Raw genomic sequence first — 70,394 nt, 5'->3', positions numbered from 1 at the left:
CACTTGAATAAATTGCATGTATTTTCAACAATTGGCATAACTTTATTATATTCGAAAGCAATTTTGGATTTTAAATTTTGGTTTTTTTAAAGAACTTTTAGTTATATTTTTAAAATTATCTTCTCAGCAATCCTGAAAATAGAGCTAGACATCAAAAGTGACAAAAATATCACTTAAAACAATCTAAAAATTTAAAATTTGGTTTGGAGTAAAATTTAAAGTAGTGCCAAACAAAGGCGTAATAATTGAGCTTACGTAAGAACTTGCACTGATATTTTGGAGGTACCGGTGTCCTTTTTGCAACCTTTTTTCCAATAAAGACTTTGTAGATACAAGAGCTAGTGTGAGGTTTACACGTGGGGAAGTCTTAGCAAGAGCCAAGTAGTAGTTTGATCGTGTCTACTGAAACTATTCAGTTTAATCGTACAAGTTAAGGTATGTTTACTGTTCAATGATTGAAATCCAATCTTGACAGGAAAAATACGCAGTGAATTAAAACTCAAAACTACAATAGAAAATAAAATAAACACTTGAGATTTATCCAAATCATGATGAGTAAAACTTTTTTATATCAATGTCATTACCCATAAGATATGAATATTTCTTATACAAAACTAACGTAGGATATAAAACTTTTACTCATAGTTAAATCTAGGGGTAAAAGTTTTGCTCATAGTGACGTTGACAAATATCAAATGTCTATTTTTTTATTTTATGATAGTTTCTATATTTCCATCATATGTATATTTTTGATTATATATTTTCTCCAGTTTACCGGCTAACAATCACATGGAAATAAATATCTCTAACGAGAGGATAAAGCTATATGCTACTACATAAATGCACTTTGGTATCGGTTGGGAAAACCCATAGGTACCGGATTTCCTAGCCGACACCAATCGGGTGGCAGCGATGGGGGGAATCAAAGGTGTCGGTCTTAAACGGTACCTCTGAGGTTCCAGGAATAAAAACAAAGATGGCTCAATGATTGGCTTGAATGAAGCATTTCCCGATCACCCTGAGATCCCCATCCAATTAAGAAGCATCCCCTGAGATCCCCATCATCCCCATCCAAGAACATAATCACGTAATAAACATTGATGAATAAAATCACATACACAAAATCAGCAGAGGAGAACACACCGAGAGGTGGTGGTGATGGGTGGCAGGGTGGCACCAAGAGCCTCCTCCATGGCCTCCGCTCAGGCAACAGATGCGGAGGCTGTAGTGAGGTCGTCAAACACGACTGTGGGGCTCGCGACAAGTGGAGGGCCAAGTTGAGTGGAGCCCTTGAAACTGGTACTGGTAACGCTACTGTAGTCGCTGGTGACGGAGCAAGGGCTCCCACCGGCGGACTTTGGTGCCTTGTCGATGCCACTGCTTCAGGGTGCCGATTGGAAAGGAGACAAAAGGAGGGATTTGTGGATCTAGCCTTCTTTTCCATCGCCGTCGCCGCTAGATCTAGTCGTCCTAGCAGTCACGCGGTCACGCCACCGGATCCTGCGGCCGGGCATTGGTGAGCCGCAGCTTTGGTCCTCCTCACCATCGCTGTCCGGTGGTGGAGGAGGAGGAATCAATCGAGACCGTGACGTATGGTAGAGGAGGAGTAGGAAGAGGGGCGGCAAATAGAGAGGAGGAGACATGCATAGTCGGGGAGGAGCTCGACGAGGGGAGGAGGTTGGAGACGAGCTGAGAGAGAGAGATGGCGAAGGGTAGGGATAAGAATGGAGAGACATAGTCGTCAAGAGAGAGGATGGGTAGGCGTGGGTGCATGGGTGGATGAATAAGGATATGCTGGCTCAGCTTGGTTTTTATGGTGCCAGTTCATTTAAAAAAACCAACACTTAATATATTATAGGTTCCGATTCTTTGAAACAAAACTAATAATATTGGTGCCAGTTTTCTATTAAAACCTGTCACCTATGTCATCACATGGGTGCTAATTCTTCCAAACGGTGCCTCGCGGGCACGCTCGGGTGGGAAAAAACACTAAATAAGAAATGGTTGGTGCCAGAAAGGTGATGGAGGAAAGTTGAATAGAAATTAGAATAAAAGTTGATTGACGAATTAATAAACAAACACTCTGAAGAGCGTTAGAGGTGCTTATAATTTTGTTACAAATTTTAATATTGGAACCACTTACATTTAAAATGGAAGAAGCAGCCGTCCTATGTGGAGTCGTGGACATCCCGGGCACTAGCTAGGGAGAAATCGTTGGCACAGATTGAGAAAAAGGCTTTACACTAGGGAGAAATCGTTACATATGCGGAAGCAGCCGTTGCTTACACACAGTATGGGCATCCAAATCAATCATTCAGCAATCAAACCATCAGCAGGCCGGGTAGCAGTAGCAAATGTTGAAACGTAGGAGTATACACTGCACCGCGCAAGTGCACGATGATCTCATCAAATAGATCTAGCGTACGTGTGCATAGACTTATCCATTGATCTGCTTGACCGATCGAGATTTTTTTTTTTTTTAGAACCGGACCGATCGAGATGGATCTACAAATATATGGCTTGGATGGCTGCGACGTGTACAATAATGGAGACAAAGGCGATAGACCATGAGCAGTAGTGGCGTCACGGCCGGCCAAAACTTCCAGGCGTACGTACGCCGCTCAACGCCCGTGGGGTCCGGCTGGTTACTGTTGTTGTGCAATAATACGATCGTGGGGGTACAGTCCGGTGTTAGCTTGTCCGGTGTTAGCTTTCTCTTTAGCTATTTAGACATTATCGTTACTTGGTAGTAGTGGTGATGATATTTTTTTTCTTTACCTGCTACTATCTTCCAGGGCAATAGTCTTATAGTTTTTTATATTCTATTTAATGAATTATCATTTTGTCTTGTGCTTATTGTTCAAGAGAAATATGAGCTCGCTGTATTAGCAAAATCTCCATGCGGTTTCCTTAATTTTGTTAGCCATTTGGCGATGTCCTGAGGATTATTAATAAAATATTTATTAGTTTTAAAAGCTGGATATTATGTTAGAAGAATATATTATATGAATTAAATAAAATGGTTATGATCGGTTCATATGAGAAAGCAAGTGGAAAGTTGAATGTCAGAAACTGCTATATTTTGGGATGTAAGGTGTATATATATATGTTTCCATTCTGAAAGTTCAATATATATGCTATTGTTCACAAAAGTTCAATAACTTGTAACCAAATTTTTAATGCATGAACAACGTTAATTAAACTCGTGTGGAAGCATATATCTATTGCTCTAAGAAGAGTGGGGATCCCATCAACTCACGGGTTGGTGGGGACCAAGACTATTAGTTTCTTACTTTCTTTAGCAAAGATATTCATCGTTAATGGACAAAGATCAGCTCTAGGCTGCACAATATCTCAATTGCACTGCATGCAAGCATTCAATAGTTAGCCTAATACTACCTCCATCCATTATAGGGATTATACATTCTCTTTTAAAGATATAATGATAGAGAGAAAAATACTATAATACCTCTATTAAATGAGTATTTGGTGTAGGTGTGCGTGGGTAGTTGAAGGTTAACATAGAAAAAAATAAATTAAAATTGATTAATGTGATAGTTAGTACACTAGAATTTTTTATATTATAGGATAGAGGCTATAGTAAAAGGTGTACAATGCTAAGGCCATCTGAGCGTCCTCGCTCGATTACTCATCGTGCATTATTGCTTGCGCAAGTGCTTACGTTAATACTACATCCTTTCATAATCATCACGTTCTTTTTGAAAATAATCATCATATAATATATATAATATGTATCTTTTTATTTATTGACGTAAAAGTAAATTTGCATCATTTAATATGTCCATGCATGCAATTAGCCAAGATTAACTAATTTGCGGATGTAACTCCATACGACATTTAAAGCGCGGTGCAATCCATGAGATACGACACTACTACAATACCGATTATCACGTGCGGGCTAACCGATTTTTTCGTGAGGGAGGATGGTGTTGTTATTTCTTAACGACATTACTAGAAATATAATTTTCAGCAATGACATAGAAATACTCCTAGTATTTATGGTTATAGAGTTCATCCGCAAGCGCACGGATATACCATTGTAGCATTTTACCCGAGAATATTCCAATGGTATCATATTTATTTAATCCCGTGAGAAGATCATAGTAGAGAGAATCTGACTAATAATTTATATGTTACTTGTAATAATTATAGTCTAAGTAGGGGTTAAGATAATCCAAGGGTAGAGTGACACACAAGCAGGGGCTACTCATTCTCATACTAAGTTACCTAAGCTAAGTGGAAAGAAAATAGAAAGAAAATCTATTCCGTATACATACATCCTAGTTATCTGACATACTAGCTAATACCCTCTATCCGATGCCCTCCTAGTACTTCAAGAAGCAACCCTTGACTGCCGAGTTCCTTACGACAGCCCGTTATGACTATACAACCGAGGCTAAATACGGAGGAGTACCCTCCCCAGGAAATTAACTTAGGACTATATAGACGCGCGGAGGAATACCCGTACTGAGTTGTCACCATCGGTGGCCCACCTCTCATCCGCAGCATATAACCCCAAATAATGATCTCCTGTAATCTAGACACCATGCCTAAATTACCAGATACTACTCTAATATCATCGTCATGACATAGAGTAATTGCATAAGTAAACACTATACCCGTACCGATGCATCTCTCAGATAAGCTAGCAGTATAATCAGTATAACATGAACATAAAATAAAGTTGGTATTCATATACTCGGAAAGTATTCCAATACCATAAATGTATATAGAAGAGTATTCTAATAAAGGTACAAAGCTTACAAAAGAGAATAGAAGAGCTACTAGAGCTATACCCGAACTCTTCCGAAGGCTTCCGGACTCGGATTTCTTCTCTATTCCTATTCCACTAGCTTAAGACTACTAAACTAACTTGAGAGAATATGAGAGAGCTCTTGCTTGAGGTGTGTGTTGAAATGGAGAGAGTGAGGGGTTTATATAGCCTCCCAATGACGGTTGTGACGGTTGGAATGGTCGGAAATACCCTCCAACCGTCATTGGGAGCTAATCCACATAGTCCAGCCGCAACCCTGCATCCAACGGCGCCAAGATGGGTTCAGCTGAACCAGCGGTTCGGCCGAACCATGGGCTGGGCTATCCCAGCCCATCTTCGATTGGCGGCCTCCTCTATTGCTCTTCTCTGCAAACTTATGAATTTTGGCCCAATCCATCGTGTCAACTCTGTGTTCTTGGCCCATTCATACATAAGTTTGATTCTCGACATCGTCCGATTGATTTATCGTCTAATTTGATGTCGATTCTCTTCCACTTAATGGTTATTCTTTGCAAAAGGTTACTGAACCAAATACTAGTGGAATATTATTATTCTAACATGAATATGCAATGCAAGCATAACTAGTTCTCCTCTATTTTGGTAATATTGACGGTCGAAACTGATCGCTAACGACCGTCAACAGGCGCCCGCACGCACCCAGTCGTTTGGGAAAATCGTGATTTTCGCGTGCGGGAGCTTAAGCCGCCTACACGGAAAAACAAAAAATTGAAACAAAAAAAGAAAAAAAACCCTAACCTAATCCGCCACCGCCATCACCCCCGCGGTCGCCGGCTACGGATCCGCCGCCCGCTCCCGTCACCAGCGCCGAATCCGTAGTCGCACATCGACACACAATGATCTCACATCACAAGAACACATCTCACATCAACAAATGAAATCCAAGAACGCATCTCACAAATCACAAAGAATCACAAATAACAAAGAGAATAGCAAAGAGAGAAGGAGAGGGAGAGATAGATCCGCTGGTCGCCGATGCCGTCGTGCCACCTTCACGCCGGTCGCCGACGCTATCGCCCCACCTCCATGCTGGCCGCTGACGCATGCCGCCGCTCCGCTGGGCCCCCTCCCCTCCACCGGATCTGCAAGGGAGGGGAGGGGCCGCGCGCCGCCGGATCCGCCGCCCCCTCCGCCAGATCTGCAAGGGGAAGGAGGGGAGGGGGCGCGCGCGCCGCCGGATCCGCCGTGGCGGAGAGAGATGTGTGCTGGCGCGGTTAAAAGCGGTGGGCCCATGCAGGTGAAAATTCGTGTGCGGTTGGTTTAAGCCGTCCGCACGGTATGCGCTTTCCCATGCGAGTGACAACCCGGCGCCTGTCCCCCTATTTTTCCATGCGGTTCCACTTATGGACCACATGGAAACAAAAGGGGGTGGCGTCTATCATGTAGTAGTGCGAAGTGATTAACCATTTTGATCAATGGGAATTAATTGCATAGCCTCTATGTTGTCTACTTGTCGAAAAGGCTAACGAGCGATCAGCCGCGCGCGCCCTCCCCCGCGCGACTGGACACTTGTCACGCGCGGAGAGGGGGCCGCGGGCAGCATGCGGTTTCTCCATTTTTTTTTGGTTTTTTTTGCGCATGGTTTTCTTCTTTTCTGTTTTTTTCTCTTCGTACCTTTTTCGTCCGGTTTTATTTTCTTTTTTTGCACATGTTTTTTTCTGTTTTTTTTCTTTCTGTATCTTTTTCAGTTTTTTCGGCTTTTTAATACGCACGTATATGCATGTATCTAAACTTTACATACGCGTATACAAAGTTTATATATATGTATGTACGGGATGCAAAGTTTGTATACGCGTATATAAAGTTTGTATTAGTACGTACGTATAAAAACCTAAAAAATACACGTATATAAACTTTATATATGTTTATATAAACTTTGTATATGTGTATATAAAATTGGTATACGTACGTATAAAAACCAAAAAATACACGTATACAAACTTTATATATGTGTATACAAACTTTGTATACATGTATACAAAATTGGTATACGTACATATAAAAACCTAAAAGTACATGTATATAAAGTTTGTATTTGTACGTATATAAAGTTTGCATACATATGTATTAAAAACAGAAAAAGATACGAAAAGAAAAAAATGAAACGGAAGGAACGTAAGAAAAACAGGAAAAACAAAAAAAAGAGACAAAAAAAAGGGAAAAAGCGGGAGCTCACATGAAAGAAAAGAGAAACCGAAAAAAGAAAGGAAAACGCGGGCACTCCAAGCGACGCGCCGTCCGCTGCCCTGTATACATGCAGTAGTAGAGAGGAGAGACCAGAGGGAGGTTAGAACTGATCGCGCGCTGGTCAAGGGGCGCGACTGATCGCCCGTTAGGCCTCCCCGTCTACTTTGTCTTTGATGCCTGCGCCTTTTTTCCTAGGTGATGATTAAACTTGTGTCAGTAATTGACTTGGTCATGCCTTCCAGAGTTTCTCTGACATAATATTCGATGCACGCATGCACCCATGGATGTCACTTTTGAGATGCTAGTTTAATTTTTTTTGCCATCTAAGGTCAGTATCACGGGTTACCATTTGGCTATCTTTCAATCCCCTGGCATTTTTAATAGTTTTTTATTTTATTTTATTTTATTTTATTTTATTCTTATATTTTTAGAGAAATGTATTTTTTACCCGTCCTCTACATTTAACCGGATATATATATAGCGCTTTAAGTCGGGAACTTAGCCCCTCAAACAACCAATCTAAAATTCGCTCGTATAAAGATTTGAACTCAGTACCTTGTAAACATATCCTATACGCACAAACATCCCGTGCATACTAACTAGCAAATGTCACGAAAATATAAAAAAGAATTGGACATTTACTCCTAATAGGCTTTGCTTCAATGGGCTTGAATACTAGGCCTGGGCTGAGATTTTCATTCAACTTCCTAGCTGGGATTATGACCCATATGAGTATATGTTTTCGGACGAAGTGCGTGGACACTCAAATATACTACTTCCCTGTACATTTCTAAAGAAAAAGTATGACGAGTTCAGTAGTTGTTGGAGAATGGAGAACATCATAGGTCATCAACGTCAGATTCAGTTTACGCGTCTAATTCAGCTTTAGTTTATATACTTGTCTAATCCAAGGAACTGGACTGATGATTGATATATGAATTTTTATGTTTAAAATCTATACTCCCTCCTACAAAAAAAAAAAACCTAAACTTCTAGGAGTTTAAATTTTGTCCAAAAAACCCACTTTTATCACCTACTCTCAGCATATAAAACAAGAAGTTTTATCTTTTCAATACCCTTTACTTATCTATTACTCTTACTATTTTTTTAATGATTAAGGATATTTTATTCATTCTCACTCTTCACTAATTCTATGTTAAGATGCTAGGAATAATTTTTTTTGGGAGGGAGGGAGTACGTTCTTTCCAAATCAAGGCCGGATTCCCCCTCCCATCTGAGCTCAGCTGTTCGACAATGATGATCGTGTTTTGCATGCACTACTTCCCACAAAGACCATACTACCATATATTTCAGATTGCGATGGAATTGAGTTCCCAATGCCTTCCTTTCCTAGCTACCAGTCTGTGCTATTCGATCGTATCACCATCATCTTCTGTTCAGGTAGCTCATGGAACTCTATATATAATTGGGTCAGTTGGGCGTTTGTTGCCACGTTCTTATAGGCATGGACCCTCTGCCTAGTGGCGGAGCCAGAATTTTTTCAAGCATAGGGCTCAATTAGTTGAATTTATATAATTTTGTCTTTATCTTCTAGTTTTTGAAATTTTAAAATAGAATTTCAATGCATATTTAGGATCAGGAGTAGGGCTGTAGCCCAAGCTGCCCTACTCCTGTCTCCGCCTCTGCCTCTGCCTAGTGCGCAATGCGTAGGTGTATCTCTAAGGTTTGTATGCAGCGAGGTGAACTGTGAATGGCATAACTCACAAGACAATTATATTATTTACCAACCATTGGGATGATGATCAGTTATGTGCTCATGGACTACCTCGAGCATGCATGTGTACTGCAGCTAACGAAATGTTCTGTTTTAGGATGATAGTATATTTATTGCGTCGGTGATTAATGAGACAAGTACATCCTTTCAACAAACCATCCGGTACATTGTACACTAAACTCTTCAAGATACACACCAAAATTTACTTTCCTATGGTAGGATTTTACTACTACAAACATTATGGTGTACGAGAAATTAGAAGTAGATTAGTTCTAGAGAACATGACAGTGTCCAGTTCGACTCGTTCTTAGCTAGATTGATTTGCTATAATTGGGTTATCTGGAAAGTCAATAATTTAAAGTTATTTGGAATAGGTACGTACATTCTTGCTGGACAATAAAAAGAAAAAAGAACAAATAAAAATACATCTATTTGTTCAGACATTTATTGCTTTTGGTCAAAGGGAAAGTGTTTGAGGAATTCAATCTTATGGAAAATATCCATATATATGAAACCCTTTGAAACAAAAGAGTCATTACAGATTCCTTCGAAATTCAGATAAATATATGTTCATTTTCGATAGAAACTTTGGAAGAAGACAAGCATGAGATCTCATTGTCCCATCTCATGTTTTCTCATTCCCATATCTTGAGTTTCTTGGTTTTTCCTATGTTTCATCTGAATGAAATTTTCAAAATTTTCTTCTGTTTATAATCTAGTAAGAATACAGTGAACAAAAACATTCTATTCTTCTGTTCTTTCCATTCTTTTGTTTTTACAATCCAGTAAAACAAAGAAGTACTAAATTTCTGGAGCAGGGCCTTCGAGGATAATACGTTTTTGGCACAAGGGAGGATGGTCAACCCTTAATCTTATCGGTGTCATTTTTAAATAATCCGGTCTTTGCTCAACGAGTTACAACCAATTGTTATAGAAATTCACTCAAAAGCGACCACACACCAAATGGTTCACACGAACACACCAAAATTTAACAAAATGCAAGCACAAACTAATAAGCACCAACACAAGATAAAGAAATCATAATTTATAGAATCCTATTTGTGAATCACCACCCGAAGTTGGCAAAAAACTGCATGACCGTAGACTCAAGTTTCCAACAAGCATTCTCTATTAGCTTGATATCGTCATCACACCTTTGTAGTTGAGCCCAACACTAGAGGCAATACATTGCTCTAAAAAGTACCAGTATATAAGATTATGATGGTGATTTATCAAAAACCATATCATTTCTACTAAGACATAGAGGCCAGCATATAGCTTATTTGTCTTTGTATCAATACCCACAAGCCAATTCCTAAAAATATGAGATATACTATGTGGAGGATATAACCCAGAAGAAAATTGTTTTGCTACATAGAAATCTTGCAAAATGACAATCTACAAACAAATGATGTATTGTCTCATTTTCAAAAGAATATCTCATACTACTATTCCAATTCTATCTAACCAAATTATCTTGAGATAATCTCTTATATGCCACTAAAAATTGGTCTGATCCCTTATATGCCACTAAAAATTGGCTCTTCACTTATATGCCACTGTTCTAAATTTACACACCCTCTCATGTCACTCCCGTCTGTTAACCGTTAACTCTTAAGTAAAAAAGACATATTTGCCCTTCTGAGTATAGGACATGTCTAACCGTTAACTCAGAAGGGCAAATATATATTTTTTACTTGAGAATTAACGGTTAACACACTGTCAATAGACGAGAGTGGCATGAGAGAGTGAGCAAATTTGGACCAATGGCATATAAGGGAAGAGCCAATTTTTAGTGGCATATAAGGGATCAGACCAATTTTCAGTGGCATATAAGGGATTATCTCAATTATCTTTTGTTAACACTACCCCTTTAAGCAAATACCACATAAAAATATTGATCTTAAGAGACATCTTAAGTTTCTAAATAATATTATTCCTTTCAACACAACCATTATTAATTAAGATTAAGTGCATAGATCATATAGAGAATTGACCACTTTGATGAAAATTCAATTTAGAAATGTCATTTTCTTCTAACAAATGTATTTGCACAATTAAAGCATATAAGTTATACCAATAGATCAAATTTTGTCTTACGTACTAACGCTCTACTAAAAGAAACATTAAGTGAAACATAACTCATAATATGCGATCGAAAAATTTCTCCTACGAACTATAGAGTACAAAGACGGGTATATGTCCTTAAGGGCTGTATTTCCTAACCATTTATCTTCCCAGAATCTGACTTGTTTACTATTATTAATTAATTATCCAGAAACCCATATTTAACAAAGTACTGTTAATTTCACGAGTCCTGACAAAAATGGGAGTCCCTCCTCCCAAATTGAGTTATTGATTTATTATTTGTCAATGTCTGAATACTCGTGATGGTATTGTTTGCTGTACTAAAGTTTGGCGTGTTATCTTCAAGCTATACACATATTTCTTTGACACATAGATCCTCGGTGTATGTAAATCATGTATATTCCGATGTGTTTTGCATGCTTTGCGTCCTACTAGACCTGCCAGTGGTGCGGATATTTGTACGTGTAATGAACCAACACCTATATACTCCTTCAACTTCTTATCGCCTCCCCCCATCTGATCTCAGTAGAACATGCAAAGAATATTATTATCTTCATCTTCATATTCGTCTTTGTTTCACAAAAACATGTAAAAACACTACTATAAAAACCTTCATAGGGACTGGCCTTATAGGTGTTTGGTTTTTTAAAAGAATCGGTACTTATAGGCCTTTTCCCACCTCTGCACAGTGAAAAAAAATAAAGAACCGGCCCCTTTAAGAATTATAGGTGGCAGTTCATTAGTTAAAACCGGTACCAATACTATAGGTATTATATTATAGGTGTTGGTTCTTCTATAAAACTGGCACCTATATATTGAACCAAGCTAACATGGGCGAGCCGAGCCGGCCGCCTATATCCACTCGTGCATGTTTCCTCCTTATCCTTATCCACAATCGCACACGTCAATCGCGCGCCTTTCCTCTTCTCCGCCGCGCCCTCCTCCTCCCTCCCCTCTGGCCCCTTCCCTGGTTCCCTCCCCTCGGTCCTCTCCAGCCCCCTCTCCACTCGTCTCCGCGGCCCTCCTCTCCCTGCCGGTGAACTTATCCTCTCCTTTCCTCCTCCTCCTCCTCCTCCGTCCGTCCTCTTCCTCTCCGATCCATATGCAAGCAGAGCTCGGGAACAGCGGGCGGCGGCAGCGCCCTCCCCTCCACCGTATCTGGCTGTAGGGGATGTGGCAGGCGGCGACGCCCGAGGGGAGGCGACAGCAGCGCCCGACCCTCCCCTCCGGTCAGAAAGAAGGTAGAGCGGAGAAGCCTGGTGGCCAGCCCCTCGCCCTCCCCTTCCCAGTCTCTATTGTAGATTTTTTGTAGATGTTTTTTGTGAATTTGTGGATGATTTTGTTGTTGAGTATGTTCATTCGATCTGTGATGTCAATTTGATGTGGGGATTTGAGATTTCAATTTGATTTGGGATGTCGGGAGCAACTCGATGTGGGGCGGTGACGGCGTTTGAGTTCGGCTCAATTCGAGCCAGCTCTTTTTGGTTGACTTGTGTGAATATATAGGTGTTGGTTGTACTTTTCGCATAGGTGTTGGTTTCTTCTATTGGGGCCGACTAATTGGTGATGAGTGAAAATCTGGCACCTATGAACCCTTGTAAACCGGCACCTATACCATGTTATGTAGCAGTGAGAACAAACACTGAATTAATGCAGAGGCCTTATCCACATCACTTGTCATATTAAATCTTTTCGATTTCGATGACTTGAGTCCATAATGCCTCCTATTCCTATCGGTGCGCGCTATTCCTGACCCCATCATGTTTTGTGTTTTGGTAGCTCATGGAATTCTATACATTCGATCAGTTGGGTGCTGTTGCCATACTCTTATAGACATGGACCCTTGGCCTACTATATAACAGGTCTCTATATGCATGCAGCGAGGTGAATTGGGTATAGCTCACAACACAATCATTCACCAGCCAATCAGCCATTGGATGGTGATCAGTTATGTGCTCACATGGAGTACATATCAAGATTTAATTTGCCTGCTACCACATGTGCAACTAAAAAAATGTTAAAGTTTTAGGATGGTAATAGTATATGTGTTGCATTGGTGATTTCTAAGACAAGTACATCTTTTCAACAACTATTTTGTACACTATTCAAGGTACACACTAGCGAGTGTGTTATACTGTTATGGACTATGTAGAGGTCGGGATTATCCTATTTTCTAAAAAAAAAAAACTGTTATGTGGACCTTTTGTTGGCAGCAGAGGCCGGAACTGCACTAGACAATGTTAATGTCTCTTGAAGAAAAGAGTTCATTAGAAATTGGCTATAATGGGGTCATTTGGAAAGCTAAGTAATAATTTATGGCCCCATCATTTCGATATATTTGTAAACGAAAAATAGAAATTTTATATACGTATTCTTAGCGATCTAATAGCAAAGGCTGAAAAATAAACTTGATAAGAAAACCCCAAAATCAACTCCAAATCTAGTTGAAAATTTAAATTTTGGCTGATAAGCATAAACATAAGCGAAAAGATGAGGTTGTTATAGAGTTCCCCGAAACTGGTATATTCTTGTTGAGTACCTTTGCCTCTCAAACTGCTGGAGAGCAAAAGTAACTGAAGCAGTAGTTCAGATCATAGACAAAGAAGGTTTTTTTCTCGATAAAGGAGAAATGTAAAATTGTTTCAGGAATTCAATCTTATATGGAAAAAATTCTGTATGAAACCCTTTGTAACAAAGAGTTGCCCCTACCAATTCATCTGAAATTCATACGAAGTATATGTGCATTTTTTTTAATATAGGAACTTCTGCAGGAAACAAGCATGGGGTCTCAATGTCGCTCCTCATGTTTTCTGATTCCCATGTCTTAAAATTTCTTGTTCCTGTGTCTCATCTAAACAACAGTTTCAAAATTTTATTGTACTCCTAATCTAGGAAGAATACAATCGACATGACATTCTATTCTTTTTTATTTTTTCATTCTTGTGCTTTTACAATCCGGTATTCTTGCCTAATTTTCTGGAGCAGAGCTGCTAGAGTGAATAATAGGTTTATGATAGTAGAAGGATGATCAAACCTTTATATGCTCATACTATTCCGGTGGATTTGGTGTTGTGTCTGAGATACATTTGACTCTTGATGGTATGGTTTGCTGTACTTAAAAAAAAGTTTGTTGCGTTCTCTTTGAGCTATCTTTGCATATTTCTTTTGGCATAGAGAACCTCCACGTAGACCAAGATAAACTATGCAGGTTGTCATTTTGGCGATCGGACTATGTCTATATATACTGGAGTAAAGGTGAGTTTATTGGAGACTGTTTAAGGCCCTCTTTGTTTAGGCTTAGGCTTATTGACTTAGACTTTTAAGACAACTTATTGGCTTATATGATTTATAAGTTGGTGGATTTAATGTCTTAAGTTTGGTGATGGAGTCATACATCTACCTCATTTAAGTCAATAAAGCTTCTCCAACTAGTTTTTGGCTTAGGCCCTCTTTGTTTAGGCTTAGGTTTATTGGCTTAGATTTTTAAGTCAGCTTATTGGCTTATATGATTTATAAGCCAATGGATTTAATGTCCTAAGTTTAGTGGTTGAGTCATACATCTACCTCACATAAGCCAAAAAAGCTTCTCCAATCTAGCTTTTGGCTTAATAGTGTTAGAGTGGCTTGTGGCTTCAAAAAAGCCAAATGGAAAAGCTGCTGGTTTGTTTAGGCTTAGACTTTTCGACTTATAAGTTGGCTTATAAGCCTAAACAAAAAGGGCCTAATAATGTTAGAGTGGCTTATGGCTTTAAAAAAGCCAAATGAAAAAGCTGCTTGTTTGTTTAGGCTTAGACTTTTTGTCTTATAAGTTAGCTTATAAGCCTAAATTATTTAGAGGGCCTAATTTGTATCGTACTGCCTTTGACAAAGCATGGTTCATTAGATCTTGTGTGTACAAAATAAATTGAAATTTCTGCTTCTCAACTCCAGATGTCTAATATAATGAAATGGATACTCATGCTTTATATTAGAAATTAAAATATCAATATTACTGCTCTAGTACTTGGACTGACTCTGGAATACTCACAAAGTTTATAACAAATACAATGCGTGAGAAAATCTTAAAGATGCGAATATTAGAGAATGACCTAATATCAAATAATTAGAAGTCGTTTAGCCCACCACATCGTAAAGCTAGCCGGAAGATCCCTGAGCATTTCTCATGTGTGAGAAAATCTTTGATGGATGAAAAACTCACTCCTTACTCGGTTCGCATCCCTCTTGTATACGATATGAACAAGTATGTACACACCACCCCTGTTGTCAGTTCACTTTGGTTTTGCGGTAATTTGCCAAAACACACCACTGCCATTGTTTTAACATATATCCGGCTCAACTAGCTAGAGAGAAAAAAATGAAATGATAATTACCCACGTTCAATCAGTTTAATATATAGGTACAAGATTAATTACATCCTAGCACATGATAAATATGGGTCTCTTCTTACTAAGTTCCATATGGTAGTCACTGAATGGGTGTGGAGTAGTCATTGAACGGATGGTTATGTATCAACAATCTTGACACAATTTCTTGCATAACAATATTAGACAAATTTTGCTATAGAAATTGTGTAATTGCCGATGAACATTGTAAAAATATGTTATGGCTGAATGAAACCCTAAAAATTTCATAATTTATTGGAGAACACTTCCGACCCAATCGAAGAGTGAAAATTTTTAAATAGACGAGAATGCACCTACGGCCAAAAGCTTCTAAGCTCATGCTAGCAATAAATTTGGGATGATAACATATTTAGAGTTGCATAATTTTCGAATTTTCACTTTAAGATCATGTTAGAAATATGTGATCCTAGGGACATTCTCGTCTATTAGAAGAATTTATCTCTCTAATTTACTCGAAAGTGTCCTGCAGCAAACTACCAAATTTTTGGGACGTCTTTCAGCCATAACATATTTTTAAGATATGTACGACAGCAAGTACACAAACTTTAGGGTGTGTTTAGTTCACGCTAAAATTAGAAGTTTGGTTGAAATTGGAACGATGTGATAGAAAAGTTGGAAGTTTATGTGTGTAGGAAAGTTTTGATGTGATGGAAAAGTTGAAATTTGAAGAAAAAGTTTGGAACTAAACAAGGCCTAAGTGTTCTATAGCAAAATTTGCTATAATCTTGGGATACATTGACTTCTGAAGATCTATTTCATAATTCAAATTCTGTCGCTTGCTTCGCTGCGCCTACACCATGCAGACTCTAACAACTAACTGCATCCAAAATAATCTCCTGTCTTCACAAGTTCCTGCTTGAGCACAGGAGATCGGCTGGAGATTCACGAGCAGTAGAGAAGCCAATCGTTGCTGCTTCAAGTCTAATTCCCAATGCTTCCTACTCCTACCTATCAGACCTTGCTGCTTTTAAAAAAGAATATAAAAAAAAGGGTATTATTCTCCTATAATTCGATCATCGATGAGTTCGGACAATGCCGGGTTGCTACATATGTTCGGTTACTCTGCTCACCCCGGGCCAATCCGAGAACGCCTACAAAAAAGTTGTTTGGGTTTACGAAAAGGTACAGTTGTTTGAATTTACGAAAAGTTTGCAATGCAATTTATATAGTGGGTGTCTGCTTAGGTGCTGGTTCTACATAGGTGTATATACTTGTAAATGAGACCGTCGAAACCACCGATTCTAAATCCTTTATAGTGTCGATCTTTTTTTTTTAATTGACACCAATATAGAAGAACACCCTCATTGGTACCGGTTCTAATATAGAAATGGGACCTACAGGGTGGTCCTATTTTTATTTTTTTTTAGGGGCAAAAAACCTAAAAATAATCTTATATTTTACTACGCAACTATAGTCGTGTTTAGTTAGTTCGTGTGTCAAAATTTTTTAAGTATACGAACACATATTTGAAGTATTAAACGTAGACTAATAACAAAACAAATTACAGATTCCGCCTGTAAACTACAAGACGAATTTTTAAGCCTAATTAATCCGTCATTAGCAAATGTTTACTGTAGCATCACATTGTCAAATCATGGCGTAATTAGGTTCAAAAGAATCGTCTCGCAATTTACATGCAAACTGTGCAATTGGTAATTAGGCTCAAAAGAATCGTCTCGCAATTTACATGCAAACTGTGCAATTGGTTTTTTGTCCACATATAATGCTTTATGTATGTGTCTAAACATTTGATGCCTATACATGACCTAGCTTCAATTGTTACAACTCGAAAGATTTTTCACACAGTATTCACGCTTCAACTCCCACAACTAAAAGAATTTTCATACAATATTCGCGCGCATGCTTTATGCAAGATTCAAACTTAGACCTCTCCTCCCACAAATCATTCTTACTATCTCAACTAGCTAACACTTTTTCTCGAAAGCAAATACTATTATTTTGAAACTACTCTTCACTGAAACTTATACTACAAGGAAACTTTCATATAAATTTTATCACCATCCGAGATCGTTTAGAAATCTTAAAAATTCGCTTATCCAAATATATTTGAACTTATAACATATTTTTGACATCCAAACGACAACCTCAATGAAAAATTCATCCACTACAAAGTTATATATATCCCGCTGCCGCCGCTGCCCTGCCTACCTCCGGCCGCGTGCCGTTGCTACATAAAAACAAAAGAGAAGAAGAGTGTCGTTGCCGCTCTCTCTCTGCGGCAAACATAAAAACAAAAGAGAAGAAGAGTGTCGTTGCCGCTCTCTCTCTGCGGCAAACATAAAAACAAAAGAGAAGAAGAGAAAAAGGAAAAGAGAAAGAGATTGCTGACAAGTTGACCCCACATTTTTCTCACTTACCTATGGGTCTCACATTTTTTTTTTTGCTGACTAGGATGCCACGTCAGCAAAGCCGGACAAAAATTGAGTCAATACTGCCATGGGACCTCCTTTAAACAGTTTAAGTAAGTTTAGGGGTATACATTTCTGGTTTTGTGGTTAAGGGGCTAAAAAATTCTCGCCGTTAAGTTGAGGGACCAACCGGTGAACTTATTCCAATCTACAACAACAGTACGCACTTCAAGACGTATGTAGGCCGCGGCCCAGTAAAGGCCAGGGCCCAACAAGCCGAGTGTGGTAAGGCAACGCGAGCTCACCCATCCTCTCCTCTCCTCTCCTCGCGACAGCGCCGCCCCAAAAACCCTCAAAACCCCGGCGGCGGCGGCGGCGGAGTAGTCGGCGGCGGCGGCGAGATGGCGACGCGGGTGAAGGACGTGGCGCGGCGATCGAGCAAGAAGTACGTCGACGAGGCGCTGTACCGGCGGCTGTTCCGCCGGGGCTCCACGCCGCAGGCCGTGCGGGAGGAGGTGGACGGCTTCCTCGACAGCCGGAAGCGCGCCTTCAAGTGGGAGGTCGGCGTCTGCGTCCGCCGCCTCCGGAAGCAGGCCCTCTACCGCCCCGCCCTCAAGGTCAGACCCCGATCTGTTCGTCATTCGTGTGTGGTTGCTAGATCTGACCATGCTGGAAGTATGAAACTGTTTGAGATGTTTATGCGATAGTGTCTCTATCTTGTATATCTTGTGAAGATGGGTTTCTTTATTGCTGCAAATTAAATTTATCCCCCTTTGAGATCAAATATATATCGGTGCGTTTAGTCAGGTGGAATTGTTAGTTCCATTCAGCAAAATGCTGAAATACTTAATTTATTTTGGGAGAAAGAAAACGTGAAATGCTTAATTTGATTATGTGCTAATGTTATCAAATGTTCTGAATGACAATCGAAGTATTTTGTACACGGGTGAAATGGTATCCTAGGTGGCCCATATATATGTTTTAAGCCGAGTTGTTTGGTTGATCATCAGCAGTTCAGCCTTTGTGAAATAGAACTCGACTGTCTACCCATATTAATATGCTGACCTTTGGGTTCGTATTCGCTTCAATTTTTCATAGGTTTCAGTATAGGTTACTGAAATACTACGAGTACTTCTAGATTGCCGCGATCAGATCATACAGTCTGCTTGTAGTTTTGTCTTTCAGGGGTGTACCGTTTTACAGTGAAATGGGGGCATCTCAACAGTATAACTGGCTGGAGACCAATCTGTTTGTTCTTATGTAACAATGAACAGAACTAATGATGTCTCATTATTATTTGCATGCTGCTAAGGATATGGACAGTGGGATAATTAGTTTCTTTCGACACCTGTAGTGCCAGTTTCTTGCCTTCCTAGCAGAATCAGTTTCCTGTTTATGCTTTCCTATTTGTACTGCTTTGTTAGGAAAGAGCAAGAATGCATACTGAAAACTCATTTTCTCTCTTTTCTTATGTTTCCTGTTTATGCTTTCCTATTTGTACTGCTTTGTTAGGAAAGAGCAAGAATGCATACTGAAAACTCATTTTCTCTCTTTTCTTATGAGTTAATATTCATCTCTTCTAGAAGTTCTATTTCCCATGTTCAGTTCAATGAATATCACGGTGTCCTATGTTAATCTACGTCATTCCAAATTCCCAACTATTTATCCACGTTGAGCCATCCTATAACAATAATGTGTCGGCTGTGTTCAGTATCTAATGGTAACTTCAACCTTGCAATCTTTTGGCAGTTCTATTTTTACAAGTTCACACACTAATTTGCACTTGGAACACCGTGACTCTTAGCATCTGAATATGTTTGGCACCATTGTAGTGTAAATGATTGTATTTTCTAAATGTTTTAACCTGAAATTGTTTTTGGATTTTTGGTTTGACTGACTGCATCTATTGTTTTTGTTTTTTAGGATTGATTTCTATGCTTTCTTTCTGTGTGAAGTGTATCATTCATGTTTTGGACCATGAATTTTGTATAGAATTATTGCTGTATTGCATTCCCTTATCCACCCTTTTGTATATAACTGATACAAAATTGCACCGAATGTAATTAATGTGTAGCATATACGGTAAAATTATACTAGTTGAAATGAATGATACTATTAATGTAAATATGTATGCGTTTGAACCACTCATGTTATTTTGAAATGCGGAAAATATAGATTGCGTGTTTTCATTCTGATGTATGTTAATTTCAAATGCAGCAAGCAGGGCATATATGCCGAGCTAATTCCATATGAAAAATCACTATTTTTTTTTACCTGCTTGTGGGTTCTGGATTTGAAATTATACCTCCAAGCTAATGCTAAATATATTTTCTTTTTTTTAAAAAAAATATTTCTGTAGCTTTCTGAAGTCATGGCAAGAAGAGGCATGAATCCTACAGTCAGTGACCAGGCAATCCGCCTTGATCTCGTTGCCAAATCAAGAGGCATTGCTGCTGCTGAGAAGTACTTCCTGGACCTCCCAGAAACTTCCAAAACTCATCTCACATATGGTGCTCTTCTTAACTGTTACTGCAAAGACTTAATGACCGAGAAGGCTGAAGCCCTTATGGAAAAAATGAAGGAACTCAACTTTGCTTTCACTGCCATGTGCTATAACAGCTTAATGACACTATACACGAAAGTCAACCAACATGAGAAGGTCCCTAGTGTCATCCAGGATATGAAAGCCGATGATGTGTTGCCTGATATTTATACCTATAATGTTTGGATGAGGGCGCTCGCAGCTCGTGTAGACATAAAAGGGGTTGAGAGGGTGATTGAAGAGATGAAACGGGATGGTCGTGTTACTCCTGATTGGACAACCTACAGTAACCTGGCTTCTATATATGTTGATGCTGGACTGTTTGAGAAAGCAGAAGCTGCCCTGAAGGAGCTGGAGAAGCGGAACACTAGCAATGATCTTGAAGCATACCAGTTCCTCATTACATTATATGCAAGAGCACAAAATTTAGTGGAAGTTCATCGTGTTTGGCGATCATTGAAGCGGAATCAACCAAGAAGGGCAAACATGAGTTACCTTAACATGATTCAAGCCTTGGCAAATTTGAAGGATCTACCTGGTGCTGAGGCCTGTTTCAAAGAGTGGGAAGCTCAGTACATCAATCCACCTAAGACTAACACAAAGGCCCCTGGGAAAGCTGAAACGTCATCTAATGAATCTGATGTCAAGGCAACCAAGGACAAGGGCACAGATGGGGAATTGAAGCATCCTAAATATGATATCCGGGTTGCAAATGCCATGATCAAAGCATATATTACAGAGGGTATGTTTGACAAAGCTGTTGCTGTCAAGAAGCGTGCCAAGATGCGTGGTGGAAGACTTAATGCTAAGACCTGGGAAATTTTCATGGAACATTATCTCAAGGAAGGGGATCTCAAGATGGTTCACTGGTGCGCTGATCGTGCAATCAAGAAAGGGCACAGCGCTGGTAGGATCTGGGTGCCACCACATGAAGTGACTGAAACCTTGATGGATTACTTTGAGAAGAACAAAGATGTAGATGGAGCTGAGAAATTTGTCGAGGTATTAAAGAAGGTACAGAAGGATTTGGGCACGGTGGTGTTTGAACCACTGGTTCGCACGTATGCAGCTGCTGGGAAGAAGCTCCCTGGGATGAGGCACCGCCTTAAGATCGAAAATGTGGAAGTCAGCGAGGAAACCGCCAAGCTGCTTGATTCTGTCTGTATTGATCAATGAACGTGCCTTAGATTTGGATTATGTAATAACATCAGGATGCATGCAAATTCACATGGTTCTGCAAAACCTGTAATAGTTGCTGTAAGCTGAAATTTAGCACTACATTTACTTTTGTTCCTCGGCTGTTTCGACCCAGTCCCCAGATGCTGAATGGTTGGTTTGAAATCTTCTTTCAGTTCCCATACCTATGGACTAATATATGAAGATGAATTTTTTATATCTTTGTATTCTTATTGTGGTATCCTCGACTCTGTTGGTAGAAAATTCAAACCAATTGCTAAATACATTCAAATACAAGTGAAAATGATTTAAAAGTATTGCGGTATCCTCGACTCTGATTTGAAATTCAGCTTGTCCCCAAGCTGATGGAAAATCTCCTGGATCCCAATGGCACCAACAATTCTTTGACATCTTTGGGGGTAAATACAATACCCAGAACCTTTCACCGGTGTTCTACACATTTCTCAATTTACTGGCATGAATTTGTAGCATGAAAGAACAACTTGAGTAGTAGATCCTAATAGTTGACTTGTAACAGAGCAGAGAATTGACGGCTCGAGTTGCTGAAGTCACCGTCGGGATACGCAAAAACTAATCAGTGAGGCCTCTCGATATTGTCTTATCGTGCGACGCCAACCATAGAAGTCGTGGAGAAGCCAGCGCACATGCATGCCTTTTTTTTCTATTACACATGCATGTATTTTTTCCCCTTACAAAGTTCTCTCAAATTACTTATCCGATCTATAATCCGATTACACCATTGCATTCGTTGCAATTAAATCTTCAAAACTAGATCTTACATGAGTATACTACGATGAAAAAATATTTATACTTGTAAATTACTTTTATTATATAGTTAAGTTACTTTTATCATATACTTAAGTTACTTTTATCATATATATAAATTACTTTTTATATATTCATAATGCTTTAAGTCGATTATGTTTATTATAGTTTTTAGTCAATTTTATAATTTATGGACTTTAAATTTAATTTTTAGATACAAAATATTTTTCTCTCGAATTTAATTATAATGTTGTAACAACTTACTTCTATTGCATAGCTAAGTTACATCTATTGAATAGCTAAGTTACTACTACAATTTAAATAAATTACTTTTAAATTAATGAAATGTTTGAATATATTCAACATGGATCTTGTTTTGTCTCATATTTTATGTAGAGTACAATGATGTAAATAGATCATGAAAATAATACGCGATTTAAAATATATAAGTTATTAAAGAGCTTAAATCTAAAAGTAATTTATGTATAGGACAAAAGTAACTTACATATATAATAAAAGTAATTTACAACATAGATATTTTTTTATCAGAATATAATCGTGTAAGATCTTGTTGTAAAGATTTAATTGCAACGATCATAACAGTGTAATCGGATTATAGATCGGATAAGTAATTTAGGAGAAAATTCTCTAGGAAGAAAAAAAAAAGGCATGTACCGTTGAGTGTACTAGTAACGTTTTTGAAAGAGAAGGGCGTCGCTGGTTAGCGGCATAAAGTGTACTAGTAACGTTTTTGAAAGAGAAGGGCGTCGCTGGTTAGCGATATGCCGCTAGCGCGCGCGATCTAGCCGTGTCCATGTCACTAGCGCTCGCGATCTAGCCGTGTCCATCTGGATAACAGCTCTAATTGAAGGTGCATAGTCAATTAGTCATCAACCTTCCATGTAGCTCCAGTAAAAGGTAGAAGCACCAGAATATCAACCCCTCTCATCTCCGAGACTCCGAGGAAACACCATGGATTAAGCTCATCATCTATTAGTGCTAAAAACAACTATATATTGCACCCATTTCTTATCACCTCGAGCAACTTAATAGGCCGATTATCAATGTATGCAACTGATTTAAATGAATATGTAAACATATTTAAATGAATGTGTGTAAAAACTGCTAGTCTTGTCAAAACCTTACTTTCTCCTCTCATTAGAATAAGGTTATCTGTTGTCTATTACCCCATCTGACTAGTATAATTTTTAATTTTTTGAACTATATATAGCATGTCAGGCAAGGCTGGTCAAGAATACTTACCATTTTCCAATTCTATACAAGAAATTTCATATTTGATCAATGTACACGTAATATGTATAGTTCCCCTAGCCCCCGACTGTTTTATCGGGAGATTCTCCCAGGAAGACAGTCAGATAAGACATGTAAAAAATTAGTAAAGAGGAAATTCCCCTAAACCCTGGCTGTGTGCTCAGGAATGTACATAACTATGGGATATACTGACTAGAATGAACAAGTCGATATGAGGAAAAATAATAATAATCTAGAATGCAGACTAGCGTCCCATGCTACTGGAGCATTGACTCGATGCGTCCGTCCTTGTCGTACGCCTCCACAATCTTCTTGGCATAGGAAGGAATGTGCTGCTCCGCTCTGTGTTCATGTCAACAACCAGTTGAGTAAACCATCTCAGGTTAATTGTATATTCACATCAAGATTAAACCTACAAAATCAAGAATATATATATACCTTTGCTTGCCCCATGCCCGATTCACATGGAGGTAATTCCTTATCGTGTGATAATCCAGAGAGTAGCGAGCAAACTCTAGCCCCTTCGGCCCAATCTGAATAATCAAACCAAAAGAAGTATTTTTACTATATACATGTGTTCGATCCATCTTATGTATGCGAAATATGGTCGAGCAATACTAACCAGATTCAGTAGGAAGGCTATAACATTGCCGACAAATGTCGGAGCTGGCTGAGAAGGTCCTCTCCCTGCAAAATTTTCAAGCTTAGGTGACTGTTTAGGAGTATCTTAGTATAGAATTCAATCTCATAAATGTAGAAAACCCGGGAATAAACATCTAATAGCTCACTTCATACCCTGTTTTGCTTCATCGTCAGCTTTAACCGTCTCGATAACAAATGGTTGCCTGACGCCCTGAAAATTAAAGAGAAAGGCACAATTAATCTTCATGTTCAGATATATGTACTAGCATAGTCTTCATCTAAGTTACATCGAAAAAAAGAAGTCTCTGATAGTTCGTGAATCGACGCATACACTGCTAACTGTAGGTGTACTCTCCAGGAGGCCCTCTACTAGGCTGAGCATCTCCCTTCCACGATCATTCCTAAAGGAATGCCATAATACCATTATGATCGAAAAAAAAATCAATTTGCTGCTCAACAGAAACTGGCTACAATCAATTGCCATGCTCCAGCATCCCCATTCACTCTACCTGACTGTAATGTATTGAGGGTGCTGTGTCATGGAAACTCCAGGGTACTTTGGTACACCCATATAGCCCACCACTAAATCCTGCACTTCTTTATCAAACGTATATTAATTATCTCTGGGAGCAAACCGAGAATGGAAGGGCAACTGTATAGAAGGGACATATAATGGCCATTCAGATTTGATCAGACCAACGAAAATAAACACCAACCCTACGAGCACAACTAAGTACTAGGAAGTGACAATGAGCAGAAGGAATAATACAGCCAGATACCAGATGGTTCCTTTCCAAAATATGAATATCTGCTATAGCAAGAGTACAAATATTCAACTTTAAAACGATGGAAACCTTACAGCCAAGCCATTTGTGTAGTCAAAGCAGCTGCAGGATGGTAGTAGTAAGAACATAAGCTCGTTGTGAATGATGACTGGAAATTCTGGAGAAAATCTGGCAACACAATTATATGACGGGCAAATATTACCTGTAGCATGATGGGGCAATAACATCAACTAGGTCCTTTGCTGGCAGGCAAAAATAGGGAACCTGATTTAAGGTAGTAAATGATTATTTTAGAAGAATCAGTGATGTAAATGATTATTTTAGAAGAATCAGTGATGTAAATGATTATTTTAAAAGAATCAGTGATGCACAAGAAAAGAAAAAAGAAAAAAAAGCTTTGCCTCTTCAATATGTCCATCCAAGTGCTTTAAGTGAACCTGCAAATACGCTGAGTTATACAACAGTCATGAATCAAAATTTTGGAAGCAACAACATGGTTATATTGTTGATTCAAGAAGTTTTTCTCTATGTCCTAAAACTGCCTGTTGAACTGTTGACTTCTAAACAGTATGTCAAAAATAAGAGAAAATAGAGTACTAATTATTCCAAAGTTTTACCTTGTAGTCCTGCATAAATTCATAATGCAGTACAGTCTCTGGTTCACTGCTTGCAGCCTTCAAAAACTTGTCAAGTCCTTCACGGGTACCATTGTCCACTGTGAATATTTACTGTAAGCCAACGTTCAAATATATCCTCCATGCAACACAGTAATTACAAATTTCAAGATCAACTAATTCAGTTATCAGTTAGTAGTTACCACAGTTTGTCCCGAGCACATAAAGCTTTTCCAAACCAAGATACTTCTCAACTGATCTCAAAGCTGTTGCCACATTGGATAATTATGAGATACAACACATTGTCACCACTAGAAATAGAAGAATGTTTGGGCAAGGTAAACACCTTGCACTTGACAACCCACACCACAGAAGAGAAGACGCTTCACACCAGCTGCCTGTCAAAGGATAGCATGAAACTGAGGTTTTGACAGAGTTAGTCAGGAAGATAGAGTATGGACCAACTATCATGTCATATTGTCATCATATCATTATGGTCTTGATTGTAGAATCTAATAGCCTAAATTGGACTTTGTTTTGCCTTTAGAGTCACTACTGGAATGACATTAAGTAAAATTTGATCTTGTAGGTTGAATAGAACAACATTAGTTCTGATTCCTTTGAAACCAAACTAAATTCGAATTGCCTAGAAAGGGGATGAGGTAAAAATGCTCTGGATAAAATGACTCCAAGTTCATGTCCAAGGCAAAAGATATCTGCCGTAATCACCCATATGCCTGTATAGGTTTTGAAGGGCAGGGGGCAAGACACAGGAGCTAGTGACCCAAAAAAAGGATGCATAGTGTGCACAAGAGATAGATTTACCTCAACCAACGCAAGCGTATTGAGATTAGGTGATAATGTTGGCTTCACACCTTTGGCTGCAATAACTTCATCTGGCGTCCTACGAGATAATAGTTGATCAATCAAATTTTGCTTCAATTCTAGCAAGCATGAGCAGCACGAGTAGTTAATCAGTAGACTGGAAGCAAGGTTTTTACTTTTGAGTGATTCTATGGTCCTTGAGGAGATACCGAGAGGTACCTCATCTTCTATCACAGATATTGGGAGGTGCCAAAATTTATACTACAAAATGTGGTATCTCATGTTACCTCCTCATGGACCATAAAACCATATAAGTGTAAAATGCAAATGTACTTTAAGTAAGAAGTTGTAAGCACAAGCCATATGAAAAAAAAAAATCTGAAGTAGCAAGCAACCATTGTCTTAGTACCTACCTGGCTAAAACAGGCATTGGAGCAAGCCTGTCATCTGGGTCACTGCAGAGGAGACAAACAACAGTTTTCTCAAGACCATGAAAAAAATCCTTTTGCAACGGAAAGCAATTATGTAATATTTGATTGTTGTTTAGGTGCCTTTGTACACAAACCACAGCATCAACCATATTTGCCTTTAGCATCTCAACCGCAATCGTTGTCACTATTCCTGTCCATTGGGCTCCTGCACAAATTACTTGGCCATTAATTAGCATATATGTAACCACAATCTTGTGGCCTAGAAAAAAATGGTGGATAAGGAGCAAACCTTCAACAGGTTTCATCTTCCTGGCATATAGGAGTTGCTCATACACTCCGAAGTACATCTCATCCATGTCTTGCTTCCTGCCCCTCCCATGGACCAATGGCTCCAAATCCTACTTAAATGTGATTTGGTAAGCTAGCTAGCTTGAAAGAAATAAAGCATGCATACAGGAAGGAAAGACTAGCATGATACCTCGACACGGGACATGCCATCTCCTAGGAATGCGCAGGCATTCTTGACATGCGCAATGTAGTAGGTGTCACAAAGCCCACATTGGCTGCAGTGGTCCTTGGCTGGGTAGACGCCACCAGGAGGGATGGCCTTGGATCTCTCCCTCCAATCCTCCCGCAGCGCCCTAATTGACCTGCAACTCGTTTTCCTACCTCGGCATTGATGAGAGGACGGAGACGAGGGTAAGACAGAGGACACTGAGCAGCAGGGCGGTTTTGTGGCACATGGCAAGGACGAGGAGGTAGACAGGAAGGAGATGCACCGCGCCATGGATATTGAATAGTCAGCCTGCATGTGAAATTCACGTGGAAATATGATAATCTACCGAATGAATTAATCTACAGAATGAATTAACAACCTGCATAAAAGTACTAAACATTTTTCAAGTGTGACTTTCTAAAATTACAATGATGCACGCTACCATATAATTATTTCTAATCCCGTAGGGCAAAGGATTTTTTTTTTTTTGGATGAAAATAGGAGAAAGGAACTTCTACCAATGCAAGTGAATATCTGTCTCATTCCTCTTCCTCAGGCTCAGATTCTCCCCACCCACACCATCTTTCCCACCCTCTGTCCTCTCCTCTACCGCTGCACCCACTCCACCGACATACCACCCTCGCATCTTAACAGCACCATAGTCATCTAAAACCACCACTGTCTGTATATATATGATGCTATGAAGTAACCTACTTTCTTCTTCTTGTTGCTATATAGAAGGGATGAAAAAAAGAAAAACGCTCATTTAACTGGCTAGGTAGCTATTCAATCTTCCCAAGTGCTGTATGGAAGATCTTGTGTTAACTCCCTATTTATTCTCTAGTATAAGTCGCGTAGATGCTGCCCGAAACTCACCTAAGCCATCAAACAAGTTTGCATCTAACCTGAATCGATGGCTGGCATTCATCTACAAATCTACGATGTCCCATACGGGGTACTTGTCGCCCTATTTCAAGTGACATGCAACAGATGCACAGTGCATTGCCTAAACCAAGAAAATCTATTTTGGAGGATAATATATATGGGAAATCTCATCCTTACAAGCACCATCATACGTTCTTATATAGTTATACGGTCCATAAACCATATCATCAACCAGTGGTTCAACATATCAGCTCCAGGTACCATAGATACCAGCCGTGCTAACGCTAGAGCCAGGGGCGGATCCAACTTGGGAATTTTGGGGGAACAAACAAACAAACTGTTACTACTTGTATTAAGAGAGGCTAAGGCTCTGAAATTAACGAGGAGAAGAGAGCTTCTTCCAGATCTAGAAGAGAAGCTAGGGTTAACGAACGAACGCAAGCAAATTCCAGTCCCGGTGGGAGAGAGAGATGAATCAGAAAGAGGCTCACCAGGATCCCCTCCCCTCCCCTGCTCTGCTCGTCACCTCCCCTCCCCTGTTCAGCCGCGACTCGTCTTGGCGCAACGAGCGGAGGAGACGAGACGGGAGATTCTTTCTTTTACGCTACCTTTATCTCAACATTTTTCCTTATGATGACGAGTGGGCCACGTATTAGCAATACTATGAAAAAATAAATAAATTACTCAACTCGATTAGGGATTATGTCGAGAACAAACTCTTCGTACCACCAGCAATTACTAAGACCCCGTTTGGCACAGCTCCAGCTCTAGGTAAGTTGGAGCTGGAGCTGTGCCAAACGGTCCAAATCTTCCTTTTTCGGAGCGGAGTTAACAGAGCTACTCCACAAATTTGTACTACGGGGTGGAGCTGAGTTTTTGCTACTACACAGCTCCACTTGACCCCAAAAGACCCACTACCCTTTAATTTTTAGCCTATTTTCACCAAAATGCCACCCAACTACCCCACCACACCTCCTCTCCCTCATTCTCTCTCCTCCTCCCATCCCCCTCCCGATCTGCATCGGCGGGTGGCGACGACTGCGTCGGCAGCGTTGGCAGGAGGCAGCGGCGACGGCGAGTGGCGGGCGACGACAGCGTGGGCGGCAGCGGCGACGGCGAGTGGCGGGTGACGACAGCGTTTGCGGCACGGGCGACAGCGGCGGCGGCAGCGGGCGACAGTAGCAAAGACAACGTCAGCGGGGCGGCGGCGAGCGACGGCTACATCGGCGGCGGCGGGCGACGGCAACATCAGCGGCGGCCGAGACAACGACGGGCGGTGCGCACGGGCGGCGCGTGGCCAGCGGTCGGCGGCGCGCCTGGGGATGGCCAGCGGCTGGGTTTTCTTTTTTTTTTCATTTTTTAAATTTTTTTTCAGATTTATAGCTGAAAGCTAGCCAAACACTTTTCAACAAGTCTCTAACTCCAATCGGAGCTAGCTCTTATTGGAGTTGGAGTTTAGAGTAAAAATAGGAGTTGGAGTTTGGAGCCCTACCAAACGGGGCCTAATTATCGCTCCACGCATCGCCACCAACCGCTCTTTCTCCATGAGCCACTATCGTTCCTCCTCTTCGTCTTTGCATGCACAGTCGCACCCTCCAGTTACCAACATGTATTTTCTCCTCCCCCATCGTCATGCACACTATTGTCACGGTTGCCATTGAGGTCGGGGTGTCGAGCTTATTGACTCAAGAGGCACGAGCCAACCCAACGAAGAGCGGAGACGCTAGATCCGTGCTCCTTCTTGCTGGAGCTAGTGGTTCCCTAACTATCGGAGGGAAAAAGAAAATAGAGAGAAAGAGAGTTAGTGTACATAGTAGTTGCTGGGTCACCAAACTTAGAGATGGATAGAATAGTCTGGCCCAATTTGAAATGTAAAGTTAGCCACTATGTAAGCGAAAAGAATGGTTAAAGTATGAACTAAAGATGAAAACTTTTAAGAATAAATTGTAATTTACTTTTTTTTTCTCTAGCACAGTTAAAGAAGAGTTGTCCATTACTGGATAGTCTCATGATAGCTAAGTATGGTTGGGCTGATGTACTTAGCTATTACTAATAATCTCATGATATGTTGATGCATGATGATACGGATAAATAGATTCAGGTAAAAAAAGATAAAAATAATACATCAATTTTGCTCAATAATAAAGCATTCGATTGTGGACTCATTTTCTCACTACATCATATACGATGACTATCAGTAGGTATTTTCGTAATTCTTTCATATTGTTTTTTTTTTATTTTTTACATATATGTCAGTTTGGACTAATATTTTTCTCATAATTAAATAGATAATAAATCATTTATCTATATTTCTCCAATAAAATGTGAAAAGTGCATTGTATAATTCGAAAATTATATTATGTGTATGCAGTTTAATGTGTAAGATATGTACTTATAAGTATAAGATTTAGCTTTTTCTTAAAATGATACACCATAGTAGATAGGTAGTTAAGTGAACAACCATAAAAAATAGAGAATCCATTGTGTCACTGATTTTGGTCCCTGTTCTACGATATGTTACTGGGTTTGTCAAGTTCTAGGGCGCCATCGCATTTTGCTTAACTTCTATAATATACCATCGTCGTCTAGTTAGCCTCCATTATTACTGTACAATTTTATTATAATGACCAAAAAAAATCCCTGTGACAGAAACTTCCAAATTTTGGTAAAAAGAATCAAAATATAATATTGTAAAACTTTTGAAGTTTGAAATGGGCAACTTCTCTGCCTAGTTTACAATATGATATTTCGGAATTTTCGGCCAAATTTTGGAAATTTTCGTCCCAGGGATATTTGGGTCCTAAGGACAAAATTATTATATTGTACTACAGGAGTCTAAATGGATGGCGATGGTTTATTATAGAAGTTAAATACGATGGCATAATGTAGAACTTGACAAACTCAGTGGCATACTATAGAACGGGGACAAAGTTAGTGGCACACAATGGATTCTCTCTATAAAATAATCTAGGCAAATCGTTTCTTTATTTCATTGAAAAAACAAAACATTTCCTACCTATCACATGTTAGGAGAACTTCGAAAGAAGGTAAGATAAACTGAAAAAAGGGAGGTTAGTCACTAGCCCAAACACATGAGGGGAAAAGTTGCTCATATCCATGGCATGGTATATACTCACATTAATCGATAATATACTAATATTATTAAAATTGTTCTTCGTCGTAATACCTGTGTGAAACTAAAACTTTAACCCTATATTCTTTCATTGTTCTATCTTCTTGTTTTCTCATTCTTATTTATTTTTCATAATAATATTGCTACAACTAGCACTATTACTTTCACATGAATACTAGCAACTATCTCATGTGTGTTCCGTAATATATATTTGTCGACATTTGAGATCGCGACTAGGGTATTTGTATGGTATGGAGATCGTCGGTACCAGGGTATATGTGAGATTGAGGAAAAAGAGATGGAGATAGGGATTTTTATACAGGTTCGGACCCCTTATCTGATAGGTAATAGCCCTACATTCTGTTGGCCGAAGCCGGTGTTGCTCTTTATTCATCTGAATCACAAAAATACAATAATTGGGATAACCTATCTAGCTGTCGTCGACTTGGCGGCAGGGACAACCAACCTGCTGTAGTCGACGACAGGGTAGCCTTCCTCCTTGAATACGAACTCGTCGAGATCGGAGATGGCGCTAGATCCCTCTTGCCGGCTTTCGTAGGCACTGGATGGGGTATGTCTAGGCTTATCTCTGATGTTGATATCCGGCGGCGTGTGTTGGCTTGTGTGTATGTTGTGTCTTGTGGCTTGTGACTTGTCCCCTCTCCTCCTAAGGGGGCTTGTATTTATACCCATAGGTAGCTCCTTGTCCAAGTAAAACTAGGGAGACCAATATGGATTAATCCAAGTAGTCCTTATCGCTTCCATATAGAACTCTATTTGTCCTTCCTTATTCAGAACTCCTTCTATATACGAGGTATGATTCCGCATAAGACTGGGTATATGGTGGGCCCCGCTGAGCTTAGTCAACTACTATTAGGTATGTAGTATCCATAACCATGACAGTAGCCCCCAACCTCAATGCAAATGAACGAATTCATGTTCTCGACCAAAGACCTTTGAAAAACTATTGTCGTGCTCACTTGACCGTTCTCGATAAGATTAGAGATAGCGCTAGATTCCATAGGCACTATATTGGGTTTGTCTAGGTCCCGATGTTGATCGAGAAGGTATGGAGCATGCGACTAAGTCTCCCGTCTTATTGTAATCGAGAATTTGGATTGAAGTCAAGAAATTTCATCTCGGCGGGTACACCATCGCTTCATTCCATATCCCTTGTTGAAATCCAACAGCCATTCTCGGGTAATTGAGAGGGTGTAGAGTCTACGACAAAGCCTTTAACTTAAATGAACTCATGTTGTCCTCCGCGACTTCACCTACTACCGCCTTGTCATGCTCGTTTGGTTGATCCCGGTGTAAGACCGTAGAGACATGGAGTCATCGACAACGCTAGAGGGAGCTCAACGGTCCAAACATTTGTCAACATTTGTCGAACTCGCTTAATCGATCCCGGTGTAAGACCATAGAGACATGGAACTTGACAGCGTTGAATGAAACTTTCCTAAAATCAATACTCAGAATAGAATATTAAATAGAAATAGCCCCCGAGCGAACGCTCAAAGGGTAACATGTTATAATATGTATGGAAAAATTGAAAATAAGTTGAATCTGCGTGTAACAATAAAAGAGTACTCTCACTAGAGTTGCTCTCAACAATCGGAGTTTGGTACCCTTCCTAGCCCCCATCTGTTTGTATGGAAAAACTATTTTCAACAAAGACAGCTTGAATCCTATAACAAACCATGCTGAAGCTGACAAATCCTAGCTCCTAGCCGTGAAGTTGGAAAAGTCAATTTCCGATTACACGGATTAGTTAATACGCATCCATTGAGCACTCTTACTTGACCAGGTTTTACATGGTCGTTTGGCTCTTAGAATTTGACAAGACCTTATCTGCTCTGGGCGTCCCTAGCCGAAATTCCCTTAGGTTTCTCGGAGGCTTATCAGAACAGCGTAAAGGGAAAGTAGGACCGACTTCAAGACAAAGACGATATAAGAAATGAGAATCACCGGACAAATATTGCACATATAAATACTTACAGAAGTTGACGTATATAAAGTGATGAGACGACTTCCACACCTGGTGAAGACCAGGTGTATAGTTGTACTCAACAAATCACAGAGGTAGTGGGAGATATGCTGCACTGCTGATCGAAGACCAGTTATAGTAATAACTCGACCAATGGAGTTTAAGGTGCGAGAGATCGCTACATCCTATTGGTTGATAACCAGAAGTGAGTATCTCTCGATCGATTGAAATATATGTGCGAGGAACGCTACGTTGCTGGTCGAAGACCAGTCGTAGTGGTACCTCGACCGTTAGAAATCGTGGTGCGAGGACCGCTACTTTGCTGGTCAAAGACCAGTCGTAGTCGTACCTCGACCGTTAGAAGTCGTGGTGTGAGGATCGCTACGTTGCTGGTCAAAGACCAGTCGTAGTCGTACCTCGACCGTTAGAAGTCGTGGTGTGAGGATCGCTACGTTGCTGGTCAAAGACCAGTCGTAGTCGTACCTCGACCACCTGAGGGGGATCCAGAATAATGGATGGACGGCGTTCTCGTGACCTGCGAGAACTGCCTCCTGACGACGACGAAGTCGGTGAGGGATTATCGTAGTCGGAGGTTCGGCTCCTAGATCTACTACCTCATCCTCGGGCCCTCTAGAAGTCTGGGGATCTCGAGTTTCATCGTCGTCGTGTGATGTGGAGAGATTGTTATAACTGACTGGTCGAGGACCAGGAGTAGGCATATCTCAAATGAATTTTTAGGTGGCGAGAGATCGCTATGATCTACTGGTCGAGGACCAGGTGTAGGCATATCTCGATCACCTGAAGATGAATTTTTAGGTGGTGAGAGATCGCTACGATCTACTGGTCGAGGACCAGGGGTAGGCGTATCTCGATCACGTAAAGATGAATTTTTAGATGGTGAGAGATCGCTATCATCTACTGGTCAAGGACCAAGTATAGGCGTATCTCGATCACCTATAGGCAATGATAGGCATACGGAAACAACTATTTATACCCATGGGTAGATATATCCATATAGGATCTGACACAAGTTTCCTAAAGATAAAAGGATAGATATAAGTCCCAATCGGACACTAGACAAAACTTCCAAAATTACTAAATGATGCCTAATTAATGGATATAATTAAATTGCCATGCTATGGTATTCATGGTTCAGAACTTGGACTCTTATGGATAATATTTCCATCGGCTGATTAATTAACCGAATCCGCTAAAAAATATTACCAAATTTTGACGTTAACAGCGTCTCGTCGAACCGCCAAAACAACATGTACTAAATCTATTATTTTAGAATGAGGATATATATTTTTTTGCTATTTTTATTAAATACTATTATTTGTAAAAAGAATATTCTCTGTATTACACGTCCCGATTGTTGTTTCTTCGAAAAGAAAATGTTAGGCTATCACGTGGTAGTAAAATCAAATTTGCACCGTTCATATATTCTAAATAGATAATATATATTTATACTATCAACCTGACACCTCAACTACCGGATTAATTTCTTTCTATTAGTATAATTTATAAGTTAATAGTTGAGCTAACTTTAAACACCATGATTCTCGTTTTCACGACGATCCAAAACCAAAGAGCGATAGTAAAATACTACTTCCGTCCAAAAAAAAAAATACATTTCTAGAATTTAAAACCACGCTCCATTTAAATTATCTCCATCTCACTTTCGTTATTGGAAATATAAGCACATTAGATTTAATTATGGTATTAAAAATATAAATTAGCATAATCGCATCATATAATCTATAAATGTAAAATAGACATAAAACATAAACATATCTAATATGTAAAATATTGTCAATGTGTACCAAGGATTTTGAAAGTTCAACTGCACAGCATGAAAAACTCGCGGTACGAAGAGGAAGATGACGGTGCGTAACACTTGAACGAAGAGGAAGATGATCGAGCCGTGGCGGACGAACAAAAAAGCAGTCACGTGAAGAGCTTCGTAAAAACCTTATTGTTACCTTCACCCTGTGTAGGATGTTAAAGACGAAGGTTTCGGAGACATACTCTCCCGATATCAGTTCATGTTAACAAACAGGACGGAGTAGACTAGGAGCAGCGACGTAGTATATAGAGAGATAGAAAACCCTAGATTGCTTTCGCATATGTTGCAAGGAGGCGACAACTTGGTTTTATAGAGATAACATGACGCGTGATCAGGATGCCTGCACGATCTCCACACCACGTAACCGAACTGGATAAGTCACGCATAACTTATCCGGACTCCACGCCACTTCATGCACCGGATTATTCGATGTATTTCCAAAATCTAGGTTTACAAAACAAACACCGAATTTTACAACAAAACAAAACTGTCGTACGTAACTTATTCGGACTCTACGCCGCTCCACGTACCAACGAAGTGTTTCTATGCGCTAGGTTTAGAAAAACAAATACCGAATTTTGCAGCAAAACAAAACTAAAAAAGTCACGTTTGCATAAAGATGAGGAACCAATTTTGATAGACCATTCACGAGGATATCGCGTACATATGCTACCTGGCCAGCCTGACCAGAACAAGCCTTATCTAGTTTTCAACTACACATGCCTCAATTGAATAGGAGAGCACTCTCCTTTTAAGGAGGTCTCTCTTCTAGAATCGGTAAGGTGATACTCCCATACATACCTCCTATGATGTGGGTTTTTTTTTATTTTCTAAAGAATTAATCTTTAAATGAGCTAAGACCCATCTATTAGTTTCAATATCATCTGCCGTCCTACTTCTCATTCGACAAGAACATTAATATGCTTTCTTTGTCTATTCCCTCTGGTTCCATAATTATTAGACGCATTGAACAATGACAAGATCTCTGAAATCTTTCTTTGACTATATTTTTCTATCATAATATATATACAAGAGATAAATAAATTATCACTCACTTTGTAAGACAAATATGTATATACTATACTAGTATCTTTTAATTAAATAGTTTTAAAGATATGAACTGTTAAAATTATAAAAGTTTGATCTGGGTACTGTTCTGCCTTTTGATATAGAAGAAATTGGGTGACACGATATCGAAAGGATCTTTTAACATAATAAAGAACAGAGAGAAACGTTGTCAGTCTCTCCGCTGCACCGGCTACAACCACAGTCCCCTTCACTCAAACAGTGCTACTGCTTCTCTCCGACTGTGTCGCCGCCGAATGGAGCGGGACGCCGCGGAGGTGGAGGTGCGGCGGCGGCTGCGCGACGTCGGCGCCCGCCTGAGCTCGCTTCCGGACGACGGCGAGCTGCTCAGGTTGCTCCAGGTGAGCTCTGCCCCCCAGTTCGAACCCTTGATTTATTATGTACTATTCATCAACTCTCGAGTAATACCATTTCAATTAGAAGTAATTAGGGTGCTGCAAAAGTAGGAGTTTCGGCAATACTAGAAGACTCCAGCATTGGATTGTTATAATGGACTCTAATCTTTAGTTAGCTCTCTATTGCCTTCTTTGAAAAATAAATCAAATTTTGAACAAGACTTTATTTAGCTGTTGTGTTGTTTGGCTTGACTGTGGTTACAGAAGTGTATTGTTTGGATTGGATCTGATTGACCATGTAGAGACTTTTTTTAGAATTTCTTTTCTTTTATGCAGGAAGCAGCCAAATTGTTGTACAGAGTGAATCAGTGTGAGGTAGACAGAATTCACAGTGCTCTTATCCCTGTTATGAGAGCATTGATTAAGAAAGAGCTACTGGATCACACTGACCCCGGAGTGAAGCTCGCCGTAGCGTCGTGTTTAACCACGCTGATCAAGATCCGCGCGCCGGATCCCCCTTATGATGATGATGTGATGAAGGTGACTTTCTCTTCTTCTTGTTCTTCTGGGGATGAAATGGTGGTGTTTGAGTGTATTACTGACCTTTATCTCTTACCTTGTTTCAGGATGTTCTCAAGCTTGTTGTTGGGGTCTTCTGTGAACTGGATGATGTGGACTGCCCCTCCTATGGAACAAGGGTTTCAATGCTTGGAACTTTTGCAAGGATACGGGGTTGTGCCTTGTTGTTAGATCTTGACTGCAATGATCTGATACGGGATATGTTTCACCATTTCTTCCGCACCGTATCGTATGCAACTTCTTTCTCTGTTTTTCTGCCATACTTGTGTCCATTCTGTCATAATTTCTGTCAAATGGATTACAGAGATATTGCAGTCCTGTTCTTGACTTTAAAAGATGCGTATGAATGACTGTGGCAGTTTATATGACATAGTTATGGACTTATGGTTGTGGAATATACAGAGAAGGTGAAGGATGCAGGTTATAACCATGTTTAAAGTTACTCTGATTCAGGGAAACATTGTAAAGATGGCTTTTCTATGTAGTTTGCATGCTTTATGCATTTCACTTAAATTGTTAAGCTGATCGGTTATACTGACCATAACACTGAAAGCATCTATGTAATTATTTTCGGTCCACACAGAACATCATTTTGCATATACATCATTCATCATTTTGTCTTTTCTAATAAAATTTAATGACACCTTTTATGGTGCTACAAAATTTCACCCCTTTGTTGTTCTTCATTTTAGAACTGAGGCACAGTTTATCCTGGTCCATAAAAATAGTGATACAACCCACCATTAATTATTCTTTGTTTCCACTGTTTTACTCCATTTGTGTGTCAAGAGCTGTCAATTGCTGTATTTTTTTTCTAACATTGTATTCTACAAAGTACACCGTGATTTGAGTTGCTGCAAGTTGAGATTATACCATTGTTCTGTTTATGAATTAACAAAATGCTATGAGATAAGAGCTCACAATGTCACTGCAGTTTGTTACTTCAAGAATCCCTCTATTTGTGTGTATATTGCAGACGCCTTTTCCTCTAAATGTGTGCATGCATGTTTTTGTCTTGTGTATGCTTTATTAAAATTTTCAGGTGCTTTTATTACCCTTTCATTCCTTAACGTTTTTCATTTATTTCAGCAATACTCATCAGGAGCATGTTATATCCTATATGGAAACCATAATGAAGTTTGTGATCGAAGATATTACTGATATGGAACAAGATCTAATTAAAGATCTGGCATCCTGCCTGCTTCAGAATGTTAAAAAGGAAGAAAAAGTAATTTGGTCCATACATTGTTTGTATCAACAATATAACATCATCTTCACTAAAGTTTTCAACTTGGCTTGTAGGAAACTCCTCCAGCATCTTTTGTACTTGCAGAGAGGGTAATAGGACTCTGCCATGAAAAGTTAAAGCCAGTGTTCATCAAACTACTTCAGGGTGCTCCCATAACCGAGTATAGCAATCTTGTTACATCATTTCTCCAAGATGCTATAGTTGCTGGAGATAACAATGTTGGTGCTTTTATGCATGACATGGTCAGTTAAACTGCTTTACTACTTCTACATATTTGGATAATATTTTTGCCCTAATGGTTACTGCCCCAAAACATAGGGTTCCTTGAAAAAAAATTGTAGTACCTATGGTTTTGTGCTATGAATGCCTTGAAAACTGGGTTTTGTGAAATTTAACCTATATATTCTATGTAATATATTTCCAACTAGCTGATCATTGCAATATTACTATCATGTAACCAACACACTGATTAGGATTTCAATTTTAAAGTAGTACTTTTATTACCAGCCAATATATTGAGTTGTTTGCACTGCACACCACACATGCATGGGTATTACCAGTTAAAGGTTGAATATCTGTTTTACTTAATCATAATTCACTTTTGGGGGTCTTCGTATTTGAAGTGGCTGGTGGAAACTACTGTTTACAGTTAGTAGAACCATAGCTCATCGTTTTCAAATGTATAGCTTATATCCCCATTGTTTGATGATCATTGTGTTGTTGAAAAGTTTATCATCTTCATTTGAACAAAGTTCTACAGCTTTATGATTGGCAATGGTAATCTGTCACAGAGAGAGTTCATAGAGTTCTAACAGTTGTATTGAAAGTTTTGTCCATGCTATGATCATTTTATTGGTCAACCGCACTGACTATTTCATTATTAAGAAGGAAGTAATGTCTCCTAAATCTTCGACCATGATGGGTAAAACTATAGGACAACCAGCAGATAGTGGGGATGAGTTGAAACCGGAAATTGTACAGGGAACTAAAGAGGTATGCGTGCCTGATTGCTGAATGTCAAAAGTAAACATTATTGTTCCACCATGCTCTCTGTTTCAGTTACAAGCTTTATGTCCTCTTGTCAGGCTCCTAATTCAAATAAAAAAGCTCTTGACGATAGCATTGTCGGCTCGAGAATCAAAGTACGGTGGCCTGCTGATGAAATGTAAGTGTGATAATCATCAAATATGTTTCTTATTTGAAGAGATGTTCTAAAACATGCATCTATATTATAAATAGTGCTCAATGGTTTGTTGTTTATTCATTTGACTTGTTTATATAAAACTTTTGGTGACTTAAACCTGGTGTATGGAGCTATGTACCAATGTTTTACCATTTGCTATATTGTTCAATTGTTAATGCTGGTTCTTATTGAACTTCCATTGCTTTAGTCCTCTGGTTTTATAACGAACTCTCATGAGTTATACTGGAGTTATGTGTGTATGTTTTAGGCTTCTCTTATTAATTTTGAATTCATTGCATGCTCTGCAGGTTCTACAATGGATTGGTTAAGTCATTTGATGCTTCTTCAGAAACACACGAGGTGAACATTTTGCATGTGGGCTTTGTCTGCACTTTCCATGCTCCATTTATTAATTTGGGCACCGTTTCTTTTGCTTCCTTTCACTTGACTTCATATTTAGATATTCTCTTTTCTTTTGTTTGAAACCCAGATTGTGTATGATCATGGTGATGTTGTACGGCAATCTCTTAAGGATGAAAAATGGGAGTTCATTGCTGAGGTATGTCCATGGGGGCATGTGGTGTGCAATTATTTGTGTTCACTTGCTCCTTTATAATTCAGCTGCTATCCTGTAGGAGCAAGACTACAACCCCGATGCATCCCCCGACATGTATGTAAAATATCTACTTTGCACCTTCCGTATGTCCTATGCTTGGATGCAGTTCTGGTCAGGAAGAAGTCGAATTTCCAATTCTGAACTTTCACAGTCGTTCTCACAGAAATCTGAAAATTAACCTGACCTTCAAAATCAGATCTTATGACTACCAGCCTCTTCAGACAGCCAAAAATTGATTATTGATTTGCAATTTTCTGGTTTTCAGGGACTATACTAAAACCCTAAAGTTGACTTATTTGTATTGCTGCCTTGTTGTTTTGACATCTCCACAAATATATATCAATCAATTAATCAAACTATTGTTGCTTTGTTTCGGATCCTTCCCCCATTACACTCTTTTGTTGCTGATGCTCCTTTTTTTGTTCATCAATTCTGTCAAATCCTACTGCAAAAAAAAAAGTTTCTTCAATTTTGAGTCGCTGCTCATTCAACCAGGCTAGAAGACCGAAGTGATGAAGGAAGTCTTGGACAGCCATTCCAGGATGTTCACAAAGCTGCAAGCAGCCATTCTTTCGTCATCCAAGAGAAATACAATACCGTGCTAAATGAAATCGGATGCATTTCCACCGAAACCACCGGCTCACTTCTCGTGCGCGTAAGCGGCTGGGAAAATTGCCACCTTGAGCCCGAAAAAGTTAGCACGGTGTACACAGGGCAGCTCCCGTCAGCCACAGCACATAACCTCTTTGCAGAAAAGCCTCAGTCCTTCAGTTGCAAATTGCAACACACAAGCCTATAAATCGTGGACTCGTTCCACCCGATGTAAGTTATTCGATTTTCAGCGCATAGACAGTTATGATATGATTCCACATGTTCATAGCTTACCTACACATATTCATGTAAACAAGAGACATTAAACCTAGCACGCTAAATGGCGCTGAACACTTTTTTCTTCTATTACAGGAACAGCCTACAAGGTTGCATCGCTCTGAATCATATATATCTTTTCTTTGTTCATCTGGAGGTGTCCATCAAATTAATGAAGATGATCCTCTACTTAACATGGTCGTAATCAGTATTTTACGGACCAAGAAAGAGCTGAGTTCTGGATGGCGAAATCTGTGCAGTGTCTGTCTATATAGATGCCAGCTTGGAGCTATTCTGCCTGTTCATATTTCAGTTCCATTTTGCCTAAAACCGCAAGAGCCGTTCTGGATGGTGTGACCGACTAATCCAAGTTATGAAATATGTGCCCTGCATATAGATTCCTGTATATATCTCAGATTCAGTTCCTTTTGCCTAGAACTCACCTATGCACAATCCTCTTATGGACGTCTTGACTAAGCTGAAGGAATTGTGTTCAATTCTTGTCACCATGTGGTACTGTATGTAGTATCTTGTTCTGTGGCAAAATTGGTTTAGTGACGCTGAATTTCAACTGTGCTCAATTTTGATGTTTGGACTATGCAGGTTGGTCTACACTGCAATCTAGATGTGTAGTAACACTAAAAACCTACTCCCTCCGTTTCACAATATAAGTTATTCTAGTATTTCTCACATTCATATTGATGTTAATGAATCTAGACTGTCTAGATTCATTAACATCAATATAAATGTGGAAAATGCTACAATGACTTACATTGTGAAACGGAGGAAGTACCAAACCTACTAGAGAGGGCGAAGGGTAGGAACACCAAAAATTATATAAATAATTCATGTATTACTAAAATTAATAATATAGCTATGAAAATTCCACTAAAATTTCATATAGTATTTTAGTTTATGGATAATTTAGGAAAAATAACTCGCACCGTGATTTATTAATAATTTTTTATTCCCCTGTTTACTTCATTAAACTTAATTCATTTTTGCACATTATTATAAATTCTAAAAACATTAAGTAATTTTTGACAGCTTACAAATTCAGGCCATGGTGCTTTCAATCATGAACTTACGACATTTGCCGGTTGGTCTCTTATAAAAAAATATTTGTCCCGGTTGGTCTCTTATAGAAAAACATTTGTCATGATACATCATTGGATTAGTTCATGTCAATTTGTCTTTGGTCTCAATGACGAACATCTCATTTTTGTCACTAAGCAACACAATCCTCCTACCAAACGTCATAAAACTAAATGGCATAATAACGAATCGAGGATCGAATTCGTCACTGAAAGTAACATGTGTTTTATATTAAGTCTTGGTTTGCCAGGAACTAAATCAACAGAAAGAACAAGCTTACAGTTGGAGAGAGAAGCAAGACATAGAGCAGAAGAAGAAGTATGTGCTTTAAAAGAAGGGATGCAACAGCTGGAAGAAAGAATGGAAGAACGAATGGAGAGACGACTTGCAGAGAAAATGGCAGAATTTAAAGCTATGAAGCATACTTCTCCTGAACAAAGGCATTCCTTGAACAAGCCAACTGAGGAGCACTCATGCTCATCCGCCTCAAACAATGTAAAAGATCATAGTTCATTTTGCATAACCTCAATTGTACTGGTATTATTATTCAGGAACTATAAACTTCTATCTTTTTTCCTTGATTTTAGATACAACCAAGAATTGTTGAAGCATTGCAACTAAATCAGAAGAGGCCTGCTATGAAGGTAACTTCAATGACATTTACTTTTCTCCATATTTTTCAACTCAATGTGCTAGTCTAGTTTCATCTAATGGTTTTTTTCCTTTGTTGAATACAGATACAACCAAGCATTGCTAGAGAATTGCAGCTTAGTCTGAACAAACATGCTAGGAAGGTGAGCTAATGGAAACTAATTCATTTCCTTCGTCTGAAGTACTTCTAGAATAGTCCTAAAGTTAGAACATGGTCTAGAATAGTCTAGAAGCTGGTGCATGTTAGTTTAAAATATGATTTTTGGTGAATGAAATGCAGGTAGCCATCTAGCTTGCTTGTTGCTTTATTCTTCTCCTAGCTAGTTGGTTGCTTTATTCTTCTTTGTTTGTCCCCTGCTCAAGCTCTTCTCGAACAGATAGTAGTTGTGCTTAGTACGATGCACTAACAATAACTTCGACTTTACTTTATCTTGTTCAAGTCAATGCACTAGTATTGTTTGCGGCATTAAGAATTATTTTTTAAAATACAGGTACAACCAAGAATTGTTGAAGAATCTCAGCTTAATCATAACAGACATGATGGGATGGTGAGTGAATAACGATGACTTTGCTTCATATTTTTCAAGTCAATGCACTAGTATTATTTGGAATTAGTATAGACTTATTTATTTTTTGTTGAATATAGGTGCAACCAGGAGTTGCCAGAGAATCGCAAGTTAATCAAAATATGCATGTTACGAAGGTGAGCTGAATAACATCGATTTTACTTCATTTTTCAAGTCAAACTGTAACATATCTTAAGTCTTGTAGGATTCATTGAGAAGGGTTGATGCTACATGTAATGTACAACAGGGGGTAGAAAAAGATGTGGACAATCACAATTGTACCAAGCAACCAAAAATGACAAAAAAAACGTTGTGGAGAAACAACAAGCAATCATGCCACAAGTAAACGCTCTAAAGTTCCAACTGTGATCACTCAAATTGCTGCTGAAGTTTGTATATGGATATATGGTATTTATTTGGAACGCACTATATTACCACCATGCATTTCTGTTGCTTAATGCATGCTAATAGGTTGACAACAGTAACATCTTCTATTGTGTAACAGGGGGTACAGAAGCATATGGCCAGGTACAATAACAACAAGCCTACTGAAATTGAAGGGGCCAATGTGGGAACAACTAAATATGCTAAGGTCAAAAGGGCAGCATTAGCTTGTGAAAATGTGGTTAGTTCTTTTTTATTACTACAAAACAGTAGCAACTATTCTACTTTCTACTCTGTAATAAAATCTGATGTGGCCACATTTTGAAATAAGTTGGAAGGGATGTCTTTCTTAAGAGAATTGTTCATCCATATAACCGTGTTGCAAGAGCTACTATTCAAAGTCAAGACCCCTTAGAAATGGTCGGAGGAACAATGCTGGGAAGGGAGTGCTACAAAGTAGTGATAGACAGTCTTATATGTGGAGATGCTGAATTGTTCCGGCCGCACAGAAATTTGAACTATATTAGAGATGCTATTGGTCATTGCATTGCATGGCCATCCCAACTAGTATGTTCCTTTCTTGGCTTCTTTGTTTTATTGCTTAGTTTACATAGCAAGTCTAACATGGTAAATATCAATTTGAAAGGTTGAAGAAGTGTCACCTCAGTGCAATGGGGAAGTGACAAAAACAGGTATATGTGCCATTTATGTTGGGTATATATAGAGTATTTACATCATTTTTATTCTGGAAATTTCATTGAGCAAAATATAAGTATGCAAAAGATAGAAATGCTATTGTAATTTGGATTGCCATATACTTTAAAACCTCAATAGGTGCAGTCTATTTTACATAGAAATGTACTTCTGTTCAAAATGTTTAATCATAGGTCTCTAGCATTTCCTTCTCTGTATAATTAGTTCCTGCTATACTTTGGATTGTTTTGTCAATTTTTCTTTGGTAGTAAACTCAATTTCCATGCTCATGATCATATTTTATGTTCTTTATTTAAATAAAGATAGTGACATTGTTTGTTTGTGTTAACTGAATTTTACATATTTACACTCCAGGTGCTCGAGTTTCTCTCAAACGGTGATGATTGTCGATCATGTTCAACTATAGAAAATTGGCGAGAACTTCTTAGAAGAGATAGCTCAAACATGAGCAGTAATTATATATCTACACTTTTGAGTAGTTGATTGTCTCAACACTTGTAAATGCCACATATGAATTGGAGTTCAGACATATTAGTTCACTTTACTGCCTATATTAAGACCACCAGAATGTTGTTATAGTCTAAGTGATGGATGAGATGCTATGTATTATTTATTGGACATGTATGATTGGATGTACTGCTAATATATGAAATGAAGTGATTTGGATATTATTTAATTTCTTATTGTTTCAATTGTCAAGTTTTCATGATGATGAAAACGTGTATTTCCCACAATAATAATCTAGGAAATATAATTAATTTGATGCATCCTACATTGAGGCAGGTTACAGTTGCCTCAATTTGTTTTGAGGCAGCAGTAATAGCCTCGGTAGCGTACCCTAGCACTGAGGCATGCGGTATGCCTCAATCAAATTCTGAGGCATACATGGTTAGCCTTAAATACACCTTTTAGAGGCCAACTCTTATGCCTGCCTCAATATACTATTTTGAGGCAGGAGTATCCGAGGCAGTGAATGTTGGCCTCAATACATATTCTGAGGCGGATTTTTTGGGATTTTGAGGCTGATTAGCTCGCCTCCAAATGTGTATCATCCTGTAGTGGGAATTCGTCACTGAAAGTAACATGTGTTTTATATTAAGTGTGCTCGTATTTACATCTAATCAAGGTTAAACTTCGGTTTAGCTAATTTGATTGGACCTCACCGAAATTTCCGACATTTTTGAACAAAATTTAGTTGAATTCGAACAAATATTACCAAAATTCACGAAAAATTTAAAAAAAATAAAAATTTTCGGCTGAAATAATATCGTATCAGAGGGGTCTAGTCCGAAATTTCCAACCATGCATTTAATTATTCCTTCAGTAGAAAGTGACATGCCCGTTGATACCGATGTGTTTATAGGGAATTCGTGAATCTAAAGATATATCGTTAAAATCTTTCGAATGTGCTAACTATTGGAGTAGAGCGTGCCTACATGCGTTTATCGGAGTAAGTGTACGTGTGTTTTAATCGTCTATGTTTGTAAAAAAAAAAGATCCATTTCTCGAGCTCCTAGCTCACGATGTTTTGGAACAAGGCAATTTCGTAGGAATTTCTACATAAATTAAATTGTTTGACGAATCATTTCGAATTTCACATGGAATTCAAATACACATGTCCACACATTATTAATTCCCACAGTCACGTGCGTCAAACGGCTAGCTAGCTTAGCCTTTGACCACCCTTGTTCCCACCAGCGAGGAGCACCTCGTGGATGAGCCGATCCAGCCCACACTCCGCGGGCCCACCCGGCCGCGCCGCCCTCGCCGCCGCCTCCTTCCACCCCGCCGCGCGCCGCCGCATCTCCGCCCCCTTCTCCCCCTCCATGGCCTCCCGTATCAGCGCCGCCACCTCCCCTCGCCGCGCCTCGCCGCCGATCTCCATCCCGACGCCCCACTCCGTCCGCTTGTACCGGCAGTTCGTCTGCTGCTCCGCGAAGAACGGCCAGCTCAGCATCGGCACGCCCGCGGCGAGGCTCTCCAGCGTCGAGTTCCACCCGGAGTGCGTCAGGAACACGCCCACCGCAGGGTGTTCGATCACCTGCTCCTGCGGGCACCACGTCGTCAGCAGCCCGCGGCCCTCCACGGCGGCGAGGAACTCCAGCGGCAGCACGGCGGCGTCGCCCTTGACGAGGTCGGGGCGCACGTTCCAGAGGAACGGGTAGCCGCTGTGGGCGAGGCCCCAGGCGAACTCGAGGAGCTGCTCGTTCGTCATCACGGCGATGCTGCCGTAGTTGACGTACACGACGGAGCGCGGCGGCCGGCCGTCGAGCCACTCGAGAAGGCCGCCCTGCTCCTTCCAGAGGTTGGAGCCGACGGCGACGTCGAGCTGGGAGCCCGCGGGGACGGCGCGGCGGACCTGAAGGAGGAGCGGGCCGACGGCGTAGACGGGCGGCGGGAGGACCCTGCGCATTTCGTCGAGCGCCTGGCGCTCGAGGTCGTCGAAGGTGTTGACGATGACGGCGTCGGGGAGGGAGAGGCGTTCGCACTCGCGCATGAGGAAGTTGAGCATGGTGTCCCCGCGGTCCGTGGTGCGGATGAAGCTCGGGAGGTCGCGGAGCCGGACGCCGTCGCACATGCCGCGCGCGCCGTCGACCACCGTGTCGAGGTACCCGTCGGTGAGCTGCGCCGCGTCCATGAGCGGCACGAGGCCCCGCTCCACGAGATGCCGGTAGTGGCGGTACCCCATGAGCCCGCACGCGCTGGCCGTCCACAGCGCGGCGCACGGCACGCCGATCCGCCTCGCCGCGTCGTACGCGAACGACATGACGCCGTCGCAGACGACGCACGTCACCGGCGGCGCCGCGGCGGCGTCGGCGTTGATCGTGGCGAGGAGCGCGTCGAGGTGGGGGAGGCAGGTGGTCATGGTGGAGTAGCAGAGCGCGGGGATGTCCTGGGTGGCGTCGGGGTCGGAGGGCGGGAGGCCGTCGGGGATGGCGGCGAAGCGGAACCCGGGGACGACGCCGTCGAGCGCGGCGGCGCCACGGGAGGCGAGGAGGCGGCGGTGGTTGAACTCGGTGTTGACGAAGGTGACGTGGAAGCCGCGCGCGTGGAGCAGCTTGGCCAGCTTCAGCATCGGCGTGACGTGGCCCTGCGCCGGGTACGGCACCATCACGGCGTGGTGCTGCCGCCTCGCCGTCGCCGTCGATCCCATCTCCGGCTCTCTCTGGTCAGCTCAGTGATGAGCTGCTGTGCTTGGAAGGCAATGGGCACTCGTGTACTGTGGAGATGTTCGTTTTTATAGCAGGAGATGCACGCGTGGGGCGCATGGCGGAGTTGTTTTATGTATGGACATGGGTGGCCACATGGTTTTTCGCGTGGGACCAGGTGAGACTTGGAGAGAGCATCGAGTTTTGTGACTTTTTGTCCCGAGGTATAGTAGGGGCGTCTCATCGTATAAGTGCGCCATGCGTATGGTGTCATGTGGAGACAGAGCCGGAGGTGTGAGAATACATTATATGCTATTGAGTTTGTCATATATCTATGATCCATCACTGACTTTATCACGTTCTACGATATGCAATTGGTTTTGTTTAACTTCTATAATTTACCATCGCCGTCCGGTTAACCTTCGTTAATACTTTACAATTTTGTCTAAATGACCAAAATAGCTTTATGAGAATAACTTCCGAAATTTATCATAGGACAGTCATTATGGATTTTGACAATTTATCATAGGACAGTCATTATGGATTTTGACTGAGACCCTCTTAAATCTTGCAAATATATACCATTGGATCGCTTTGAGATTCATGCAAACATATATACCCAAATCTTTTTTTCTCTTTGTCTTCCTCAATCCCGCCCATCGCCGCCGCTTTCGTGCGCTCACGCAAAACCTTCGGCTCTGTCTCCTGCTCCTCCGCTACCTCTCCAGCTGGTCAGAAAGGGGTCAACAGCACCGATGAGCCCCCTCTCCCACCTTGGTCAGCCTTCTCCCTCTCCTCCTCTCTCTTTCCCAAGGCAACGTCGCCGAGTCCCTTGTTTCGCCGTCTTCCCCGTCTCTGGTGGCTCCCGGTCGCCAGATACGGCACCATCGGCTGTTGCCTTCTAACCAGTCTCGTTGTTTGCCCGGCCGCTAACGTTGGCCCACCGCCTCCTGCCATCCCTATGGCTCTAGTGCCACCATTGGTGCCTCACCGCCCACCGCTGCCCACGCCCATCCCTCTAAGCCTTGGGGAACTACCTTCTTCCCCCGCCACATCCCCACTCCTACTCTAACAATCCAACCCCAAATCCTAATCCATATATATGTCCCCTGTCGGAGTTGGGGGCATCGCCGGCACCGGAGAAGAGTGAGAGCTCGTCGGGGTTGGGGGAGAAAAAGCGCGGGCACGAATCTTGGCGCCAATCCAACAGTCTAAAATCTGTAAAATATTGCCCCTAAATTTTTGTACAATGACATTTAGCATTTCGAATTTATTATTATATTATATACTCCCTCGTCGCAAATTTATTATTATATTATATACTCCCTCGTCGTTTCATATTAAATGATGTTAATTTTGATTATTTTCTTAGGGTGTGTTTGAGGAGAAGGGGATTGAGGAGATTAGGAAGATACGCAAACGAGGTGAGCTATTAACTCATGATTAATTGAGTATTAACTATTTTAAATTTTAAAAATGGATTAATATGATTTTTTAAAGCAACTTTCCTATAGAAAATTTTTGCAAAAAATACACCATTTAGTAGTTTGGGAAACGTGCGTGCGGAAAACAAAACAATAACTCACTCTCTCACCCTCTCGAACGCTGCCTTAGTCAACCTCCTTTTAACTTTAGCTAAGTTTATAGAAATACTCCCCGCGTACTCGTAAAGAAAGTCGTTTAGGATAATATTTAAGTCAAACCTTGGGAATATAAATCATGAATAACTCTCAAGTTGTTAAGTTTAAAATGTAAAAGTTATATGTATGGATTTGTCTTGAAAAATACTTTCATAAAAGTATACATATATCACTTTTCAATAAATATTTTTATAGAAATAAGAAGTCAAAGTTATGTTTTGGAGACCGTGTCGCTGTCCTAAACGACTTCATTTACGAGTACGGAGTGAGTATTTAGCAACATATTTGTTTATGATAATATCCCGGATACTCCTGGAAATCTCCTTGTACCGCAGCCTGCATTTCACTGAGTAGTGGTCTGATACTCCAATGTCCGAAATTGCTCAGTTTTTTAAACTTTGCAATTTCGAAGGCCAATTGTACAGAGCAATGAGTTCAGCTTAAAGAGGGGACGTTGCCACGGTACTGTTCGCCTTTGATCAAGAGCGCATTAATTATGATCATTAGAGTGATGGAATAGGATTCCAGTGCATTATCATGTGATGTGATACGATCGATGGGATCGTCCTCATGCATGGGCGCAAGATCTACTCCAGTATGGCATTGAATTTTGGACATCCGATCCGTACGAGTACTATCTTATTTAAAAATTTAGATAATAACAAGGAATGTAGCCGCCCGCGCATTCGCACGGAAATGTATTGTAGTTTCTCTTATTTAAATAAAAATCATTTTGTCGTGATCATATATAAACTCCCCTGTTGTTATTGTCTTAAAGCTATGTGCCATTTTAATAAATGAAACTGAATTAGTACCACTAAAATAAATTATATATTATTAATACACTAAAAAATCATCTACACTGCATAACTCGATGTCCATCACTTATTTCCACATCTATGTATAAATAGTCTGAACATACCACTTCTACCGGATAATAATACGATAACACCGTTAAAAATAAACATAAATGTCACTCTAACGGATGAAGTCGATAACTACCAAAGCTTTCTTATGTAATGCCCTGAAACATGGGTCCCACATTGACGTAGCCGTGCACCTAAAGACTAGCCTATGGCACCATTTTAACATTTAGTTCACTATGGGCACACCCACAAAGGATTGCATTAGTAAGAATGTCACTTTAAATACATTGTCTACATTGGTCTTTTATTGACGCCATCTTAACTCAACCATATGCATATGCCTGCGATATTTACGATAGTATAGTAAACACTACACCCTGCATTGAATGACAGGGATGGAAAAAAGGAGGAGGTGATGAAAATAGTTATAATTTTTGCACCTACTTATTTTTGTGTGGTATTATTTTTAACAAAATCGTAATTTAAAGACTATTGACAACAATAAGTGCCGGCGTTTATGATTTTTCTTATTATTATTTCTTTCTAATTTTACTATTAATATATTGATATATTTTTTTATTTATCGTTTTGTCCATTGTATATGACGTAGGTAATTAAGTTTTTTTTTTGGAAAGTGAGACGATCATAAATATAGGCAGTTTGGTTTTCCATCTAATAAGTGAGAAAAAAAAGGAAAAAAAAGAATTATGTGAGCCCAGCGTCGTACTTACGTATCAAAGTATAGACGTACTTGTTTTTTTATACCTATATGTGCACATACAATGCGAGTTTTTAGATAATTTAATTATATTTTTTATAATAGATCTAATGGTTATAAATATGGGCCCACCGTATTCCAAAATTTTTTAAAACGCCACGTGGTGACTTACCAGTGTTTAATGGACTTTTAGTAGATAATAATAGATAGATTGAAGATTAGAAAAGGGAAGGGGAGATGAGGGGAGAGAGGGAGTACGTACCTTACGTACCAACTGGAGGAGGAGGGGAACGTAGAGGAGGTGGGGACCGGTGTGGAGAGGAGGATTTTATTTTTTTATTTAATCTAATGGTTGAAAATATTGGACCCAGCAATTTAAAGGAAAATCAACGGTTAGATTTTTAGACTTCCACTTGGCATCTTTGAAGCGTTTGTAGGAGGACGTGTGGCGGCTTAGGAGTGCTTATAGGAAGTTTAATGGACTTTTAGTATATAATAAATAGATAGATGATTTATCTTCTTGTGATTTTTATGATTGGAGGTACTTTTTAGCATAACTTATATTTTTATATACTAGTAGAATTTTAAAATTTATACTTTCTCTGTTTCACAATGTAAAACTTTCTAGCATCGTTCACATTTATATATATGCTAATATATATATATATATATATATATATATATATATATAATAATATCTAGATTTATTAGCATCTATATGAATGTGCGCAATGCTAGAAAGTCTTACATTGTGAAATGGAGAGAGTAGATGAATAATCAAATATATCTATTCTAAAGTCAATAATATCATACATTAAAAACAAAAATAGGAGAGAGTATATTTTAGGCTACTACAGGACTATCAGTTATGCAAAGCGTGGACGGGGCGCAGCTCGTGGCTAATAGAAAAACAGGGAACCAGCCAGATGTGTTGGGAAATAACAATAACGTATTATGCATTTGATTATCGCAAATTGTTATAACGCGACAAATACGTATAGCGAAACTGGGTAGTTATATACAGCTTCAGCTTGGAGGGTATATATGATCTGTCTGTTTTAGGTGAAGGATTGTTTATTTGTATTACCACCTACTGAATCGATTCGATGCGCGATATCATCATATTTTATGGGAACACATGCATTTACTTAACTCCCGAAGTATTGGACTTGACTTCAAATAATCTTAAGTGGTTTATAAAGAGTTTTAGAATAATAATTTTAATTATTTTTATATGTGGGATTTTGTTTTATTTTTCTCTAAGCTTGAATTATCATCCAAGGCTCAGAGAAGGCTGGTGACTTCTTTTTAAGAAAAAAGTGACTTTTTTATTAAAAAAAAAGAAAAAAGAGAGTTTCTCCGGTGCTTGGAAATGAAGATGACCGTTGATCCAACCTAATCTAATGGTTTACAATACAAGGTACCTATAAAAAGGTACTTAAAAAGTAGGCCAGGTATTAGCTTATAGATTGGTTGAAAGGTTAGATCGGTAATTTTGTCTATAGTATCATATTAGATCGGTATAAGAAGTTCAGTTGTTCTTCATAAATCTGTTGTTTGGGATCATGGAGCAGTTCTGTATGGTGAATGGCCCTGGAGGCCCGGATGTATTATGAAGTTCCCGTTATCGATTACATGGAACAAACATGCGTTTAGAGGTGGAAGAGAAGGCCGATTGCACATACTGAAAGAGCTATGTAATTGATCAGTAATCCATTAATCACAATCTGTGTAAATGACAATAAACTGATAATTGATCAATAGCTAAGGCCATATGTAACTGTGAAATAAAGCATGATTAAAATTAAAGTATATCTTGCTTTCGCACAAATGGGTTTACAAGAATGATTAAAAGTCAAATTTTAGATATCAACCATTAGAGGCAAGAAGAAACTAATTAGATTTGGTTTAGTGGATGAAGCCTGCGTAGGTGGCAGTGATATAGTGGGTGAAAACATAGTGATTAGAGTTTCCCCCATATAGTGATGGTATCGAGCAACAAGTGGAAATGAGAATTAGTGAATTGGGGCTTGTATCCAGCGGCCAGTTTGTCAATCTGGCTAAAAATTAATTAGACGTAGCAGCAAACAACCAGGAATGAGTACAGAGGCTGTTACGCCTGAAACAATTGCTAAATTACCATTGTAGTGCTTTCCCTAAGTTGCCATTTAGCAAATCAAGGGTGGATACTGATTAGTTTGAGAGGTACCTGGGTACCTCCCAATCACCTTTAAAGCTCTCTGGGTCTAAAATCTGGACACTCAGAAATAAAACTAACAAGTTTGTTGAAAACATATATAATTAAGTGTTGTCAGCTCTTGTGTATTCTCTTGGTCAAAAAAAGAAACTCGTGCATTGTTATGTTTCATATTAAGTCATTTTGGATTTGTTAAAAGTCAAGCCTCATCAAGCTTGATTAACCTTATAGAAAAATATAATAACATCTATGACACCAAATTTGTTTTATTAAATACATTGTTGAATATTTTTATATACAACATATTTATTTTGTGTTAAAAATATTGCTATATTTTTCTATTAACATGGTTACACTTGAAGAATTTGATCTTATAATATGAAACGGAGAACTCTCGTTGTGTTGCAGATTGAATGCCATTTTGAATATAGCAAGATTAACCGTTATGCGGCCTCAGTTAGTCCTTGTCAGTTGAATTAATGGAGCTATATTGATACAGCAATAGACAGATTCTGGCCTAACAGGCCCATATATATATGGCTCTCAATTTCTTTTCTATGCAATGAATCTCAGGCTGGGCAATTAACAAGGCATACGGCGCCTATTAAACACACAATATATACCACGCTGCATCTTGTTTTTTTTCTTCCTTCAGTAGTCCCTGTCAGTTGATTGACACTAAACGGGCCGGATGTTAAACATGTATGTCGAAACATGATTTCGGCAATAAGAAAAGGGGTGGCTATCAAGATGAAAAAATAGATGGGTATGGAGACAATGAATTTTATACAGGTTCAGGCCCTTTTAATGAGAAGTAATATCTTATTCCTGTCCAGGGATTGATCCGCTGAGTGTGTTATTGATTGTATAATCTGGAAGAAAAGTTATGCCCCAAGAGGCACCCGGACCTCTCCTTATATAGTGAGAGGAGTCTGTATTACAACATACAGCCCATATTCCTAACGGAATAGGCAAGTAAAAGATAAAATACAATCGTAACCGACTAGGACCCCGGTATTTCCATGATACACAAGTTAGGAATTTAACTCGAGCCCCTTAAAGATATTCTATCTACATATAGTACCCTTATACCCAGTTGGATGTACATGCCATGTGGGTATGGGGTATCCATAATCTCCACAATGTATTTATTTTTTGGTTGAAACTGGGATGTTAAACTTGTTAAAATAGTAGTTTTATCAGACACAGAAAAGATAAAAAGAAAAGAAAAAACATAGGCCCTGTGTCAACATATTAACGATTCTGGACAAACAGGCCCATATATGGCTCAGCATGAATATATAAAAAAAGCAAATATTAGGAAATGATCTAATATCAAATAATTAGAAAGGGTGATGCTTCAAACCCATATCGTCTAGCCTACGACCTTGTGAAGCTAGCCGGAAGACCCCTGGGTGTTTCCCTCAGCATGTATATACACTTTAATTCTTTTAATTTGCTATGAATCATATCAGGTAGCAAGGCCGATTCACAATATTTTCATTTGAATACTCAGTTTATTACATTAGAGAGAATGATCAAAATGCCCTTACGTAGGGTATGTTTGGCTGCCAGCGTTCACAATCATACCAATTTTTATATTGCAGAATTTTGGCAAGCTTCCAATATAAACATGCCTCAAATACCGCAGCAATATCTGTTAACTCTATAAACTTCACCTATAAGGCATAAAACCAATCATACCATTCGTTCTCTCTTCTTTAATTCCTCTAATGACCATAGTACTATGCCATCCCAATTCCCAACCTTTCACAATGCAACTCTGTCATATGCTCCCTTTGCTATTAGCTTCAATGCTTCATCATGTAGGGGAGTATATGCAATTCATGGGATATGTCGTTAGAATGGGATCTACATCCTACCCCCTTGTGGTCATTTGTATGCACTTTTCTGAACACACTGGTTCGAGAATTCGGAGTGCTGGAACTTGTGCTTTATACTATATATTCCCAACTTGTGTTCTTATACTCTCTTGTTTTATGCCTTCGCTTGCCCAACACCTGTGTGGTCTGACACCCAATGTCACAATGAACTGAACTTTAGTTCCTGGTGCCTCCAATTCTTATCAGTCAAGGCCTGGAGTCTTTTAAGTGATCTGTTTGAGATATGGTTCCGAGTATATACATTTATATATAATTGATGGGCAAACTACTGCCTTATTTTCTTTTAAAGTAGAACCTCACCCTCCTATGCAGACCATGACATTTCCTTTTCATTTCTCAGAGTTTTGATGGTGTCTAAGCTTGGTTTCTACACTATTGATCCTCAATATACGACAGTAAGTGTCGAAGTGATGCATCCTATTTATAGCTGAACATGTCTGGTTGAAGGCTTGAGTCATATATGACTCCAACAACCACATCAAGCGATCCATATTTTCTTTTTCCATTACACAAAAGACGTGTACGCATACTACCACGAACTCACATGGCAGCCACACTAGTAAGTGCGCCCCTTTATATCTTAAATATATAGATCAATGGTAAATCCATAAACATTATCGAAAAACGAATGTCAGGTCAAGTGGTACTATTGGGCCCACATGTCCGCATATATAGCCCGCACATGCATCTCCTTCCATTCTGCTGCTTGTACCGCATCTGCTGCCCCTACCGCTAAACCTCACTGCCAATCTCCATCCTAATAACCCACTCTGTGGGTGAGGATCCTCACCATTATAGTCACTGGTATATGGTTTTCACCCTTTTATTATCCCACACGTCAGTGTTTATATTAATGGTAGAGTCATTATAGTATAGGATATGAAACCCCAATTCCATGCACTTTTACTTGTAGTTAGTAGCTTGGCAAAAGAGGACCGGCCAGCTGAGCACAGGCAAACCGGCATAGAGGATCTCCAACGTCGAGTTTCACCCATTGAGCACATTCTGCCTGCTCATAAGTTTGTTATGTCCCTTTGTGCTCCCAAACAATTCTGAATTTTCAGCTTCAAAGTTCAGTTGATTAATTGGCTCTGTTTGAGCGAATATCATGGGCACGGCAGTGATGGGGTCGACTGATCCGGGGGTATAAGGGATGGCAGCTAGTGGCTACTGGCTAGCACAGAAGATGTGTGGCGGTCAAACGACGGGTTGACTCGAGGTCATAGTTATCGTTGTCAATCGCAAGGTTTCATATTTCGGTTTAAAATTTCAATCCCCACAATAGATTTTTTAAATTTTCTGTGAATTAACTAAAATTAACTCAAATTTGGTCAAAATTTGTTTATATTTTAAACTATTTCGGATTGAATTCTCCAAAAATTTCTCCGATTCCGAAGTATCCAGAAGGCCTTTTTTCTGCATTCCGCGTTATATAGAACTCTGTCAACGGTAGCAGCAGGTGTAGCCTGAAGGTTTTTTTTCTTTTCTTTTTCTCAGCTAACTCTGTTAGCATAGAAGATGGACACCTGTGGACAGAACCTTTAGTGTTATTTTCCAGAACCGGCCTCTTCACCTGTGGTATAACCAAATTTTGCCTTATATCATGTGTAACCATTAATGAATTTGGATACAAATACAAATTTGGTGATCTATCGATTGACTACACCAAATTTCTGAAATCTATACGCCATTAATAAATTTGGATACAAACACCCACTTGCCCTTTGTTTAAGGCTCTTTGGCTCACAGAAAATTTGCAGCTAGTTCATATAGGAATTAGTTCAATTCCCATGAAATTCTCACAAGATTCCTCCATTTGCAAATTGATTAACGAGGTCAAGCGTTTCAATCTTCTGCCTAAAACAAACTGGAAGCTAATGCGAAAAACCAAATGTACGTGGAACAGGAGGGGGACAGTATTGGTAGCTGATATCCAGAAGTGAGAAGCTGTGAAGAAGATAGGCGCAGCTTGTTCAGAAATGTGCGTGGAAATAACATCTCGCATAGAGAGTCGTGTAGGGAAAGAATCTCAAGGAACAAGCACGCAAGTTTGTTCCTCTGCTCGCCCAACAGCACTGTGATATCACTCTGATCTTCAATGTGACAGTTGGTTGCAAGGTGCCTCCAATTCTCATTAGACCTAACATCTTATCTTATCCATGTGAGATTTGGCTCCATGCATCCATTCATAATTGATCAGCAAACTATAATCATGTATTTTCCCTGAATTAGGACCTCACCACACCTTCTTATGTAGGCCATGACATTTTTCTTTTTGTCAGAGTGTTGATGGTTTGTGAGCTTGGTTCCTACACTATGACTCTTCAGTGTCATAGTGATGTATATCCTACTTATAACTGACTCGTTGAAGGCTTGAGTGAGTATTGCATGATGGCTTACCAAGTATCACTTCAACAACCGCAGATGAAGTGACCTCTCTCACTTTTTTATTACACGGGAGACGCATGTGCGCACTCTCTACCTTGAACTCGCACCACACACTACTGGAGAAACCCTTATCTCTCCCAGTTTGCAACCCCTTAATCCTAGGAAGTAAACCGGGAGAGAGAATCCAGGACTAAAGATCGTCATCTTTAGCCTCGGTTGATAACACCAACCGGAACTAAAGAGGGATACACCACGTGCTTGCAAAAGCCATCTTTAGTTCCGGTTGGTGTTACTAACTGGGATTAAAGATTTTTTTCTTTTTTTTCTTTTCCCTTTTCATTGTTTTTTTCTGTTTTAATATTGATTTCTAACCGAACTCTGATAAAATCATCCACATTCACAAAATCATTCACAAATTCAATAACAAAATCATCCACATTCACACAAACATCACAAAATCATCCACAAATTTACATCACAATGCAAAATCATCCACAAATTTACATCACAAAATCATTCACAAAAACATCTAAAAATCATTCCAAATTTACAACACAAAATTACATCAGTCACAGCCTCGCCCGCGCTGGGCGCCGCCGCCTGCAGCCTGTCGCAGCCCTCCGCGACGGCCACGCTGCCGCCTGCCGCCGCCCGCCGCGTCGCGCCTCGCCACCTACCGCCGCCCGCCGTGCCCTGCCGCCCGGCTGCCGCATCCGGCCGCCACGGCCATAGCTGATGAAGAGGGGAGGGAGGAGGGGGAGGGGGAGGGCCCGGTGAAGGAGAGGAGGAGGAAGATAAGAGATAAGAAGATAAGGATAGGAAGGAAATAAGGTCGAGGGATAGAAAGATAGAGATTTTTTTTTCTCTCCACGTGCGCTTTTTCGTCTCAGCTGCCTCCCACGGCCGTTTTTTCTTTATAAACAACTAGGTAGGACTAAAGCACTGATCTTTAGTGTTCCAGTTGTTAACACTAACCGAGACTAAAGATATTAGGATGCCTGCCACGGCCTGACAATGAATGAACCGGGACTAAAGATCATTTAGTTTTAAACCGAGACTAAAAATGATTTTTAGTCCCGGTTTTTTTGATGAATCGGGGCTATTGAGGTATTTGGGTAACCCACGAAAGATGGTTTCTCTAGTAGTGATACTTGCTGGCCGTAAGTGTGTCCCTTTACACACTTACAAAGATAGATCAAGATGAATCCCATAAACCTCATTAAATAACAAATATAAATGAATAGGTCGAATTGTCGACAATACGATTTTAAACCTAGTGAATGGAGCTACATAACCACGCACATTCTAGTGCTTTCTCACTGTGGACCATTGGATGTCTGGACTGCTGCTATTTTGTAAGATTATATACGATTCAAATTAATTTTTAAGAAAACCTTTTCAATATAAACATACATGATACATGCCAATACAATATTATCGTAAACTTTTAGATTCAGTCACGGGCGTCCAAAGCTTGACGCTTCTTCCCACCACTGAGCAGCACCTCGTCGATAAGCCTTGTCAAGTTGATATCCGCGGTTCCACCGGGCAGCGTCACCCTCGTGGCCATCTCCTTCCACTCCGCCGCGCGACGCCGCATCTCCCGCCCTTTCTCCCCCTCCATGGCCTCCCGTATCGTGGCGGCCACGTCGCTCCGCTCCACCTCGCCGCCGATCTCCATCCCGACGCCCCACTCCGTGCGCTTGTACCGGCAGTTCGTCTGCTGCTCCGCGAAGAACGGCCAGCTCAGCATCGGCACGCCCGCGGCGAGGCTCTCCAGCGTCGAGTTCCACCCGGAGTGCGTCAGGAACACACCCACCGCGGGGTGCTCGATCACCTGCTCCTGCGGGCACCATGTCGTCAGCATGCCGCGGCCCTCCACGGCGGCGAGGAACTCCGGCGGCAGCACGGCGGCGTCGCCCTTGACGAGGTCGGGGCGCACGTTCCAGAGGAATGGGTAGCCGCTGTGGGCGAGGCCCCAGGCGAACTCCAGGAGCTGCTCGTTCGTCATCACGGCGATGCTGCCGTAGTTGACGTACACGACGGAGCGCGGCGGCCGGCCGTCGAGCCACTCGAGGAGGCCGCCCTGCTCCTTCCAGAGGTTCGAGCCGATGGCTGTGTCCAGCGGGCTGCCCTTGGGGACGACGTGGCGAACGTGGAGGTGGAGCGGCCCAACGGTGTAGACCGGTGGGAGGATGGCGCGCATGGCGTCGAGTGCCGGCCGCTCGAGGTCGTCGAAGGTGTTGAGGACGACGGCGTCGGGGAGGGTGAGCCGCTCGGCCTCTCGCATGATGAAGTTGAGCATGATGTCGCCGCGGTCCGTGGTGCGGATGAAGCTGGGGAAGTCGCGCAGCTGGATGCCATCGCACATGCCACGCGCGCCATCGACCACTGTGTCAAGGTACCCGTCGGTGAGCTGCGCCGCGTCCCTGAGCGGCACGAGGCCGCGCTCCACGAGCTGCCGGTAGTGGCTGTACCCCACGAAGCCGCAGGCGCTCGGTGTGCACAGCGCGGCGCACGGCACGCCGATCCGCCTCGCCGCGTCATACGCGAACGACATGATGGCGTCCGCTACGACGCACGTGACCGGCGGCACACCGGAGGCCGGGTCATTGAGCTCGGCGAGGAGGGCGACGACGTGGGGCAGGCAGGTGGTCATGGTGGAGCGGCAGAGCGCGGGGATGTCCTGGGTGGCGTCGGCGTCGGACGGCGGGAGGCCGTCGGGGATGGCGGCGAAGCGGAACCCCGGCACGCCGCCGTCGAGCGCGGCGGCGCCCCGGGAGGCGAGCATGCGGCGGTTGTTGAACTCGGTGTTGACGAAGGTGACGTGGAAGCCACGCGCGTGGAGCAGCTTGGCCAGCTTCATCATCGGCGTGATGTGGCCCTGCGCCGGGTACGGGATCATCACGGCGTGGCGCTGTCGCCTCGCCATCGTTGCGTCCTGCTTCTCCGGCAGCATTACGGTGTCACGCACTGTTCTGGCTCTGCTTGGAATGCATGCTACATGTCGTTCGCCAACTTTTATAGCTGCATTGCTCGGATTGTATATTCGGTTTGTTTATAGCGTCACGCGAGACACGCGGGAGAGCCATCGGTTTCTCCTGCAAGAGCGTCATAGCATCAAGCCTTTAAATCCCCATCGGTTTCTCCTTATCACTATATAAGTTATGCAGCTCGTGATTGATACCTGATAGGGAAACACTGCAACTTAGAGTTCTCCTTTTGTGCGAATTTTGATGCAGGAAGAATATGACAAGTATTTCTGACATTTAACACTCTCCTATTTAATCATAAATATATATTTTAATGTCCATGGTATCCTTGACATGTTGCACAATAACACAGTCTCGGAAATATATCTTTGACTATGTTTTTCTATGATATATATATACAACTATATTTGTTGTTCTAGTGCCTTTAAACTAAGTATTTTTGAAGTCATTCATAATCAAAATTATAAAAGTTTAACTTCAACCTAGTCCAAAACATCATAATTAACGTCTAGGTTTATGCCACTGGAAAGTAGCGAATAATCATGTTTTTTTAAGAGTGTGTTCCTCCAAATATTCACTTTTAAGATGTCCAGGAAGTAAACAAAAAGTCGCCATGTACTACAACAAAATCTGTATTTGTTTTAAAACAACAGTCCTATATAAATAGTTTACTAATCAATTAGCTGGCCATCTAGTCAAGTTATTTATGGCTTGTGCATGGAGGCTAATGGCATAACTAGTCTATTTTAGAATTTTCGGTGAATGATCTATATCAACTACTCAATCACTTGGATGGCGATATCACCTAAACTTATGCAATGGCAACATGTCTCTTATTTGACTTTGTCTAAGTATATTCGTACATTCACCGGTCTGGTTTATTTGTTTCATCCAATAGGACTTAAATTAACTGTATTACATGGTTTAGGAAAAAGAGGTTAGGCGGTGCTAATCAATCAAACAGAAACATACCACACCTTTTTTCGGCATCCTGTCAAAACACATTTGTTAAAAAAGATAGATATTTGAATTCCTTTTCTGGCAAGGCATGGAAACGTGAAATCCAAACATGCCCAGCCCACTTGCCCAGGTTAAACAAGAGCGTTTTTACTGTCCTTCAGGAAGTATGGCATCTTATACCTCCCAATACCTCCTCAAGTACTCCTCCCAATACCTCCTCAAGTACTCCTAAAAAGGAACTCTGGGAAATACTTCTACACCATTACAACAAATGCAAGGCCCACAGCTCGACGTACAGGTAAATGCAGTTCAGTACAGGTGACCCTGGTTGACTATCAGCAATGGCAGCAAATGGCCATAACAGTATTTCAGAAAAAGAATGATCATCTCCAAATCAATCTTGAGAGAATACCTGAACATGGGGTTGCACACTCAATTTCCTTCTATTATGAAGGTGTGAGTCCACAAGTTTCCCTATCAAGTTACAGAGCAAGAGCAAACAGTTACAACTCAACAGAAAAGCACTACGCTGAAAGAGTAATAAAAGTGTGGCTAGGTAGAAATAAATTGGCAGTTTGTATCAATTTATAGGTCTTAAACAGGACATAATTTTGATCCCTACTCTTGTATACCTACTCACCTGTATGGAGGATCAGTTTAGTTTCCATGCACACGAAGCCTCGCAAATGTCAGGTAGCCAGTGTGTCCTCTAGCAGTGCTACAAGGCCTAACCATAACACTAGAATTCTGCTTAACATCTAAAGTTTCTGCAGCAGCAAGAAGTTTTCTTTTTTTCTGAGCAAGAGGCACTGCATTAGACTCTTCATTGGTTGTGGCACCCTTCAAACCACCTTCTCGTACTTCATAGGTGCGAAGAAGAATTTCAAAGGTTCTAATATCTGCATTATAACACGGAAATGTTAAAATAGAACTTTTGTTCAGCCCCCACTTTTGTGGGTTAACTCAGGAGAATGTTTACTTGTATTACCTATTGGTCAATATTTTCAAATCTATGGTTATGTATTCAGAAATAGTTTAGTGTTTAGTAGAGTCAACTGTAGATAATTTATATTCAAAATGGGATATAATTTTTCAGGGTCTAAATGTCACCATTCTGTAACTCCAATATGATAGAACTAGAGTCGCATCATCAAATTATAAGTCTGAATAAGACTACCCACTAATAAAATTGAATGGTGATGAAAATGACTCCTAAGTTAAATGGATCCCACAAAACATCAAATTGTAAGCTGTAGCAAAATCTTTACAACTTTCATACTCAAACAAGAAACTTTAAATACTGTTTGTCGAAGCAGCTAACTTAAGGTCTGTCATCCAAACAGCTATCAAGGTACAAACTACAAACTAAACAAGTTTGCTACAACTCGAAATAAATATGTAAAGTTCTCTCTAAAAATTACTCCAAAGCAACACAAGGCAAAATAATCAAACTTTCAATCCCAGATGTGCAAATTGGTACCACAATCAATCTATGAGTATAATGGGGTCATTGGCTCCCATGAATCATGAAAAACAGTTATAATACGCCCTCAATTTCTGACAGAGAAAAAAATTCTGAGCATGCATTGAACCTGTGAAACATGATCTCATAGCTTCGCAAGCCCGCTGCACTTGCTCAATGCAGGGTGAGAAGGAGCATAAAACTCCATCTTGCTTTAGCATAGTCCCCGCAGAAGGTATTGCAAGCCAAGGCTGGGGTAAGTCCAAGAACACAGCATCAGCAGCACCAGTGTGTTCCTCAGGGAACCCTTGTCCTTGTATGTCCCGAACTGCGACTGTGATTATGCTGGTCAGGCCATTCCTCTCAAAATCTTCCCTATTTACAAATGGAAACCAAATCGTAATTGCAAAAAGGAAAATATCCATCAAAATGATATGTCTATGGAGAAGTATTGGACAATCATGGATTCACGGTTCTGAAAATCTTCTCTTTCATGTTATATAAGTTCTCTATCTGCTGTGCCATGTTGAGTGACAATAACAATTTTTAGTCCAAGTAAACTTTTCTCTGTAGTGTAATCTGCATTTCACATTAGTGTTATGCTTCAAGTGGAGTTGAAAAGGGGGTGAACCCTGTCGATCATATCATCCTAGTATCTTACAGGTGCTGCAAAGACATAAGTTGAGAAATCATCCCTATGGCCCTATCCTATCTGTAAAGTCATTTTCTATAACAGCATATCACACAAAATACTTTTATTGTGCATTACTGCAAATAGCTCCATACAACCAGCTAGGTGGTGCCACACAAATCACTTTATCGTGCATTACCACCACAACAGAAAACGATCTCACATCAAAAAGCTTGGACAACTCCAAGCTAATGTGTGTTCAAAAGTGCACAGATGATTCTGATTTGTGACAATCATATCAGGCAGGGAAACCACCAAAGGATAATATTGCTTGTGAATTATCACCAATCTACCTTCTCTATGCAGAATGCTAAGATAAGTATCTATACATTAGTCACAGTGGTTTATTTTTCTCCCCAAAATTCGGCCTAAATATTCTATCAAGTGATCGATTCTTCCATAAGAAAAATATTAGTCCATAAGAAAAAAAATGTATGCAGAATGCTAAGATAATATCTACAAATTAGTCACATCTGTTTATTTTTCTCCCCAAAATTCGGCCTAAATATTCTATAAGTGATCGATTCTTCCATAAGAAAAATATTAGTCCATAAGAAAAAAAAATGTATGCAGAATGCTAAGATAATATATATAAATTAGACACAGCTGTTTATTTTTCTCCCCAAAATTCGGCCTAAATATTTTTATCAGGTGATCGATTCTTCCATCAGAAAAAAAATATTACAGTCCATAAGAGAAAAAAATTAGTACCTTGCGGAGGCGGCCCTCTGGTCGTGGAAATCGAAGGTGCAGACGCGGCCGTGCGGGGCGACGGCGCGGGCGAGCGACGTGGTGAGGGAGCCGCTCCCGGTGCCGGACTCGAGCACGAGGCACCCGGGGACGAGCTCGAGGTAGGAGACGACGAGGCTGATGTCGGCGAGGTAGAGGATCTGCGTCCGGTGGCTGAGCACGAGCGTCCACAGCTCAGGGGTGGGCGCAAGGAGGTGGACGAACCCGCCGCCCTTCCCCTTGCCCCCGCGAGCCCCTCCGCCGCCGGCGGAGGCGGCGCTGTGGACCTTGCAGCCGAAGGGGCGGCCGATCCAGTCGTCGTGGCGGAAGACGCCGAATCGGTTCTGGAGCACGGCCCCCGGGCGCACGGCGACGGCGCGCATGGCGTCGTGGCGCTCGTACACCACGACGGTGTCCCCCTCCGCGATGCGGCGCTGGGAGGTGGGCTTGGATGACGGATCCAGCGGCACCATCATCTTCTCCGGCGGCGGCGGCGGCGGCGGCGGCGGCGTGGTGGGGTTTGGGGGGTTTATCGCTGTAGTGGTGTTAGATTTGTGTGTGCTTTTACCTTATAATCCTCTTTTCCGAGATCGGGGGTACGAGGAAGGGGTCGCCTGGAGTCGCCGCCGCGCCGCCTGGAGTCGCCGCCCGCGCCGCCAGGAGACAGCGCCCGCGCCGCCGACACCCACCGCCGACACCTGCCGCCCGGCCCGCCGCCGAAACCTGCCGCTCGTCCCCGGCGCCGCCACCCGCTCCGCCGAACCACCCCCGGCCCGGCACCGCCTACCAGTCCGCCCTCCACGCCGCCTGATGCGCCGCCGAAACAGAAGAGGGAGGAGAGGTAGGGTTTGGCACTGGTGAACCGGTGAGAAGAGAGGAGAAAAAAGGAAAATTTTAATAATTTGACACTTTTTTTTCCGTTGCCCAAATGCTTTAATTGATACTCCCTCCGTATTTTAGCGTATGACACCGTTGACTTTTTGACCAACGTTTGACCACTTGTCTTATTCAAAATTTTTATGTAAATATAAAAATACTTACACCATGCTTAAAGAATATTCGATGATAAATCAAGTCATAATTAAATAAATTATAATTACATAATTTTTTTAAATAAGACGAAAGGTCAAACGTTTGTCAAAAAGTCAACGGTGTCATACATTAAAATACGGAGGGAGTACTTGTGAGGATGACATGTAGGACTATCTAAGTATATGAAAGTGGACTAGGATGTCAAATAATCAAAACCCACTTAAATGAGTGATAAATTATCAAATCTCTCATAAAAAAAGGAGAAAAGGATGGGGAGTAGGTGAGGGGTGCACGATTCACGCGGTCCTGGGCCACCCCGTCCGGCCGAATCGGCCGGATGCACGGAGCCAGCATCTGGAGGGAATATTCCATAGGTGGTGGCCATATCCTAGTGCTGCCCACCATCCAAACACCTCCAAAATTTGGGTGGCCATATCCTATCCAAGCCCTCCATCCAAACACATCCTTAGTTTGGCCACTTTGGAAAAAAAAAGAGGCAAATTTTGCTAACAACATGACTTCGCGGTTTTAGTTTTAGGACGCGGAGTTTTAGTTTAGGACACTACGCGAACAGACTTTTGGGGGAATACACTATCAAAAATTGGATATTTACTGGTGAACACCGCATCATTAAAATAATAATGTCCAGATGAGGAAGAGAGAGAAATTGCATGAAATGTCAAAACTGCCTTTGGCCCACATGTCAGCTCTTTTATCTCTCTTCCCTCTATCCCCTCCTTCCAGCGCCGCATCTCTATGAGATGGTGAGCGTGCGCGACGGCTTGGCACGAGCTCACCGGTGAAGGGCAGAGAAGGGGGTGGCTCGGCCGAAGGCCGGGACAGCTAGAGTTGGCCCTCCCTCACCTTCTAGAGGCAATGGCGTGGCCGAGGGTGGCTAGAGGCGGCGAGCACCATAGCCGGCGGCAGCAATGGGTTCGGGACGGCGACGACGACATGGCTATGGTCGATGATGGCTCAATTAAAGGAGAGGGGAGGACATAGGGACTATTGAAAGGCAGCTTGGAGCTGCGCGGCGATGAGGTCCCGAGGCGGCCGACTGCAGCAAGGGTCGCGGCGGCACGGAGATGGTCGTGGCTGAGCTGATGGACGGCGGCACGCGTTAGGGAGCTCGCCATGAGGGCAAGGGCAGCAACCATCATCTAGGTCCAGGGTGACGCCGCTGGAGTTGCACCGGTTAGATTAGGAGTGATGCCGCTGCCGCCGTTCCCTATTGCCGATGCCAGATGGAGAGAGAAGAGAGATAGGAGTGTTGACACGTGGGCCCAAGGACATTTTTGATGTTTCACATGATTTCTCTCTCCTCACCCAGAAATTATTATTTTAATAGGTGCGGCGTCCACAAGAAAATATCCAAGTTTTGAGAGTGTCTTCCCCTAAAAGTCACTTCGTGCGGTGTCCTAAAGCTAAACCGCGAAGTTACGATGTCTTGTAGCAAAATTTTCCAAAAAAAAAATTAATCATTCGGATTATAGGATGGAAAAATGCAGATAGGAAAAATACTAGGGATCGGATGTCTGATCCTAATCAAAAGTTCGGCCAGTGTTTCACCGTATAGAAAAATGTTTTAAATGTTTCATGACTTACTAAAAAATATTTCAACAATAAGTGTTTCATATGTATCATAGCTCAACAAAAAATGTTTCAGCCTTTAACATCATTGATGACAATATCAAGGTTCTACTGTGTGTAGCATCAAGAAAAAAATACACTGCACATCATGTGCAACATTATAAGAAAAGAATGAAACACTCAAACAGAACAAGATGCAACCGAAATAAACAATATAAGTGCAACAAAACCTACCATCATCTTCTTCCCCTACTCCATTGGCTGAATATACTTCTTCCTTCACTCCGGCAACTGGATCCACCAAATGCCATTTCCTCATAAACATGCCTCCTCCACCTCTTCTTCCACCGCGAAGCCTCCAAACATCAACCCTCTTGTTCTTCTACTTCCTCGCCTTCCCCTGCTCGCCACCAGCACGTTGACACGTCAGTACCACCTTGATGACAAGTTGGATCTCCCCACCATGCAGCTCCCTTAAAGTCTATTAGAGGGGATGAAGATGATTGTGGAGGAGGGAGAAGGGAGCCGGTGGGGAGGAGGGAGGATCTTTTGGCGGCGGCGGTTGCAGAAGCAGTGACTCTGGCATCGAGGAGAGGGTTGTTGCTGCCTGCGTGGAGCCACCGAGGTCAGGATATGGGACACTCGCGTCCAAGTGTTTCCCGCAACTCAACCGTCGGATCACATCTTGGATAAATGGCTGGGATTCTTGTGGAGGTGTTCGATGGGAGCGTTGTGTTGGATGCTCGATCGTGAGCATTCTTGGAAAAATACATGAATAGAAAAGGATGTGAGTGTAAAGGAATATAGAGGTCAGTGTTCAGATTACAAAATAGGAAAGTAACAGTACCTCGGCATTGTCAAAACGTCAATAATTATGGAGCCGGAGGGAGTTTATTTTGTCGCCATCCCAGACATTTATAATTTTTAAAATTTCGTTTATCTAAATAGATCTAAGAAATTACAACACATTTTAGGAGATGGAAAACACCTCGAATGAAAGAGTAGTCAACTACAAAGTGGTAGATCTCGTCAAGATTTAAAAATTTGTATAAAGTCCATCTTCATCTGTCTTCATATGAAAAAGATAGATAGAAAATACATGTAAGTCCATAGGTGATCCTTTCTTCAAGAACCGACACATATATGACATATATAGGTGTAAATTTATTAGATGAACCCGCACCTATGACTTGGTAGAATTATTGTTGCCGGTTTTTTTAAACCGACACCAGTGAGTAGTTATAGGTGCTGGTTCTTAATTTTTATCCTGTCAAAAGGCTCATTTACATGGAAAACGCCTCATAGGTGCCAGTTTTAGGCAAACCAGATTACGGAGATCCTATATAATCAATGGCGGAGCCAGTGACACCATTGAGTTAGGTTCACTAATAGCGTTTTTTAGTGACCAACTAATTTTCATAGGCGTTGTCGGGTGTTGTAGTGGAGACGGTAGCAGCGGAGTTTGGTGGCCAGCAGACCTGCCTTGGAGGTGGCTCTGCCGCTGTATATAATTTTGTCATGCTACCCTACTTAATTACATCACCTATCATTTATATCGTGTCCTTCTTTGTCGATCCAAGTGCACAGCACCGATAAATGATAAATAGTGCACTGCACCAGAAATATAGAAAATTATCTTGAGATAGACAAATGGCCGAAAATTTGGAGGCTCAACACAAGTGCTTGTCAGTGTGAGATGGAGCACAGCTTCTCTTAACCTATAAATATCATGCATTTTAGTTTTGTAGGCCCTGCCCTGTATGTCCATGTTTGAACAACTTGCGTAGAACTAGGAGGCACCGGGAATGGTGTAGCTCCATGGATCTGATATATTCGTTCAATACTCACCCAAGGATGGCCTCCCAAATGTCCAAAGACTGCCGATCTTGGGATCCATGGAAACAGGCAAAATCATGCCAACCCAGATCACACTGCGCAGCTTGCTGATCAAGGAAATGGACCAAAGATGACGGACCATATTCATGCCACTTATAGACTTGGCACCATGACACGGTTCATCGTTGCCCAATTGAGTGCTGCAATCCTTCCAAGTTGATGTGGCTGAGTGGTTCCTAGTTGAAATTTTGGGGGTTTATGGTTGTACGCCTTTAAATACCATCCAATTATATACATGGCTGTCTACATATGTCATTTGGGTGGTTTGTTTTGTTAAACAATATTATCGAGATACCAATAATAAAGAGCAAACTACCTATTGCATTCATAGTAGAATGTACTTTAACGGAGTAATTTTATTCAGCAAAGGGACTACTATTACGACCTTCCCTGAATCCTGAGGGAAGATCGTAAATGATAGTTCTTTCATGTTTTATGTAACTGTGTATTTAGGACACAATCTGTAGTACATTATATTAGTTCTCAGCTAAAAAATTGTTGTATATGTTATTGTTCATCTACTATGTTGTGTATTGGTATAATATAACATTGTCTTCCAAGAATTAATAGTAGAAAAACGTTATGGAATATTTGACAACCAAAACTATTTTCTGTACCGCTAGTATGATATCATCAATGACAGTATAACATCACAATAGAGTATAAAACAAGAAGAGTAAAATACACGACCGGTCCTTAAAGTTGAAGCGTGGTGTCACTTAGGTCCATGATCTTGGAAAATCGATATTAGGGTCCGTGATCTTATTTAAGTGAATCATTGCGGTCCAAAGAACGTTTGACCGGGTTGACTGCCTTACGTGGTGGTCTAGTGTGGCAACATATTTGTATTTTCGCCCCCCACATTTTTCTTCCCCGCATCTGATCCAGCCCCTACTTCGTGTGGCGTGCAGCGATGCGGCCCGACGGTGCCGACGAACACGCGCGCGGAGCGTGCGGTCGATCTTGGATCAATTTAAGAACTGCGTCGCGCCGGATGCTGACGACGTGAGGAGTGTGCTCCGCCGGGTAAGGGTCGGTAGCTGGTCGGATTACTTCGAAGAGATCACGTTCTTGGAGAGCGAGCTGTGCGCATGACTGGACACCGGCGACGAGAACAACAATGACGTTCTCGTCATGAACAGCTTAATGGTGTTTCTTGTGTACTGCCATGTCGTGTTGTTCAATCACATTTGCCGATGGGTACGACGACGACGCGGCGAGGGCCTCGGCGAGGCCCGACTGTGAGAGGACGGCCACAGCGCCTGATGTCTGCCAGGCTTTCCTCGCCAGCAGCACGATGCTGTCCTGGGCGAGGTCGTCACGGTCGTTGGAGAGCAAGGTCATGAGGGCTAGCACGGCGCCCGCGGCGATGGCCGTGCTCAGGTTGGCCGCGCTCTGGAGCAGCCCGTACAGGATGACCATGGCGTTCTTCTGGCCGTGGGTGTGCGCCGTCCCAGATGAGCTGGACCAGCGTCGGGATCGTCTCCAGGATGCGTCCGAGTTATTCGACGAGAGGTAGAAGAGGATGGCTGCCGCGTTGTGCTGCTCCTTGGCCTTGGCACCGACGCTGATCACGTCGATGACGAGGCCGACTTCTTCGACCTCCACGATGGTCATTTGGTTCCGAGTTTTTTTAAAATAGTAATTAATAACCCAAAAATTAAATGAATAATCAAAGGTTTAATTTACTCTTATAAAAATAAGAAGGACGCTATGTACAATAGTGTCCATGGACGTTGTTCCCGAGAACGTCAACAGTGTCCATGGACGTTGTTCCCGAGAACGTCCAGATCAGGACGCTGTTTGTAACGGCGTCCATCCCATTGGAGCCGAACCAGC

General features: G+C 41.1%; 7 protein-coding genes across 10 annotated transcripts; 3 read left to right on the top strand and 4 right to left on the bottom strand.

The window, feature by feature from the left end:
- The first annotated feature begins 17,895 nt into the window (after positions 1–17,895).
- On the top strand, positions 17,896–21,530 carry LOC127769987 (pentatricopeptide repeat-containing protein At1g60770). Its single transcript, XM_052295649.1, has 2 exons — positions 17,896–18,212; positions 19,955–21,530. Exons 1-2 carry the CDS (start codon positions 17,997–17,999, stop codon positions 21,311–21,313), a joined length of 1,575 nt encoding a protein of 524 aa, XP_052151609.1. The 5' UTR covers positions 17,896–17,996; the 3' UTR covers positions 21,314–21,530.
- Positions 21,531–23,358: 1,828 nt separating this feature from the next.
- Positions 23,359–28,660, bottom strand: LOC127769988 (7-hydroxymethyl chlorophyll a reductase, chloroplastic). 3 transcript variants are annotated; one of them, XM_052295653.1, is made up of 18 exons: positions 28,227–28,251; positions 27,147–27,473; positions 26,958–27,066; positions 26,785–26,873; positions 26,651–26,688; positions 26,238–26,316; positions 25,759–25,810; positions 25,616–25,678; positions 25,416–25,513; positions 25,200–25,235; positions 25,001–25,062; positions 24,873–24,900; positions 24,523–24,602; positions 24,345–24,414; positions 24,167–24,224; positions 23,994–24,058; positions 23,810–23,904; positions 23,359–23,713 (listed from the first exon to the last, which is right to left on the bottom strand). In XM_052295653.1, the coding sequence occupies exons 1-18, from the start codon at positions 28,236–28,238 to the stop codon at positions 23,629–23,631; spliced, it is 1,446 nt and encodes a 481-aa protein (XP_052151613.1). In that variant the 5' UTR covers positions 28,239–28,251; the 3' UTR covers positions 23,359–23,628. The 3 variants fall into 3 exon arrangements, with proteins under 3 accessions (XP_052151613.1, XP_052151612.1, XP_052151610.1); XM_052295652.1 differs by lacking the exon at positions 28,227–28,251 and adding an exon at positions 28,541–28,660 and having other exon boundaries at positions 26,651–26,873; XM_052295650.1 differs by having other exon boundaries at positions 26,651–26,873; positions 28,227–28,498.
- A 7,605-nt stretch (positions 28,661–36,265) lies between these two features.
- On the top strand, positions 36,266–41,785 carry LOC127769375 (sister chromatid cohesion protein PDS5 homolog C-like). Of its 2 annotated transcripts, none has more exons than XM_052294929.1 (12): positions 36,266–36,442; positions 36,773–36,976; positions 37,063–37,244; positions 38,105–38,243; positions 38,318–38,506; positions 39,153–39,257; positions 39,350–39,429; positions 39,756–39,807; positions 39,938–40,006; positions 40,083–40,117; positions 40,559–40,885; positions 41,027–41,785. In XM_052294929.1, the coding sequence occupies exons 1-11, from the start codon at positions 36,338–36,340 to the stop codon at positions 40,860–40,862; spliced, it is 1,464 nt and encodes a 487-aa protein (XP_052150889.1). In that variant the 5' UTR covers positions 36,266–36,337; the 3' UTR covers positions 40,863–40,885; positions 41,027–41,785. The 2 variants fall into 2 exon arrangements, with proteins under 2 accessions (XP_052150889.1, XP_052150888.1); XM_052294928.1 differs by having other exon boundaries at positions 39,150–39,257.
- Positions 41,786–43,394: 1,609 nt separating this feature from the next.
- Positions 43,395–44,938, top strand: LOC127771928 (uncharacterized). Its single transcript, XM_052297875.1, has 5 exons — positions 43,395–43,631; positions 43,748–43,871; positions 43,958–44,193; positions 44,273–44,318; positions 44,695–44,938. Exons 2-5 carry the CDS (start codon positions 43,763–43,765, stop codon positions 44,718–44,720), a joined length of 417 nt encoding a protein of 138 aa, XP_052153835.1. The 5' UTR covers positions 43,395–43,631; positions 43,748–43,762; the 3' UTR covers positions 44,721–44,938.
- A 1,026-nt stretch (positions 44,939–45,964) lies between these two features.
- Positions 45,965–47,573, bottom strand: LOC127771369 (7-deoxyloganetin glucosyltransferase-like). Its single transcript, XM_052297269.1, has one exon. It carries the CDS (start codon positions 47,492–47,494, stop codon positions 46,004–46,006), a length of 1,491 nt encoding a protein of 496 aa, XP_052153229.1. The 5' UTR covers positions 47,495–47,573; the 3' UTR covers positions 45,965–46,003.
- A 10,870-nt stretch (positions 47,574–58,443) lies between these two features.
- Positions 58,444–61,251, bottom strand: LOC127771136 (7-deoxyloganetin glucosyltransferase-like). Its single transcript, XM_052296968.1, has one exon. It carries the CDS (start codon positions 60,159–60,161, stop codon positions 58,656–58,658), a length of 1,506 nt encoding a protein of 501 aa, XP_052152928.1. The 5' UTR covers positions 60,162–61,251; the 3' UTR covers positions 58,444–58,655.
- A 166-nt stretch (positions 61,252–61,417) lies between these two features.
- Positions 61,418–64,899, bottom strand: LOC127771137 (uncharacterized). The gene is made up of 4 exons (XM_052296969.1): positions 64,020–64,899; positions 62,748–62,992; positions 61,796–62,054; positions 61,418–61,629 (listed from the first exon to the last, which is right to left on the bottom strand). Exons 1-3 carry the CDS (start codon positions 64,511–64,513, stop codon positions 61,813–61,815), a joined length of 981 nt encoding a protein of 326 aa, XP_052152929.1. The 5' UTR covers positions 64,514–64,899; the 3' UTR covers positions 61,418–61,629; positions 61,796–61,812.
- Positions 64,900–70,394: the final 5,495 nt, after the last annotated feature.

The sequence above is a fragment of the Oryza glaberrima genome, chromosome 4 (assembly GCF_000147395.1).
Source record: "Oryza glaberrima chromosome 4, OglaRS2, whole genome shotgun sequence".
Taxonomy (NCBI): Eukaryota; Viridiplantae; Streptophyta; class Magnoliopsida; order Poales; family Poaceae; genus Oryza; species Oryza glaberrima.
Note: the sequence above shows the minus strand (reverse complement) of the source record. Positions and strands in the feature narration are given on the sequence as shown.

Excerpts from the sequence above, each read along its gene's own strand:
- LOC127769375 (XM_052294928.1), top strand. The coding sequence starts at position 36,338 with ATGGAGCGGGACGCCGCGGAGGTGGAGGTGCGGCGGCGGCTGCGCGAC. Across the intron at positions 38,244-38,317 it reads ATGTTAAAAAGGAAGAAAAA|GAAACTCCTCCAGCATCTTT; the intron begins GTAATTTGGTCC and ends CTTGGCTTGTAG. Across the intron at positions 39,258-39,349 it reads TTGTACAGGGAACTAAAGAG|GCTCCTAATTCAAATAAAAA; the intron begins GTATGCGTGCCT and ends TCCTCTTGTCAG.
- LOC127771928 (XM_052297875.1), top strand. The coding sequence starts at position 43,763 with ATGGCCAGGTACAATAACAACAAGCCTACTGAAATTGAAGGGGCCAAT. Across the intron at positions 43,872-43,957 it reads AGCTTGTGAAAATGTGGTTA|TTGGAAGGGATGTCTTTCTT; the intron begins GTTCTTTTTTAT and ends TTTTGAAATAAG. Across the intron at positions 44,319-44,694 it reads TGGGGAAGTGACAAAAACAG|GTGCTCGAGTTTCTCTCAAA; the intron begins GTATATGTGCCA and ends TTTACACTCCAG.
- LOC127771136 (XM_052296968.1), bottom strand. The coding sequence starts at position 60,161 with ATGCTGCCGGAGAAGCAGGACGCAACGATGGCGAGGCGACAGCGCCAC.
- LOC127769988 (XM_052295650.1), bottom strand. Across the intron at positions 26,874-26,957 it reads GAAGATGAAACCTGTTGAAG|GAGCCCAATGGACAGGAATA; the intron begins GTTTGCTCCTTA and ends TAATTTGTGCAG. Across the intron at positions 25,679-25,758 it reads TGTGGGTTGTCAAGTGCAAG|CTTTGAGATCAGTTGAGAAG; the intron begins GTGTTTACCTTG and ends ATGTGGCAACAG.
- LOC127769987 (XM_052295649.1), top strand. The coding sequence starts at position 17,997 with ATGGCGACGCGGGTGAAGGACGTGGCGCGGCGATCGAGCAAGAAGTAC. Across the intron at positions 18,213-19,954 it reads TCTACCGCCCCGCCCTCAAG|CTTTCTGAAGTCATGGCAAG; the intron begins GTCAGACCCCGA and ends ATATTTCTGTAG.
- LOC127771369 (XM_052297269.1), bottom strand. The coding sequence starts at position 47,494 with ATGGGATCGACGGCGACGGCGAGGCGGCAGCACCACGCCGTGATGGTG.
- LOC127771137 (XM_052296969.1), bottom strand. The coding sequence starts at position 64,513 with ATGATGGTGCCGCTGGATCCGTCATCCAAGCCCACCTCCCAGCGCCGC. Across the intron at positions 62,993-64,019 it reads CAGAGGGCCGCCTCCGCAAG|GGAAGATTTTGAGAGGAATG; the intron begins GTACTAATTTTT and ends ATTTGTAAATAG. Across the intron at positions 62,055-62,747 it reads TATGAGATCATGTTTCACAG|ATATTAGAACCTTTGAAATT; the intron begins GTTCAATGCATG and ends GTTATAATGCAG.